The 72,089-nt window shown below is 36.4% G+C and overlaps 1 long non-coding RNA gene across 1 annotated transcript; it reads right to left on the bottom strand.

Moving 5' to 3' along the window:
* Positions 1-67,046: 67,046 nt before the first annotated feature.
* Positions 67,047-71,883, bottom strand: LOC120592718 (uncharacterized). Its single transcript, XR_005650196.1, has 3 exons — positions 71,480-71,883; positions 70,245-70,370; positions 67,047-67,065 (listed from the first exon to the last, which is right to left on the bottom strand). It is a non-coding gene; the product is annotated as an uncharacterized LOC120592718 (long non-coding RNA).
* Between the last annotated feature and the right edge of the window lie 206 nt (positions 71,884-72,089).

Genomic DNA, 72,089 nt, shown 5'->3' with positions numbered 1-72,089 from the left:
AGTTATTCAGACATAATTCACTGAAGTTGCTTCCTAACTTAGAAGAAGAGAGAGCCATAAAATGAGCAGTGCCTTTTTAGTGATATCTTAGTAAAAGTAAAGAATCAAATTCAATTTCTCCTAATGAGAAAATAAATGCATGGGGATTGGGGAAACTGAACATGTTCTTTGACTAATATGCTTCCTGATACATTGTTTGATAAGAAATAATATAAATGGAAATTAAACATGTAAATTGGGATATAATATTGCAAATTGAGTGACTATCAATATCAGTTGACTTTTGTAGTTTATTACATAAACTAGAGTTTATAAAACACTTTCACACATACTATCTTATTTGACTTTCACAACAGTTCTGAACTGTACATAGAACAAGTATTATAATTTCCATTTTTCAGATTCACAAGAGGAAGCTCAGAATGGGGTTGGGATAGGAACTCAGATCAAGGCTATTCCCACTGTATATGTTTAAATCCTTCTTCTTGTTCCTTAAAACAAAAATGTAGTTCATGTAAAAAATGTAAGATTAGAAAAATAATACAAAATAATTCCAGAGGCTGATGTCCATATTTACCCAATTCATGGTGAAAGTAGATTTCTCACTCGCTTCAAAAAGTGATTACTTGAATAAGAATTGTCATGGTTACTTATACAACTAGCAAGAGCTTGATATAAAAAAAATGCTATTAATATGAATAAAGGCAGATCAATTGACCGACCCATTAGAATTACTGAGGCTATGTACTCATTTCTCATCAGCAACCCAAAACCACTTTCAGGACTTGGCAGGGGGTATGAGAGGAGACATAGCAACTCAGAATATTATAGAATTGCTTTATTAAAACAAATTCTGGCTATGGTTACATTATGGATTATATGTTTGTGTTCCTCCCAAAATGTATTTGTTCAAATTCAGTCTCTCAATATGATGGTATCAGGAGATGGTGCCTTCTGCTGCTGCTGCTGCTGCTGCTGCTGCTGCTGCTGCTGCTGCTGCTGCTGCTGCTGCTGCTCATTCTCCTCTTTCTTCTTCTCTCTCATTTCTTTCTCTAATTCTATCTCTATCTCTTTCTATCGCTCCTTCTGCCAAGAAGATGGTCATCTGCAAACCAGGAAGAGGGCTCTCACTAGAACCTGAACCTGACAATGCTGGCATCTTGATCTTAGACTTCCCAGCCTCCAGCACTGTGAGAGATAAATTTCTGTTGTTAAGCCACTCAGTCTATGGTATTCTGTTATAACAGCCTGAACTGATTGAGACAAGCCATGTCACTCCAGCTATCCCTGAATCAATTTTACATATACACACTCAGTCCTATGATTGCTATTTTTCCACCAGCTTTTTTGTAAAGTTAGATGTGTGTACTTTGGGTAAGAGCAGAAAGGACACTTGTGCCCCAGAGCTGTTCAGTGGCCCCAGACTCCCCTGACAAAGAAAAGGGTGAGCCCAGTTCTTGGGTTCCTATGTGTTGCATACAGTTCCTATGGATCTTACATACGGTCCCTTTACTCTATAAGCATTTACTCTACAAGCATTTATAAATTGTTCTGAGGGGACACAGAAAGATTATGGACGGAAGGAAGAGAGCCAGACAACCATGGGGAGTCTTCCCAGAAACCCTATTGGGAGGCAGCTATGGAAACAATCATTTGCTAGTTGGGGCCAGAGCCTAAAGTAATTGCTCTATTTTAAATGCACCCAAATGAGGCATCTGATGATTGAGTTCGGACCAGAATAGAGAGTCAGAAACAGAGCCCCTCTCCAAAGAAAGATCAACATCTAAGACAAAAGACATGTTGGGCCAGCTGCCCCTACCACAAAGAAATGAGAAGAGGGTTAGGTTAAAAAGTTGAACAGAGCAGGGCAAAAAGTGGGAAAGGGCAGCCTAGATGAAGAGGTAGGTGGACACCCCAGGGATTGGCCACAAAAAGAAAAAAATATTTTACCAACCTTTTCACATTCATAAGTGTTTCCAAATGGTAGGGAGTTGTGAAACACCAAGACAAGCCATTCTAAATTGTTTTCGAACCTGTCAAACAATATAGGAAAAACCTCTGCCATTTCTGAGCTAAGGGACAAAGTTTTAACTGTATTTTTATATCATCATATCCAAATTTTTTTCTTCTCAAAACTTAATATTTCCTAAGTAGTGCAACTGTTTTCTTTGGTTGGACAAAAATTGAAATCCGTGCAAGAGCAAATGCACTGGAGTTATAACACGACACCTAGGGGATCTCAGGGCTTACTGCAGCACTGGCTTAGCCATTTCTTTTTCCCATTTTTTCTTTTGATTTTTGCTTTCTTTTGTCAGTCTTAGCTGCTGAGGACTAATTTCCTTCTCCCTAGAGAAGGCATTTAAAAACTCAAGCATCTTTGGAAATTAATTGAATAAACAATATGTACAATATCTACTTTTTCTGTGTAATAATATTTTGTTCCCTATTCCCATTTCACAGACCTTTCTTTAGTTCCCTCCTTTGAATAGCAACACATAGGAACCCAAGAGAGAAAGACCTGTGTCAGTAAGGCCATGAAACTGTGATAATGATTATGGAGGAAAGATATGAGTGTTACTCTGGAGCAAACAACAAGGAAAGCCACTTGGGATCTAGATGAACAAAAGCACTACAACTAGGGAGAGAAAAAATTAATCAACCTGCAATGGTAGACTGTAGGAGGGGCGAAGATGCAAAGCTGTCTGGTCCCAAGGGGCTGAGTGGGACAGAAGCTACAGCAGTGGCAGCCGGCAGCTGCAGATGTCTCTTAAAGGGGCTGTGTCTGTAACTGGACTTTTGCAGTGATGAACATACTTGCTCTGACAACCAGTGCCTGGTTGGCTGTTTGGGGGGTGGGGGTGCACAAGGGACATACAGGGGGACACTGAATTGTAGTAAGGGCCAGACATTAGGCTCTCTCCCAGGCAGTAATGCTGGTGGTATCCATCGTTCCTTTATTGAGTATTCCCTACTCCCAGTGTGCTGACTCAGGCACCACCATAGCTGAGATGTCATCAAACTGGATAACAGAGGTCGCTCCACCCAGAGGATTCCCTGAAACTCTGCCTCCCCCAACTCGTGGCCCCACCCAAGCCACATCTAGGTATGTCCTTGTAGAGTCAGATGCTCCTTGCTGAGCAGCACCAAGACTCACTGTGATCACAGCTGGCCTTGATTTTTAATGTGGTTTCTTGAGGTAACTATAAGCACAGCATCTGTGGATTGCTGGCTGAATCTTAACAAGTGGACCCTGAAGGGTACAGGCTGGGGCTAAACTTGACCTGCAGCTGAAACCCTCTCAGGACTGTGCCACTGAACACCTAATATACAAATCCACACTAATATGCCTGGGAGACTTAGGAGCTTTGCTTAGTACATAGAAACAGACACAGAAAGGCAGCCAAAATGGGAAGGCAAAGAAGCAGAAACCATATGACAGAACATAATAAAGATCCAGATATAATGGAGTCAAGCAATCTAACAGATGCAGAATTCAAACACTGGTTTAAAAGGTGCTCAATGAACTTAGGAGAAGAGCAGATGAACTCAGTGAGAACTTTAACAGAGAGATAAAAAACATAAAAGTGAAAATGGAAATTATAAAAGAGAACCAGTTGGAAATGAAGAACACATTATCTGAGATGAAGAGTATATTAGATGGAATAAACTGAGTAGATAAAAAGAGGATCAAACCACCAATATAGAGGATGGGGAAGCCAAGGACACTCAAAAAGAATGGCAAGAAAAAAGGAGGTAAGAGTATAATAATAATTTAAGGAGCTTATGGGAAACCATTAAATGTAAAAATATCCATGTCATAGGTGTACCAGAAAAAAAGTTGAAGAGCTCTTTGAAGAAATAATGATGGAAAACTTCTCTCACCTGGTGAAGGAAATAGACATACAACCCCAGGAAGCTCAGAGAGTCCCAAAAACCGGGAATTAAAGAGGCCCACATCAAGGCATATTATAATTAAAATGTCAAAGGTTAAATGCAAAGAGAGAATCTTAAAATTAGTTTACCTACAAGGGAACACCCATTAGACTGGCAGCAGATTTCTCAAAAGAAACTGTGCAGGACAGAAGGGCTTGGCACAAAATATCGAAAGTGATGAAAACCCAGGATCTACAACTAAGAATATGTTATCCAGAAATAATATCATTTAGAGTCAAAGGATGGATAAAGAGATTTCCAGACAAAATTAAGCTAAGGGAGTTTATCAACACCAAGCCAGTATTACAGGATATATTGGAGGGACTACTCTAAAAAGAAAAAACATGTATCAAAAACAGGAATAGAGAATGGTAATAACTCCATTCCTATCAACAAGTACCTCAAATGGAAAAGAATTAAGTGCTCCAAGCAAAAGACAGAGTGGCTGAATGGATAAGAAAACAAGACCCCTACATATGCTGCCTACAAGAGACTCACTTTAGATTAAAAGACACACAGAGACTAAAAGGAAGAGGATGGGAAAAAATATTGCTTTGATGGACCTAGAAGGTATTGCACTGAATGAACTGGGTCGGATAGAGAAAGACAAAGATCGTATGATTTCGCATACATGTGGAATCTAAAGAACAAAATCAACAACAACAACGACAACAACAAAAGCAGAAATAAACTCATAGATACAGAGAATATTTAGAGGGAAACTAGATGGGAGGGGAGTAGGGGGGACAAAAAAATGCAAAGGGGTTAAGAGGTACAAATGGATAGTTGCAGAATAGACATGGAGATGTAGAGTGTAGATGTAGGGGAAGATGGTTAATATGTTATAACAAATATGTAAGGGGGAAGATAGGTACTGGATTTAGTGGGCTGATGGCTCTGCAAGTTATATGGATCTCTGATCACTATGCTGTGCAACTGAAACTAGTATATTATTGCACGCCAACTATAATTGAAAAAATTCATTGAATTGCATAACGTAAATATAAACAACTAATTGGCTGTTATGTTTCAATAAAGCTGGAAAAAAAAGAAAAACAATGTAAATAAAAAAATAGAAGTAAATATAAACTAGAATATAGAAGCCAGAGTCTATAATAAGTGCTTTCAAAATGAAAAATAAACACTAAGTATATATGTTAATAGACTTTACATATAAAGCCTCACATAAATTGATCAAAAAACCCCTGGAACTCGATTTTTTGAAGTGGACAAAAGACAGTAGTGGACGATTCACAAAAGAGTAAACATAAATATTAATAATGTTTGGGTAATGTTCAATGTCATTAATTAATAAGAATACTATATTTTGCATATCAAACTTGTAAAAAATATTGTTAATTCTAATACCCAATGCTAATGTTTCTGGGGAGCAGGAAACAAAAGCTAGAAGGACTCACTCAGAGGTAGCCTGGGGAAAGGGGTATCAGGATGAACTTCAGAGAATGCAACTGGCCAAGATCGACCAAAGCCTTTAAAGTATTTGTGGCCTTCACCATAGGATTTCACTTCTGGGAATCCAATCTAAAGAAATAACCTAACATGCAGAAAGAGGTTACTGGAGGTATTTTTTTTAATTTAATAAACACATATAGTTTTTATTATGTGTCAGGCTAAGTGCTCTAAAATATTAATTCTTCTAATTAATTTCATCATCAGAATATAACTATTATTATCTCCATTGTGTAAATGAAGAAAAAAAAACTGAGGTACAAAGAAGTTAAATAACTTGTCCAAGGTCCCTACAGATAAGAGCAGGATGTGAACCCAGGCCATCTAAGTCTAGGGTATGTGCTCCCAAGAACTAAGCCCTTGGCCATCTGTTCTCTGTCCCAGTGCAATTCTAACAGTGCAGAATCCAAGAGACCTGAACAATCAACCATTGGAAACTGGTGACATCAATATGGAATCTTCATAGAACAAGTTGTTAATGCATCATTAAAATAATTGTCCACAATATTTTTAAGACAATGAGAAAATGTTCCAATAAAGTTCATAATAATTTAAGATACAAAGATTATACATATTCTCAATTTTGATTGACTACATAAAGAAAACAGAACTAAAAGGATATATGCCAATAAGGAAACTTTTGGAGGTGATGGACGTGTCTATTACCTTAATAGTGGTCATGGTTTCACAGGTGTATATATCTGTAAAAACTTATCAAATTGTATAAATTAAATATTTCAGAGTTCTCTTGTCTATCAACTAAATCTTGATAAAGCTGCTTTTTTAAAATAAGAAAGAAAGAATGTGAAATTATTTACACTGGCTGTTTTGTGGGAATGAGATAATAATTTTTCCTCTGCCACTTTGTACTTTATTATGTTTCCTTATATTGTGTATTTACTGTTTGTGAAATCATAAATAAATGGCCTTTCACTATGTACACAGGTGGTTAAGAAATAAGCATGTTCATTGACCCACTGGAGCCCATCTCTATACTCAGAAAGATTGTTTTAACTGGATTACCATATATTCCCTATTATGTGAAGTGACTGTTTCAACAGTTATCTTCATTAAAGGGCTGTCTGGCTGCCTGTCTCCAGTCAGCCATTCTGATGGCCTGATGATCCTGTGTGCTGGGATGGGAGAGCCAGGACCATGGTGATGAGAACCCATGCACACACATAGGCCCTCATGGTGGCACAAACTAAAGTGCAGGTGCCAAGTGACTATAGTCGCCTGAGACCCTGATAAATACCAGTCCTGTCCCTGGAAAACTGTATGGGGACTTCAGTTTGTATAGTTGACCCTAGGCTGTACCTTCAACTCCCACATAGCCTCCATATATCCCTGAGTCACATCCCTGCAGCCAGCATCACATACCCAGGTACATGCCATGCTTCAGGAGCTCACAGGAGCATGACAAGGAGCTGTACCAGTCTCTCAGACCACTTGCCCAGCTCTTCTCCCCATTTCTCTTTTCTCCTATCACCCACCAGAGCCAAGGACCATATGCATTCCCCAAGCCCCTCACATAACACTTCCTTCAGAAGGGTCCCGGACTGAATTCCTCACCTGGCTTGGAGTGGGATCTTGCTCTGCATATCCCTTGTGCACAATTCTTCACTAGTAGACAATTACTGAAACACTAGTAGGATGGACATTATATTAGGTTTGCAGCAAGCCTTTCTTCTCGGAGCCTGTTCCCCAAGGCTAAGGCAGAACAGCTCAAGAATTATTGCGGGTCCAGTCAGAGGAGGTTCCAGTGACCAGGATAAAGTATGATCCAGAAGGCCACCTGATGAGAAGTTCTAATTTAGCGGTGCTAGGGGCCAAGCACAGGCACTCACTTTACATGTGTAGCCAGTTCCACCCTCCCCTCCACCCACCACCACCATTGGGTGATTTCTCCAGGGTGTACAGTGGAAAAGCAGTGAACCAGAGAGGGTGCACAACTTGAAAATCACACAGAAAAGCTGGACTTTGAATCCAGAGCCACTTTTAAAGACCATGCTCTTTGCCACACTAAGGCCTTCTCTTTATCTATATATGCGTATACTTATAAATGAGAAACTGAAAGTTGGATTTTCTTCAAGGAAAAAAAAAAAGAATGATCACTTTCCAACCTAGTAGACCAGTCAGTGCATCTAGAAGATCCTCAAACCAATATACTTTCATGAAGTAGAAGACATTGTTCAAGTGAGGTAAGTTTATTTGATTGCAGGGTTTTTGGTCTTTTCACTTTCCAAATTAGAGTGGGATAGCACTCACAAACTTTGGAAGATATCTCACAGAATAAAAATAAAACATGCAGTAATTATCACAAACAATTTATGAGAATAGAGATATACAAAGGTACTGGAGAGACTGAACAGTTTCAGATTAGCAAGACTGCACTGTAATCAGGTTCAAAGAATCCACAAATTAAAAAGGTGCATCTTCTACTACCAAGGGAATTGGAAAGCTCTGGAAGACCAAATGGGGACAAGGTGCTTCCAATACTCTCCAGATGATGATGGGCTTACAGCCAACAAAGGCTACAAGATGCCTGAAATTTTCTCTCTCTAGCATGGCCAGATCCGCTAGGCTTTCTGAGATAAGCAAATGTCCCATGTGTCCCAAAGTGGGCCCAAAGGTAAGGGGACAGAGCTCAGTGAGCAAATCAACCTGGGAAATACTTCACAGTATATTCTTCTATGACTTTAAACGGCAAATCAAAGTAAAGTCTCTGTGAATTCCTGCCATAAGGAAACTTCTTTTACATTCTGTAACTGATAAAATACAATATGTTTGTAAAATAAAAAATCAATTATATGAGTATGTTAACTATATTTTCTTATTTTCTGTATTCTCAATGCTCTGGTATCTGGGGCCTTAATGATCTTCAGGGTTAGCTAATTCCTAGAGATAATGAAAAAAAATTGCCTGTGAATACACATTTTATAGGAAAACAAATCAATTCAAATCCCTCATTGCCTTTTTTTGTCAGGCTCTTGCAGTCCAAGACACTATACCCCAGCCCTAAATCACCTCATGTGACGCTATAGCCCAGAGCCCACCAAAATTATGCAAACTAACCAATCCTAAACCTGTCTAGCCTGCTTACCCTGCCTCACACATTTATTCTCGAGAAAACCACAATAAAGGTTCATAGGTTTTGGTACAATTGTAAAAAGTATTATTTTCTTAATTTCCTTTTGGATAACTTATTGTCAGTACATAGAAATGCAGCTGGATTACCATATACTCCCTTGCACATGCAAGTGACTGTGGTTTTTTAGGTTGATTTGGTATCCTGCAACTTTACTAAATTAATTCATTAGTTCTAAAAGTGTTGTTTTTTGCAGTCTTTATAATCATACACATGTGAGAATCACATGTCTTCTGCAAACAGAGATAATTTTCTTTCTTCCTTTCAAGTTATATACCTTCTATTTATTTTTCTTACCTAATTACTCTGACTCGGACTTCCAATACTATGTTGAATAGGAGTGATGAGAGGCAACCTTGCCTTGTTCCTGATCTTACAGAAAAACTTTCAGATTTCTATCATTGAGTACGATGTTATCTATGGGCTTTTCATATATGGTCTCTAGTATGCTATGTTAAAGTAATTTCCTTCTTTTCCCAATTTGCTAAGATTTTTGAAATGAAAAGATGTTGAATTTTGCCAAATGCTTTTACTGTATCTATTGAGATGATCATGTGAATTTTATCTTTCATTCTGCTGATATGGAGTATCACATTAACTGATTTGTGTAAGTAGAAACAACCTTTCATTCTTGAAAAAAAGGCTCACTTGGTCGTGGTGTAGGGTCCTTTTACTATGCTGTTAAATTTGGTTTGCTAGTACTTTGTTGAGGATTTTTACATGTATGTTTATCAGGGATATTAGACTATTAAAAAAAAAGAAAAATTTTCTCTTTTTTTTGTAGTAGTAGTAATAGTAGTCGTAATAGCAGCAGCAGCAGGAGCAGCAGCAGCAGTGTAGTAGTAATAGTAGTAGTATCTTCTTCTGACTTTGGTATCAAAGTAATGCTGACCTCATAAAATGAGTTTAGATGTGTTCCCTCTTTCTCAATTTTTGAAAAAGTTTGAGAAGGATTGTTGTTAATTCTTCTTTAAATTTTTTTTAGAATTCACCAGTGAAGCCATCTGGTCTGGGACTTTAGTTTGTCAAGAAGTTTTTGATTGTTATATCTTCCTACTAGATATATGTCTGTTCATATTTTCTACTTCATAATTCAGTCATAGTAGGTTGCATATTTCTGGATTTTATCTATGTCTTCTAGATTATCTATACGAGTTTTCATAGCACTCTTTTATGATCCTTTTCATTTCTATAATATTACTTGTAATGTCTCCTTCACTTCTAATTCTATTTGAGTGTTCTCTCTTTTATCTACTTTAGGTAAAGGTTTGTCAATATTATTTAGCTTATCAAAAAAAAACAACTTGTAATTTCTTTGACTTTTTCTATTGTTTTCTATTCTCTATTTTGTTTATTTCTGCTCTAAACTATTGTTTCCTTTCTTTTGCTAACTTCAGGCATAGTTTATTCTTCTTGTTCTAGTTCCATGAGGTATAAAGTTGGGTTGTTTATTTGAGGTCATTCTTTTTTATGTAGGCATTCATGACTATAAACTTCCTACTTGATACTGTTCTTGCAGCATCCCATAAATTCTGGCATGTTGTGTTTTCACTTTTGTTTAAAGATATTTTCTAATTTCTCTGGTGATTTTTTCTTTGATCCATTGATTATTCAAAAGTACATTGTTTAAATTTTCATATATTTGTTTATTTGCCTGTTTTTTCTTCTGCTTTTATTTATTTTTTTTTTATTATGGAGATATTGGTTAACAAAATCCAATAAGTTTCAGGTGTACAATTTAACAGTAAGTCATATATATATTGCATTGTGTGTTCACCTCCTATAGTTACATTTCTTTCTGTCACCACATATTTGACCCTCTTATCTCATCTATCTCCCCCTCCTCCCTACCTTCTGGTAACCACTAGTCTATTGTCCATGTCCATGAGTCTCTGTTTGTTTGTCCTGTTCGTTTGTTGCTTTTAGGTTCATATACCACATATAAGTGATATCATATGGTTTTCAAATTTTTCTGTCTGGCTTATTTTGCTTAGCATGATTATCTCAAGTCCATCCATGTTGTTGCAAATGGCAGTATTTCATCTCTTCTTATGGTTGAGTAATATTCCATTGTATATATGTACCACAGCTTCTTTATCCAACCATCTGTCGTAGAACACCTCTGTTGCTTCCATGTCCTGGCCACCATGAATAATGCTGCTATGGGCATCGGTGTGCAAATATCTTTTCGGATATGAGTTTTCAAGTCTTTGGAGTAAATACCCAGTAGAGGGATTGCTAGATAATATGGTAGATCAATTCTTAGTTTTTTAAGGAACCTCCATACTGTTTTCCATAGTGGTTGTACCAATTTGCAGTCCCACAAGCAGTGTATGAGGGTTCCTTTTTCTCTGTATCCTCTCCAACATTTGTTATTACTTGTCCTGTTGATTACAGCTATTGTAACAGGTGTGAGATAGTATCTCATTGTGGTTTTGATTTGCATTTCTCTAATAGCTAGCAATGATGAACATTTTTTCATATGTTTGTTGGCCATTTTTATGTCCTCTAGGGAGAAGTGTCTGTTCTGGTCCTCTGCCCATATTTTGATTGGATTTTTTGGTTTTGTTGTTGTTGTTGTTGTTGTTGTTGTTATCGAGCCATATGAGTTCTTTGTATATTTTGGATATTATTGGAGATGTTGCTTGCAAATATATTTTCCCATTTGGATAGTTGTCTCTTTACCTTGTTGACGATTTCTTTTTCTGAGAGGAAGCTTTTTAGTTTGATGTAGTCCCATTCATCTATTTTAGCTTTTACTTCCCTTACCTTTGAGGTCAAATTCATAAAATTCTCTTTAAGTTCAAAGTACATGAGTTTAGTCCCCATATTTTCTTCTATGAAATTTATTTTTTCAGGTCTTATATTCAAGTCTTTAATCTATGGTTTCTAATTTTATTTCATTGTGGTTGGAAAGGGTCTTTGTACAATTTCAGCCTTCTTAAACTTGTTAAGACTTTTTTGTGAACTAACATGTGATCTACCCTGGAGAATGTTCTGAGTGCTCATGAGAATTGTGTATTCTAGAGCACTTGAGTAGAATGTTTTGTATATATCTGTTAGGTCCATTTGATTATTATATGGTTCAAGTCCACTGCTTCCTTATTGATTTTCTGTTTAATATTCTATCCATCATCAAAAGGGAAGTATTGAAATCTCCTGCTTTTATTGTGTACTATCTATTTCTCCTTTCAGTTCTATAAATATTTGCTTCAAATATTTAGGTGCTCTGATATTGGGTGCACATATATATAAAATTGTTATATCTTTATTAGACATTAGAAATCTATAACTGAATTGACACTTTTATTATTATATAATGTCCTTCTTTGTGTCTTGTGACAGATTTTTATTTAAAATCTATTTTTCTGATATAATTATAGCCGCTTCTGCTCTCTTTTACTTGTCATTTGCATGAAATAGTTTTTTCCATCTTAACGTTCATCCATGTGTATCTTTAAATCTAAAGTGAGGTTTATGTAGACAGTATATAGTTGGATCTTGTCTCTTCTTTTTTAATCTATTCAGCCACTCTATATCTTTTGATTAGGGAGTTTATTATATTTACATTTAAAGTAATTATTGATAGAGAAGAACTTACTATTGCCATTCGCTCACTGTTTTCTGTTTTATAATTCTCTTTTCTGGCTTTTTCTTTCTTGCTGTCTTCTTTTGTGTTTCATTGATTTATTTTTTGTATTGATATGCTTTGATTCCTATCTTTTTTCTTTTCTAAATTTTCCATGGGTATTTTCTTTGTGGTTACCATTGGGATTATATAAAACATCTCATAGTTGTAATAGTCTATTTAAGCTAATAACTTCAATTGCATGCAAGAACACTATATTCACTAGTCCCCATCTACACTTTATGTTATTGATGTCATAATTTACATATTTTATATTATTTATCCAATAACATATTTTATAATTTGAATTATTTTAGTACTTTTGTTTTTTAACTTTCATACTAAAATTAAAAATGATTAAGCCACCACTGTTACAGCATTATAGTAGTCTGTATTCGACTACCTTTGCAAGCAAATTTTAAATTTCCATATGCTTTTATATTACTATTTAGCATTTTTTAATTTCAACTGGAATTCTCTTTAGCATTTCTTGTAAGGCAGGTCTAGTTACAATGAACTTCCTCAGCTTTTGTTTGTCTGGGAAAGTCTTTATCTTTTCTTTAGTTTTAAAGGATAATATTACCAAATTAAAATTCAGAAATTTTAATATTATTCCATTCCCTCTGTCCCACAAGGTTCCTGCTGAAGAAATCCACTGATAGTCTTCCAGGGGTTTCTTTAAACATGACAAGTCATTTTACTCTTGCTGCTTTCAAAATTTTCTCTTTACCTTTGAGTTTTGACAAGACCTCCCAATGGATGCCTTAAACTGCAAATAGTACCAAACACTATAAATACTGTTTTTTTTCTATACATATATACTTATCATAAAGGTTAATATATAAATTAGGCACAGTAAGAGATTAATAACAATAACTAATAATAAACTAGAACAATTATAACAATATACTGTAATAAAAGTTACATGGAAGTGGTCTCTTTCTCTTAAAATATCTTATTGTACTGGACTCACCTTTTCACTTAAAGAAAGCACCTTATGGCTTCTTTTGGCATAGCCAAATTGCCAGCATCAATACTCTTGAATATCGAGGCCATTATAAGGGTTATTTGAATACAAGTGCTACAATACCATGACAGTCGATCTGATAAAAAAGACAACTACTAAGTAACTAATGGATGGCTCTGCATACAGCATGAATATGCTGGACAAAAGGATGATTCACATCCTGGGTGGGATGGAACAGAATGGTACAAGATTTCATCACACTACTCAAAACAGCATACAATTTAAAACTTATGGATTATTTATTTCTGGAATTTTCCATTTAATATTTTTGGACCACAGTTGACCATAGTAACTGAAACCTTGGAAAGTGATACCATGAAAAGTGAAACCACTGGGGACTACTGTAATGGGTCTCAGTGTGGATATTTTGTATTCATCTTTTTTGGTATGATTAGGCTTCCAGGACTTACATGTCCATTTTCTTCCCCAGATTTGGAAAGTTTTCAGCCATTATTTCTTTGAAAAAGCTTTCTGTGCCCTTTTCTCTCTCTCTCTTCTTCTTTTGGGATTCCATAATGCATATACCGATCTGCGTAATGGTGTCCCAGAATTCTGTTAAACTTTCTTCACTTTTTTTCTTCTTCTTCTTGCTCATCTGACCAGATAATTTCCAATGACCTGTCTTTGAGTCTGCTGATCCTTTCTTCTACTTGATCTATCCTGTTACTGAACTCTTCTAGTGAATTTTTCAGTTTAGTTATTGTGTTCTTTAACTCCAAGATTTCTGTTTGGCATTATACATATATATTTGCTGAAATATTCACTTTGTTCATATGTTGTTCTCCTGAACTCATTAGCCATCTTCATAATGGTTATTTTGAATTATCTGTCAAAGAAATTATGTATCTCCATTTTATTAAGGTTCGTTTCTAAAGATTTATCTTGTTCCTTTATTTGGGACATGTGTTCTCGTTTCTTTATTTTTCTTGACTCTCATTCCTCTTTACTCTTTTCTTGACATTAGAAAAAAGAGACCCTTCTTTTAGCCATCATGGACTGACTTGGACAGCAATCAGCCTGGCCAGAGATTCTGAGGACTCTCAAACTTTCAATCTAGTCTAAACTACTGTCTTTCTCACTGGCCCTGAGGCAATCAGAGTACGCCAGTCCCATCAGTTCTCCAAGCCAGGAAAGACAGAAGCCAGTCCTCAGGCAGCCCCTGGAAAGGTTGTAAAATTGGGCATGTAGTCCACCTTTTTCCCTTTCCAGAGAAAACCTAGAATCTTGGGACTTTTTTCCTGCTTCTTCTGTGATGAGCTGGGGAAGGGCTTTGGCAATTGCTGTGTCCTAGTTCAAACTGTTATCTTTGTTCTCACTACTCCTAGACATCTAGAATATGCCAGGTCCCATCAACACTCTGAGACAGGTGAGATAGAAACCAGTCCCTCGGGTATGTTACAAAAAAATGGAACATTGGATGTGTGGTCTAATTTTTTCTTTCTCCAGGAATAAGTTGGGAGCTTGGGGTAGGAGGGGCCATCTTTCTTATTGTGTGGGACTCCCAGGGGTAAAGATTATGGTAAAAGAAAGTCCCAACTTTTCCTACCAGCTTTGCTGTGGCTGATTTCATGCTTGCTCAAGTTACAGAAGCCTCTCAACTAGTTTCCGAATTTTTCACAAAGAGAATTAGTTCCTGTATTGTTGTTGAATCAGTGTGTTTGTGGTGGAGGGTGCCATGGATTCCTATTTTACCATCTTGCTGACATCATCCTTTTGTCAAATAATTCTAACATCTTTTTCATCTTGTTTGGTTGTATATTGATTTGTCTTTTTTTGTTTATTTTGAGATTAACTTGTTCTTGGTATGTATAATGGATAATTTTTATTGAAGACTAGATCATTTTTATATCATTTTATATAATAAGATTCTGGGTCTTATTGAAACCTCTATTTTACCAGATGTCTCTGACACCAATCCAGCAAAGGAAGGGAAGGTAGTGTTACCTCATTACTTTAAGGTAAAGTTAGAAGTCCAGGTTCTCTAATTGGTCACCATTGACACCAAAGGTGGAGAGTGATTCCTTATTATTGCTGAATAGAATTGGGAGTTCCAACTCAGTATCTCTATTTACAACACTGGGAGTGGGTGGCCTTATTATCACTGGGCAATGGTAAAAATGTTGACTCTTCATTAGGTCTCCTTTGACAATATTTAGCAGAGAGGGGGAGAGGAACTATTTACTGCCAAGTGGGGTTGAAATTCTAAGTTCTATATGTAATCTCCATTGATACCACAGGGTGAGAAGAGCTAGTTAACAGCTGGAAAGGTGATTAACCTAGATCCTTACTTTGCTTTCTCTGACATCACCTTGGCAAGAGTGTTAGAGAGCCTCATTAGTGTTTCATGAGGGTGGAAGTCTAGGCTCCACACTCAGCCTTTTCTGTTATGGGTGTGGATGGGGCCACAGTTTTTTCTGTAGTGTTTGGCCAGAGCACAGTAGTTGTTGTCTAAAAGTGTTTTGTCTTACTAGGCTGCCCCTACCATGAACTTTTGGCTAGAGATGGTAGGATTTTGTTGGGGCTTCTGTTTATCTGCATCCATTGCCATTTTTAGATTGCTTCTCTCCTCAACTCCAAGTCTGGGATATTTGAGGCAAAAAGAAAACTCAGGGCAGTCATCCTCATGCTGTTCCTTAGATTCTCAGTTCCTATCCAGTCTATTTTCTTCTCTCCACTTGTCAGAGTCTTCCTATGTTTGTTTTACATATAAAGTCCAACGTTTTTAGTTGCGATTAGCAGGAGGAATAGGGAAAAGTACACATACTCCATCTTCTTGTAAGCAGAAGTCTCTGGAAAGCTATTTTTAAAATACCTATTCTTAGAGACTCTAAAGACTCTGATTTAATTGGTCTGGGGTGGTGCCTGGGCATCAGGAACTTGAAGTCTTCCAGGTGACCAAGAACAAGTTAATCTCAAAATAAACAAAAAAGGACAAATCAATATACAACCAAACAAGATGAAAAAGATGTTAGAATTATTTGACAAAAGGATGATGTCAAATCATGCACAGTTGAGACCTGCCATAGGTAACTTCATCTCTTGCATTTATCCTCTACAGGCTAATTTATAACTCCCAAGCTTATACTTTTAACCCAGATTTTTTCTCTGAGCTTGATATCTATTTATTCAATTGCATACTGGATAACTCTTCTTTGAGAAATTTAAACTATCAGACAGTTAAAGTTCAAAGGTACCTCAGAATTCAACATAGTAAAGAAAAAATTAATGATTTGTATCCACCTCCGTCCCCCCAAAAATACCTGCTCCACCTCCAGCCTTCCCCATTTCACAGAACAGTACTATTATCTGTCTAGTTGTACAAATAGAGACACAAGAGAGCCATCTTTGATGAGTTTTTCCCTCTACCAATATTTTTCTCATGGTATAGTCAGAGAAACTCTTGCAAAAGTCATATCTGATACATCATCCCTTTTTTGGTGAGGTGCCAAGCAACAGCGAGCCTGAAACAAAATAAAAAATGTATGCCCCCATATACATGTATTTTATATTTTTAATGGTTAATCCTTTTCCAGAACATTAAAGTAGGGAAAAAATATTAAAAATTTAGATAACAAGTTATTAAAACTCATAACGGTATTTTAAGTGTAAATTTTAATTTGTACCGAAACAGAATTGAAAATTATTTTACTCTCCTAGCTTTAATAGAAGCTAACTCTTCAATAATATTTCCAAAATCCATTTCTAGTTATATGTTCTGGAGGAAATTAACCATTTAAAATATATACGATCATGCATATAGGGACATACATTTTTTTTCCTTTTGCCACAGGCTCTAATATGGCTTGGCACAGCACTATAAGATCCTGTTTTTATTTAGAATTTTCATAGTTTGTTTATCCTGTTTTTTTATATTAGTATTGATTATTTAATATTGCATTATTTATCTTGATTATGGAGTTTTTTGGTACCCCTTAGATTTTGTGCCTGAGACAAGTGCCTCACTCATGTCCCCATAATCCCAGCCCTGACCAATTCATTAGCTTTCCCATGGTTCTTAAAGACCAAAATCCCTAATAGACATATGAGGGTCCACTGGGCCTGGCCCCCTGCCTACTCCTCCAACCCCATCCCAGATACCACTGCCCTTGTCCTCTCCTCTCCTTGTCAGACAGGCTTCCATTGTGCTCCCTTCCATCCACAGCCTCTGTACACATTCTTCTCTTGCCTGAGAAGCCTCTCTCACCTACAGCACCTCCCCCTGACTCCCTTCATTCTCACTGGTTTCCTTTGTTGAGAGTAACTATAGCACAGTATTCTTCATAGTTCTTATCTAAGTTTTTAATTATACATTTATTTTATTTGATTATTTATTAATGCCTGGAGAGCCCACAAGGGTGTAATTGTCTAGTATTAGAAACTATGCTTATATCATTCACTTTAGCATTCCCAGTTCCTAGTACAGGGCCTGACACATGGTAGATCTAATTAGTATTCATAGAGTGGATGGATGGATGGACATGCATGTCTAGATTCTAGCACATGAGATAAATTAGGCCTACAGTTTTTCCCAAGGTGTATTCCACATAGCACTAGTTTAGTGAGATAATAATACAGATGTAATGTGCAGTAGACTCATGTAGAAAAATAACTCAGAAAAACTCTGGGTTAAATGAAATTCTGCATGGCTTCTAACCAACAGCACATTAATATACATTGTTAGAATTTCTAGACAGGAATCTTTAGCTCTATTTCCCAAATTCTTTGACCATGATACCATTTGTTCATGAAATAACTTATGGCGCTAGTTTCACAACTGAGTCTGGTAGGAATAGACAAACTGATGAGCAGTATGTTCACATAGATTGGGAGAAACTTGAATTTTTTGCAGAATTCATGGCTCAAGAATGGAGTGTTCAGGGATATCTAGAAGAGAAGAAAATTTAACACTTTGAGTTTAATCTCACCTTAGTAAGCTTACACACATTTCCTGTCTTTTTGTAGATTAAGGACACCAGCATATTTGTGACACTAAATTAGAAGTCAGGAGACTGACCTTCCTTTAGGTTTCATGACTTTAACCACCTGTAAAATGAGAGCAATAATAACCGCCTATCTCACTGGCAATAATGAATATAATAACAACAATGGTTAACATTAATTATGTCCTTATTCTGTGTTAAATAATATTTCTAGAAACTTTCCAAGTATTATCTCATCCTATCTTTGGAAGTAGGTGCTATTATTATCCTTGTTATACAAATGATCTAATTGAGCTTAGAGAGTTTTAGTAACTTTTCCAACACCAAATAGCCAGGAAGCAGAGAAGTCATGACTTAATCACAAAAATTTTATTCTGTGTTTGTATACTTGAAATTACGGTCTGTGCTCTTAATCTCTACACTCTGTATGACAGTTCTTGGCAGTCTCTAAAGCATACAAGTAAGATATTACTCATTATAATTTTTAAACTTCATTTTCCATTTCAACCTTAGCATGTGTTGTGTGGAGTAGAATTTGTTGTGTGCCTGGCTCCAGCCTGTCTTACACCAGTAGTTATGTAACTCTGTGCAAGTGACTCAAAAATAACTGCCATTTATTGAGCATCTGGTCAGATGTTGAGTTTTACATACAGGGTTGAGCTTTACATACACGAATTATTTCCTTAGGGGCTCAAATTCCTCATCAATCAAGGGTAGAAGGAAGAAATTTTCTGCCTAATATACTTTTATTCTTTATAATAACAATTTTTTTCACAAGCATAAAATCACTTTTTAACTGTGCTATGGTATGACATCATTATAGATTTATAAAACTTTGTGGCCTATTTATCTGTATTTTAGACGTTCTCATTTTTCCAGCTTTTTGAGGTATCATTTACAAATAAAAATCACATATAGTTAAGGTGTACAAAATGATTACCTGATATAAGAAAACATTGTGAAATGACTGCCACAGTGAACTAATTAACACATTCATCACTTCACATAGTTACCCTTATTGTGTGAGGTGAGAACACTTAAGATCAACTCTCAGCAAATTTCAGGTATACAATATTATTAGCTACAGACACCATGCTGTATATTAGAGCCTCAAAACTTATTCATCTTATAACTGAAAGTTTGTATCATTTTTCCTCATCCCTCAGCCCCTGGAAACCACTACTTTCTGCTTCTAAACGTTTTAGAGTCTGCATATAAGTGAGATCAAACAGTCCTTTTCTTTTTGTGTCTGGCTTTTATTACTTAGCATAATGTCCTTTAAGTTCATCCATGTTGTCACAAATGGCGGATTTTCTTTTTTATGGCTGAACAATATTCCACTGTGTGTGTGAGATATATATATCACATTTTCTTTATCCAGTCACCTTTAAAAGCTATAGTAATCAAAACAGTATAGTACTGGCATATAAACACATAGACCAATGTAACGGAATAAAGAGCCCAGAAATAAACCCACACATATGTTGTCAATTAATGTTTGACAAAAGTGCCAAGAATGCACAGTGGGAAAAGAATAGTCTCTTTAACAAATGATATTGGAGAAAATTGGATAGTCACATGCAAATACAAAAGAATGAAATTAAACACTTATCTTACACCATACACAAAAATTAACAAAATGGATTAAAGATTTAAATTTAAATTCTTATACCATAAAACTCCTCGAGGAAAATGTATTCAAAAATGTTGACATTGGACTTGGTAATGACTTTTTGGATATGACACAAAAATCACAAGCCACAAAAGCAAAACTAAACAAGTGAGACTACATCAAATTAAAAGGCTTCTGCACAACAAAGGAAACCATCAACAAAATGAAAAGGCAACCTAAGGAATGGAAAAAATATTTGCAAACCATATATCTGATAAAGTTATCATCCAAAATATATAAGGTACATGTACAACTCAGTTAATAGAAAAACTTTATAAATAAGCTGATTAAAAAGTGGGCAAATAAAAACCACAATGAAATATCACCTCACACATGTTAGGATGGTTATTATTAAAAAGATAAAAGATAACAAACGTTGGCAAGAATGTGGGGGAAAGGGAGTCCTGTGCACTGTTGGTGGAAATACAAATTGGTATAATCACTGTGGAAAACAATATTGGAGACTTCTCCAAGAATCAAAAAATAGAACTACTATATAATGTAGCAGTCCCATTTCCAGGTATTTATCCAAATTAAATGAAATCAGTATCTCAAAGAGATATCTGCACTCCCACATTCATTAATGCTTCATTCACAATAGCCAAAATATAGAAGCAATCCAAGTGTCTGGCAATGAATGAATTTATAATAATAATTGATTATGTTCTACCTGTGGTCACTTCCAGGTGATTGAAGGACATTACTTCCTTGCCTAAAGTAGGTGGGCAATACTTTACTCAGGACATGGATACTCAGGACTCCTCCTTTATTTTCTTCATTAAAGAATAAAGGGAAAGTCCAATATTGGACCTTCAGTAGATCTCCAAGTTGATTACTGAGAATCAGGCTAGCCTCCCATAAATTCCATGGGCTTAATATTCAGTTCACCTCTGCTGTCTGTTCAGTTGGCTCAAGCACCCAATGCAGTACTCTCCCCTAACCCTCTCGGAGCCATCATCTCTGGGTTCCTGGCTTGGGCTTCACACCCTATATACATATCTGGATAATTCCAACCCATAGTTCCACCTGTCAAGTACATTGCTGCTGGCTCCCAAATATAGGATTTTTTGTCCTAAAATCCAGACAGCACTATTTCAAAATCAGTATGTTCACAAACAAAACACAAGTGCTTCATCTTTCCTTCTCCAAACCTGTCTATTCAGGGTCAGCTACATAATTTGCTGCACCCAGTCAAAAATGAGAGTGCAGAGGAGTCATTAAGTACCTAAAACATACAGCTTTTTCCTTTCCTCCACGGCCTCATTTTTCTCTCCCTCTCCCTCCACCCCTTCATCATGGTGTTTGTTATTGCTATTTAAAATTGCTCTAGGTAAACAAAATTTACAGCTTTAATCATTAGCATAACTTTAATGGCTCATCATTATATTATGGAAAATGAGTTTTAATGCAGATACAGGAAGATGAAACTCATATGAAGAGGAGTTCTGGTCAAGACGGCAGAGTAGGTAAATGCTGTATTTGCCTCCTCCCACCACCACATCAAAATTACAACTATAGTGATGTCAGAAACAAGGAAGAGTGAGAGACCTCATCAAATCTCTCCCCTTGAAACAACAATAAGCTGAACACCTAAAACTCAACAAAAAACACCCAAACTGCACACCAGCATGTCTGAGCATGGGACTTACACATAAGAGCTACCGCAGGTCAGAACCCTGGGAGTCGGGCAGTAGAGTGAGAGAAACAAAGAAGCTGCCTCTCACAGCGTGAGCTCCCTGCAGGAGGAAGGGGAGGGGAGAAGATGCAGTGGGTTCTCTGAACAGCCAAGCCTGGGAGAACTGGAAGTTCCCCAGCAGCAGTGCCCAGGCATCAGGGCAGGGGACAGAGAAGTGGGGATGGCAGAGAAGTGGGACAGCAAAGAAACAACAGTTGATTATTACCAGCTGCAGTTGCAAAACTGTGAGGCTGAGTGGTACTCCCCATCATCCAACCCGTAGGGCCAATCACCCCAAAATTTCCAAGACCAAACACCACAAAGCCCAAGGAAAATCTGAGCAAATGCTACTGAAAACTGTCACTAACACAGACAGGGACTGAGAATGAGGGTAGCAAGCGTGATTGAATATCTATTAGGAAAAAAGGTCATTATTAAGAATTTATGTAAAGCAGGGATCCAAGAGGTTTAGACTCCATCTACTGGAATAAATAAATAAATAAATAAATAAATAAATAAACAAACAAACAAACAAACAAACAAATAAATAAATAAGTGGGTGAGTAAATAAATAAATAAATAAATGGATGATAGATAGATAGATAGATAGATAGATAGATAGATAGATAGATAGATAAATTTAAAAAGCACATCTTTGCAACAGGCTAAAGAGAGACTTCTACATAATAAATCTTTCTGTGGAAAAAAAAAAGCAGAATGTACTTCCATTATGCCCAGGCGGAGAAATAATCCATTATACACTATGAATAACCAAGGTGACAAGGCAGCTCATAAAGAAAGAGCAAAATCTCCTTAAAGACATAGATATATGCAACTTAAGTGACAGAGAATTCAGTATGGTACTTCTGAAAAAAACTCAATGAGATCCAAAAAAAAAATTGACAATCCAGGAATTGAAAAAAACAAGTAAATGAGCAGAATGAGTTCTTTAGGAAGGAGATTGAAATCTTCAAAAAGAACAAAATAGAACTTCTGGAGATGAAGAATACTCTGCAAGAGTTGAAAAATGAAGTAGCAAGCTTGGGAAATAGAGTCAACCAAATGGAGGAAAGGATCAGAGACAACAAAGACAGAAATCTAGAAATAAACCAAAAAGAAGAAAGGAAAAACCAAAGGATGAAAAATAATGAAAGAGAAATATAAGAATTAGCTGATACCATCAGGAGAGGAAACATAAGAATAATGGGCATTCTCAAAAAGTAGGAAATGTAGCAGGAATCAGAAAGCATTTTCAGACAAACGGTTGATGAGAATTTTCCAAATCTAAGGAATGAGCTGGAGCTTGGAATTCAAGAAGTCAACAGAACACCCAATCATCTCAACCCAAAAAGGCCTTCTCCAATACATATTGTATTAAAATTATCAACAATTAATGACAAGTACAGAATTCTCAGGGCAGCCAGGGAAAAGAAGATGGTAACGTATAAAGCAAAACCCATTAGATTATCATTGGACTTCCCAGCACAAACCTTACAAACCAGAAAGGAGTGGAATCCAATATTCAAACTATTAAATGAAAGGAACTATTAGCCAAGAATAATATATTCAGCAAAGCTCTCTTTTAGATTTGAAGGAGAAATAAAGAACTTTCTAGACAAACAAAAATTGAGGAATGCGATCTTGTCTGATCTCAGAAGCTAAGCAGGGTCAGGCCTGGTTAGTACTTAGATGGGAGTATATCTAGGAAGACCTTGAGCTGCATGTGTAAAAAAAAAAAAGTTGAGAATTCTCCACTACAAGGCCTGCATTACAGGAATACTGAAAGGGGTCAGTCACCTAAAATAAATGACCAAAAAAAACCATAACTAACAGTAAGGTGACTAGCAGGCACATAGAAGCAGAGAGTGTAACCCTTACTAAGAATAGGGCATTATAATCTTTAAACAATAAGAAGAGATTTGCTATAGCAAGATAGTAATGAACATTCAGCATACATAGGGACAAATTGAGACAAAAATGACTGAAAAGGGGAGGACTCAAAGATCCAAATTCAAAGAGAATGGAGATAAGGCACACACAGAAGAAAATGGACCACTGTATATATACATATAACTATCCTTTTCATATCCGTAATGGTAACCATACATCAAAGATTCAGAACTGAAGTATACAACATAACTCAAAAAGGACCAGAGGAAAAACCAAACCAAACCAAAAAAAAAAAAAAGAAAGAAAACAGAAACATGAGGACAAGGAAGCAACAAAAAAACACTAAGCTACCAGAAAGCAAAAGATAAAATAGCTATAAGAAGACCTCATATTTCAATAGTTACCTTAAATGTAAATGGACTGAATTCACCAATAAAAAGGCACAGAGCTGCAGATTGAATCAAAAAACAAAACCCAACTATACAGTGCCTCCAGGAGACACATCTCAGTTCCAAAGACAAATATAGACTCAAAGTGAAAGGATGGAAAATGATATTTCAAGCAAACAGCATTCAGAGAAAAGAGGGAATAGCAGTAATAATATCAGACTAAACAGATTTCAAAATAAAAAAGGTAAAGAAAGATAGTGAGGGACACTTCTTAATGATAAAGGGAATCATACACCAAGAAGACATAACACTTATTTATATCTATGTTCCCAATCAGGGAGCTCCGAAATATGTAAAGCAATTACTAACAGAACTAAAAGGAGAAACTGATGAAAACACTATCATAGTACAGGACCTAAATACCCCACTATCGGATATGGACAGATCATCCAAACAGAATCAATCAATGAGGAAATAACATCTTTAAATGACACATTAGACCAATTGGACATAATTGACATTTACAGAGCCTTCCATTTCAAAACAGAATGCTTATACATTCCTCTCAAGTGCACATGGAACATTCTCAAGAATTGACCACATACTGAGACATAGAAATAACCTCAACAAATAAAAGAGGGTTTAAATCATACCAACCATATTTTCTGATCATAATGCTTTGAAACTAGAGATCAACTGCAGAAAGAAATCAGGAAGAACCACAAACATGGAGATTAAACAACATGCTACTGAAGAATAACTGGGTCAGAGAAGAAATAAAAAGAGATCAAGAGATACATAAGAATGAATGATAATGAGAGTAAAACATATCAAAACTTTTGGGTCACAGCAAAAGCGGTCATAAAAGGATAGCTCATATCATTACAGGCCTATCTCCAAAAATAAGAATGAGCCCAAATAAACAACCTAATGCTCATCTTAAAAAAACTAGAAAAGGAAGAACAAATGAAGCCTAAGGTCAGCAGAAGGAAAGAAATAATCAAAATTAGAGTAGAATTAAATGAAACTGAAAAATAAATAGAAAAGTCAATGTAACGAAGTTGTTTATTTGAGTTTAATAAAATTGACAAATTCCCAGCTAGACTCACTAAAGAAAAAAGAGAAAGGACATAAAGAAACAAAATCAAGGACAAAAGAGAAGTTATGACAGACATCGCAAAAACACAAAGGATCACACAAGAATACTATGAAAAAGTATATAACACCAAATATAATAACCTAGAAGAAATGGACAAGTACTGAGAAAAATACAACCTACTTAGACTGAATCAAGATGAGTTGGAAAATGTAATTAGACCAATCAGCCGTATAAAAATTGAAACAATCATCAAAAATTTATCAAAGAGTCAAAGTCTAGGACCAGATGGCTTCACCACTGAATTCTACCAAACATTCAAAGATTTAATACCTATTCTCCTCAAACACTTCCAAAAAAATCAAAGAGGAGACAATATTTCCTTTTTATGAGGCCATTACCCTGATACCAAAACCTTGTAAATATAACCCAAAAAAAGATAACTACAGACCAATATTTCTCTTGAACACAGATGCAAAAATCCTAAATAAGATACTAGCAAACTGAATACAGCAACATATGAAAAAGATTATACACCACAATCAAGTAGGCTTCATCCCAGGGGCACAGGGATGGTTCAACATACGCAAACTAATTCATGTGATACACCACATAAACAAATTAAAAAATAAAAATCTATGATCATATCAATAGATGCAGAAAAAGTCTTTGACAAAATACAGCATCTATTTGTGATCAAAACACTTAACAAAATCGATATAGAAGGAAAGTACCTTAACATAATAAAGGCCATCTATGACAAATCCTCAGCCAACATGATACTTAATGGTGAAAAACTAAACAAGATCAGGAAGAAGGCAGGACTTTCCACTATTGCCACTGTTATTCAGTATAACAGTGGAGGTCCTAGTAAATGCAAGAGAAGGGTATAAAAGGCATCCAAATAGGAAACGAAGAAGTCAGACCATCACTGTTTGCAGACGACATGATTCTCAATATGGAAAAATCTTAAAGATTCCACAGGAACACTACAAGAAACAAAAAGCAAATATAGTAAAGTTTCTGGATACAAAATTTATGTTCAAAATCCATAGTGTTCCTTTATTCTATTAATGAATTGTCAGAAAAAGAAGTAGAAAAAATAATTCCTTTTGCACTTGCAACAAAGAGAATAAAATACCTAGGAATAAATCAAACAAAATGTGAAGGACCTATATAATGAAAACTATAAGACCCTATTAAAAGAAATCAAAGAAGATACAAAGAAATAGAAAGATATTCCATATTCTTAGATTAGAAGAACCAACATAGTAAAAATTTCCTTATTACCTAACTCAATATACAGATGTAATGCAATCCCTGTCAAAATCCTATCAGCACTCTTTAAGGAAATAGACACACACACACACACACACACACACACACACACACACAAATCATCAGATTTGTATGTAAGCACAAAAGACACCAAATAACCAAAGCTATCCTGAGAAAAAAAGAACAAGGCTGGAGACAAGACTCTGCCTGGCTTCAAACTGTATTACAAAGCAACAATAATCAAAACAGATGGTAGTGGCAGAAAAACAGACACACAGACCAGTAGAAATGAATAGAGTACAGAAGTTTATACGGGCAACTAATTTTCAACAAAAGAGACTACGAGAGACTCATTTCATATTGAAAGACAAACAGAGACTGAAAGACAGGGGTTGGAAAAAAATATTTCATGAAAATGGAAATGAAAAAAAAGGCTGAAGTAGCAATACTTATACCAGGAAAAAAATAGACTTTAAAGCAAAACCTATATCAAGAGATAAAGAAAGATCTAGTAATCCCACTTCTGAGTATTTGAAGAAACCCAAAACACTGCTTTAAAGGCACACATGCATCCATGTTCATTGCAGCATTGTTTACAATAGCCAAGATTTAGAAGCGACCTAAGTTTTCCTCAAAAATAAATGGATAAAGGAGAGGTGGTACAATGAAATATTACTCAGCCATAAAAAAGAGTGAAATCTTGCTATCTGTAATGACATGGATGGACCTAGAGGGTATTATGCTAAGTGAAATAAGTCAAACAGAAAAGACAAATACCATAGGATTTCACTTAAATGTGAAATCTAAAAACCAAAATTAATGAACAAACAAAAAAAGAACATACTCATAGATACAGAGAACATTTTAATGGTTGCCAAACAAGTGGGGTGTTGGAGGGATGGGTGAAAAGGGGAAGGGATTAAGAAGTACAAATTGGTATTTACAAAATAGTTTTTGAGATGTAAAGGATAGCATAGGAAATATAGTCAATAATAGTGTAATAATTATGTATCGTATCAGATGGGTACTAGATTTATTAGGGTGATCACTTTGTAAGTTATATAAATGTCTAATCACTATGCTGTATACCTGAAACTAATATAATATTGTATGTCAAATGAAAAATAAATTTCATTTGACATACAATATTATATAAACTAATATAATATTGTATGTCAAATGAAAAATAAATTTTTTAAAAAATTTAAAAACTCACGTGGAATTACAGAAATTACACAATTCACATTTTGTAGCTCATATGTGCACGTATTTTGTTCTTACAAAAACAATGGAAACACTACACAAAATAAGCTGAACTGTTTTTATTTTTGCTTCTGACATGTGCACATTCTTCCAACCCTCCACCTTCTTTTTACTGATAAATAAGGACTTTTTCTTTCTTTCGATATCATCATTTTCAGTGAATACAGGAAAGAACAAGATCAAGAAAGGATATAATAGAGTTCTTTGGTCGCTCATATTTCCTAGCATGCCATTGCATTCTTTCTGAGTTCTCAGCAAGTTCTGGTTTGATTGAAAAGGGCAGCCTCTTGGGGCTGCCAGTCATAATTATAACCACTTGCACTGTCCTCACTTTGAATGCGTCCACTGAAATTCTGTACTCATGGTCCATCTCAAACATTACATGCCAATGTAACGGCAAGAAACAGCCCACACTGCCTCTTCTCACAAGTATGCTTCATCATCCCATTGGACTTAAATTAGAAAATACAAATTCAAAGATAAAATTATTAACTAATTCAAGATAGTGACAGTTTTAAAGCATGGATTCCTTCTGAGGAGGGGCCCTGTATCTACCCTGACTTCTGTGAGCCTGAGTGGTCCAAGCCACCAAACTGAGAGCCATAGCCTCCTCTGTCTAACCTCTCACCATACACAAGACCTAAGCAAAGTATGCCATAAGTGTTCCCTTCTCTTTCTGCCTTCCTATTGCTCCTACTTTTGGGGCCCTATAACTTTCAGGTCTCCCACCTCCACTCATGCTCTCTGCCTATTCAGCCTCTGTCATCTTTCTAAAATGAAAATCTGATTATCACAAACACATACACATTGATTAAAACTCTCCATCTCCTATGAGATCCAATCCATTTTCCTCACAATGGCTCAGGCCTTACTCCATGTTGGCCTCTCTAACCTAATCTCTCACCATTCATTTGGGGGCCCCGCAGGTCTTGGCACATACATTGGTCTCTCATCTCCACCGCCACACTCTTCCCTCTCCTTCTCCCTGAGCTTAAACCCTGCCCCCCGCCCCCAACTCCTCCTTTATCTGCCCAACTTCTCCTCAGCCTTCTAGATTCAGTGCAGGGTTAATGGCTCCTGACAACCCCAAATACACACACCTAGATTGTGTCTCCCCACTCTGCTAACATCAATCACAGAGTTTATTAAACTATGTATCAATGATTTCTTTCTTAATCTGCCTTCCCCAGGGAGCAACGAACAACTTGGAGACAGAGACAGTGACTTTCATCCTTCGTTTCCAGTATCAATCTTAAGGGACTTGCATGGAGCAATCCTCATAAGAGATTTCCTCAAGGACAGTGCCCAAATGATGTAAGAAACTGGGCAGGCAGAAAGACCCATACCAGCATCTCCAGCCTGCAGCTCACCTACAAATTTTCTCACTTTCACATTAAAATTTTTTTGATGTCATAAAGAAAATCATGAAAATTTTTAACCAAAATATTTTATTTTATTGTTTCATGAGGACTTACCTAAAAAATGTGAATTGTGGTGTGGTGAAATGGGAAAAAGTACTCCTCTGAAGATCAGGAGAAATGGGTTTGTTCTTTAGTTCTGCCAATTAAATGCTGTGTTTTGGGGCAAATTACCTAACTTTTCTAGACTTTGGTGTGTTTGTCTTTTAAATAAAAAGATTGTGTTAGATGATAATAATAATACATGTACTTACAAAGCCACCTGCTACATCTAGGCATTGTTCAATATATGATCTAATTTTTCTCACAACAACTCCATTTTACAAATGACTAAACTGAGACTCGGAGGCTAAATATTTATACTTTCTGGTACCAATAAAGCTATGATTATTAGGAATCATGGTTCTGTACCCCACTCCTATTTTCTGAACATAATAAAATTCCATTTCAAAACTGTTACTTTGTCGTCAGTCTCCTAGAAGAGTATAAAGAGGCTGACAATACAGGTGTCTTCGGTTGGCACACACTGATTGAACTGCCCTGGGCCCTCCATTTTAGTCTAATTTAATTACTTCTGCTCCTTCCACTCTGCAACTCTGTCTAAAAGTGAAGCTCTGAAATTCTATGGTTCTTATATAACTTCTGAATAATTCTTACCAGTCCTTTGCCACACTCTTTTTCCCTTCTATCTTAAACCCCAGGATGGAGATATGTTGCATTATAGTATGGCAACCTCCAATTCTCCGGAAATAGCACACCTCCAAAAGTAGCCTAAGCCAAATGTGCATCCCAGCTTTCCCAGGTGACACCCAGCTAGGAAACATAGCTCACTCTGGAAAAGATCAAAAAGCAGAGGGAATCCAACTGCTAGAGCAGACTAAATTCTAGAATCAGATTACCAATCAGCCAATTATGGTGATGATGCTGAGTGAGGCAGAAGGCTTTTAGGTGAGCAAGAACAAGTGTTTGAACAAGCCTCTTCCACTCTGCTGACTGTGGTTTTGTTCTCACACTGACCCCAATGCAAGGAAACAGAAGCAGCAGCCAGGGAAATGGAGTATCTTGGCAGCCCCGCCACTGGTTTCTCAGAATTGCTCATGTCTTCTTCCAAACAAACCTCAAGAGAACCACAATTTTAAAACTTACTTCATTTGGAATAGTCAAAATTATTTTGACAGTTTTCTGGAAGGGGGAAAAAAAGAGAATTGGTTATTTCCCAACTCCTTCCACCTGACAAAAAAAAAATTACAACATAAAATATATTGGAGCCAGTTTCAGAAATACATTTGAAGATCTTCAGTGTTGCGCAATGTGCATATTTGGAGAAGTAATGTGAGGCTAAGTAAATGTCTGGAGACTTTATTTAAATGTCTCTGTCTTTGCCTGAGCTAAGTGGCACTTCAGAACCACAGAAAAGGCCTTTATTTCCTCCATGACATTAGGAAACTCTGAATGCAAAGCACAACCTTCAGGGAATCCTAGAGGAATAGAGTTGTTCCTATTTTAGGAGCATGAGCAGTTTGCTTCAGTTAAATATATACACTTAGCATAATTTACAAGTTCCTCCTTTGACAAGTCCCCATAATTTACCCAAAGCAAAATTTCCAACTTGTATAACATTCTTATACATTTGCATCTTTAATGCCTTATCATTTCATATTACTGCACATTAAGAAAGGCATATCAAAACTAGAAATATCCCAGGGAGGTCAGTGAAAGTGTTGGAACTTTCATATGAGAATAATTTGGAAAAATGATGACATGACAAAGCACAAATGATCAAAATATGTAATATCACAAAGGGTAATAGGAATCAAATGTGAAAATGTTCACCAAGTTCCAGAATTTATGGGAAGAGGGGCATGCTGTGAACATCAAGGGGATGATTTAGTATAGATAAAAGGAGTGGTGGATAATAAATGCATAACACAAAGTTCTGAGCCCTCAGGTGTTTATTCAGACTGCTAGTCCTGTTCTTTCATTCATCCATCTAATCTATGTATTTGTCAGCATATATTTACAGAGTGAGAACAATCCCTTCCATCAAAAAGTTCATGATCTCAGGAGAAACAAGGTTCAAGTCAATTGTGCAAACATTTGGGGGCACCTGCTAATTGCCTGGAGCTATGCTAGGAGTAGTCCACAGAATAGGTGCTGTGACAGAGGTTAAGCATGGGACATGAGGAAAGCACATAGAAATAGTCAACACAGCCAGATGGAAGTGCATAAGAAGGACCTAAAAAGTTTCCTGGGAGAAGTAATGCCTGAGTGGAATCTTAAAGGATAATTAGAAAACTATCAAGCAAAGGGGGAGGGTAGGTGGAAACTTCAATGAATGGAACATTTCTCCTGATTGCTGGGCCATGACTAGACCCAGAGGCAACAGACAGCTAGACCTCTCAACAGCTCCCTGCAGTGGCCTGCAGTTAGTGACTTTTCTCTCATCTTCCAAATGCCCAAAACCTTCACATCTCAGCTTCTCTCCTAATGTGCAAGGAACTTCCTACAATGAATCTGTTATTCCACATTACGCATAGTGGTGCCTCTTCATCAAACCCTGACATACACAAATTGTATATAACCTCTCACTTCCCACTTTCTTCCCAATGCTCTTCAATAAAAATTCTGTTTCCATCTCTCCTGAAAAGGTTTTCTTAAGGTCACCCGAAACCTCAAAATTTCCAACCCTTTAGCTTATTATTTGTTCTATAGAACTTGTTTGAGCAGCATTTGAAGCCATTGATGACTGCCCTTTCTTGAAAGATTGTTTTTCTCTCATTCTCCCCTGGATGCTTCTTTTGTATATATTTTGCTGTGCTCTCTTCTTCTTCCTAACCTCCAATTTTTTGAGTGCCCCAGGGCTTGGTTCTTGGTTTTCATCCTTTCCCTGTCTACACTCTCTCTCTCCAGCCAACCTCACTCAGTGTTGGGCTATAAATGTTGTTACTGTTGGGGCCACCCAACCTCCCCATTTTCGTCTTTCAACTGAGCTCCTACACAAATCTGGAACCATATTCCTAATACCTCCAGGATGATGTCTAATAGGCATTTTGAACCAACCAGTTAAAAACCAAACTACCCCTCTGGCCCTCAAAACCTTCTCTCTGCCAGTCTCCCACATCTCAGTGATCACTATGACACAATTGCTCAGGCCAGAACTCTGGGAGTCTTTTTTAGTTCTTCTCTTTCCTCATCCCACTACCCCCACATCGGTAATTCTGATATACTCCTCCTCAAAAATATCCTAAGTAGAACTCCTTCTCACATCTATTGCTTCCATCCTAACTGGCATTTTCCTCTCCTCTCTAGACTACTGAACCCTCATCCTATACCTAAACTAAAGAGTCTTCCATGCCCACTCTCATGTCTAGCCACCTTTTATACAGCAGTGAAAGTGTTGAACCATCTGTTCAAACTTCCAAATGCTTCCCATTGCAGTTACCAAAACATTTATACTTCCATGCAAGCCATACCTCTTCTATTACCCTGACCTCATTTCCTACCATGAGCATTATGGTTGCCAATCAAATATCTAGTTACACACAGATACTGTTGGGGTCAAAGGGGACGGGCATGTAAACAATAATATAAATGGAGTCACTTTAAAATGGACCTGGAGCTGCCAGAGGAACTGCCTTGCATGTCTCATGTCTGAAATCACTGGAATGTTAAAACAGGGCAAAATAACCTTTGGACTGGGCGTAAGCAATCTTGTTTCCCAAAGAACTGCAAAGATAACAAGAAAGTAGTTATTGGACTGATGGCTACTGGAATGAAAATTTAAAACATTGTTTAGAATTAGCATCACTATGTTATGTTACCTGCACCAATAGAAATGCCTTCCTTCTATTAATTGTTCCCCTCTCTTTCTCATAAATACCCATTGCCTTTGTCTTCTAATTGGAACACTATTTGGGCTTTTATCTGAATCGGTGCACCCCAAATAGCTATTATTGATCTCAAATAAATGCTTGTTGCCTCTCATTTTGAAAGGCCTTTTATTTCTAGGTTAACAAGAACATAGCCTGGTATAGTGATATAGTCTGTTAGGACTACTATAGCAAAATACTACAGACTGGGTGCCTTATAAACAGAAGAAATTTATTTCTCAATTCTTGAGGCCGGAAGTCTGAGATTTAGATAACAGCATGGTCAGGTGAGAGCCCTCTTCCAGGTCCCAGACTTCTCATTGTATCTTCACATGGCAGAATGGGGTGAGGGATCTCTGTAGGGTCACTTTTATGAGAGCATTAATCTGATTTATGAGAGTTCTGCCCTCAAGACCTAATCACTCCCCAAAGACTCCACCTCTTAATACCATCACACTGGGCATTAGGATTTCAACATGAATCTTGGGGGACACAAACATTTAGATCATAGCCTATAGCAAGTGAGACTTATGGGGAAGTCTGCTGGGGTTTTGAGAAAGATTTTCTGCAGGAGAAGTGTCCCCAAAAGAAAAATTTTCTCTTTTCTTCTAGATATTGTCATGTCTGTCATTGATCCTTGGGAACTGTAGCATTCATCTTGCTTCTTGTCTCATAACAAAGCAATCACCGAAGAGAGCAACACAACACAGAAAGATGTAAAAGTTTTGGATCCTTGATATTATGTCTGACTTTGAATTACACAACTCCAGAACCCATCCATTTCAAGACTTCTTAAAGTAATAGATCATCAGTTTCTTGTGTGTAAATCAACCTGAGTTTGGGTTTCTGTTACATGCACCCAAAAGCATTGTGAGGTTATACGCTCCTTCATCACACTCAGTGCCACTGACTTCTTTCCATCTCTAGAACATGCCTAACTTGTTCCCACCACAGGGTCTCTGTGCTGCACCCTCTTACTTAGAGTGCTCTGTCCCAGAATCTTGGCCTATACTGAGCTTAGTTCAAGTATCACCTAGTCAATGGAATCTCTCTGACCTCCTAGGTGAAGTGGCATCCTCCTCTTTATTCCAGACTCTGTTTTATTGCCCTCTTTTTTCTCCATGGTATTTATCCTTACATAATAGTATCCTACTTATTGTTTATATGTTTATTTTCTGCCACTTCTGCTAGAATGCAAGCTCCATGATGGTAGGAATATGGTCTTGTTTATTGTGCAGCATATAGACCAAAGCCTGGTACTTAGTAAGTGTTCAATAAATATCTTTTGAATTAATAAAATGTGGTGTGAGAACATGGTACATTAAAGAACACAGTATTTCTTTGCACAATGGTGAGGGGGTAACAAGGGTATAGCAGAGAGAACAGGATAAAATTAAAGATAAATGCCAGGTAGTTAAAAGCCTAGTGTTTATCATAAAATTAATGAAAAGCTATTGATATATTTTTAAAAGGGGTATAATATATTGTGGAATCATTGATTTGAGAGAAACAAGACTGGAGACAGAGAAAGTGTTTAGGTAACTGTTCCACTGGTCCAGGCCAAGAAATGTGGTCCAAGGCAATGGCTTTGACAGCATAGAATAGACTGAGTTCATGAGATATAGTAATAAAGAATTGGCAAGACTTCATCTCCTACTGGGTGTAGAATTCAAATAAAAGAAAAGGATAGAGGACAAACTTACCGGTTTCTGAATGGACAGAGGGTGTCGTCAATCATAATGCAGAAACTAGAGGTAGGATAATTTGTACAGGATTGGAGAAAATGAATTTGATTCTGAATATGTTGAGTTTGGGATGCATATGACACACCCATGTGGAGAAGGTAAATTACAGTTAGAGGTATAAGATTGGAGCTCAGGAGAACAGTTTGGGCTACAAATATGGCATGTAGGTTCGATTTAAGCCACAAGAGTGGAAGGAGTCATGCAGGAACACAAAAAGTGAGAAAAGAAGTTTGAAGACAAATCTTAAAGAAAACTAACATCTAAGGAGCAAGAAGAGAAAGAGCAATGGCAAAGAGACAGAAAAAGAAGCAGAGAAATAGAAAGAGGCAGAAGTGCATGGTTTCATGGCAGTTAAGAGAATGTTTTGAAAAGAAGAAAATGGCAGACAATGATATTGCTACAAAGTCAAGAGTTATAAGAATTAATGAGTACTCATTTAATTCAGTAGCCAGAAATTTACTGGAAATCTTAGCAAAAACAATTTCATAGGATGCTGGGAGCAAAAGCCAGATTGCAAGAGGTTAAAGAGATGAAGATGCAGGGAGAGACAACCTCTTTTCTGAAATTTAACAGAAACCAGCATTCTTAACCCCAATCTTTTTCTCAAACGACTATATGGGAAATAATATTTGCTCAGAAATCATTGGTACCATCACACCAAAGAGTCATCAAAAGAAAACTTACTATTGCCACATCTAAGCAGTCATCTTTACTTAATAGATATCAGTGAAATCACTCCTTTTGGAAGAGCATAACTTCTTTAAAACTATCACAAAATAAAAACACAAACAATAGAGAAGGATATGCAGTATGATGTGTAAGTTCCCCAACACTTCTCTTCCAAATCCTACACCCTTTCTTATGCGTGGCCACTATGAATACTTGGCTGAATATTCTTCCACTGCTTTCCTATGAATTTACATAAATTTTATTCAACGGTTACTGAGTGCCTACTATCTTCCAGATCCTTTGTATGTATAGATTTTTTTTGCTGTTTTTGAGATAAACAAGAATTTCAATGAATATATATTGAAAATTTTTCTATGTCTGTATCCATATTTTTCTATGCCTGTATCTAACTTAGTTTTGTAATGTCCCATAAAATTTCATCAGATATGTGTATGTACCAAAAATTCCTTACTATTCTTCTGTTGATGGACAGACATTAAGGTTGTTTGCAATTTTCACTGTGTACTAATGCAAGGTATATTTAATTTTTATTCATCTTATCCTCATACACAAGTATTCATGTAGGCTGTATTCCACAAATGGAATTGCTGGCTCAAATATGTGCATTTTTAATTTTTCTTGATCCTGCCAAATTTTTATAGCCATTGCCAAAATGCCATTTAAACAGCTGCACTAATATGGACCACTGGATAAAAGGGCACATTTTTCTGGGTCCTGACCAATCCCAGATATGATCTCTATCTTCTTAACTTTTGCCAATCAAACTAGTAAAATATCCCATATGTTTTCATTTGTAGTCCCCTAATGATTAGGGAGATTGATCATCTTTTCAGTATTTATTGGTCATAATTTTTTTCCAGGACTTGATTTTGCCCCTCCTTCTGATAGTTGCCTTTTTCTTATTGATTCGTGTGAACTCTTTAAATATTATGACTATTACACTCTTTGTATTATCTGTCTGACAAATATATTTTCTCCTGATCTTTGGTTTGTGTTTTAGCTTTGTTTATGGTATCTCACTAATCAGAAGTGGTTTGAGTTTATACTTTGTTTTGGGGTTTTTTTTTGGTCTTATCTGTCAATTATTTCCTCAATGTTCTTTGGATTTTGTTTCTTATTTAGTGATTTCCTTATGACTCTGAAGGTTATGAAAATATTCCCCTATAGTTTCTTTTAGCACCTTTTAAAGTTCTGGGTTTTTCATTCCAGAAATTATTTCCTCTAGAATTTACTTTTGTATTTGGTGAGGTGAAAGGAAAGATCTAACTTTTTTTCTACTAGGTAGGCAATTTCCCCAAAGGTACTTATTTGATGGTTAATGCTTTCCCTATGACTCACCATGCACTCTCCTCCTCAATTCTATACATTTTAGGAACCAATTTTCTTATATCCAATTACAGGTAGTATGGTAGCCTTTGAGCCACATCGTTTTGGGGAAAAAAAATGGCCAATGGAAAAGTATTCAAGATATAAACATATTTTCAAGTCTTACTAGAAGTCCACCAATAGTTTCCAGTCTCCGTCAACTTTCCTTCAGCCTCAAATCTCTTTCTCCTCTATTGGGAAAATCTAGCTGGAGGAGATGGCCTATTGCCATGTTAACCAGACCAGGCTGCCTCCAAAGCTGCTATCCTCCATAGTTGAGGAGCTGGGTGACAACTGGCACAGCAACAGCTCAAGGAAAGCTAGGTGAAATGATCATGTCTCCATTAATTATCTTCCAAGGCAGCTTCTCTGTAAAGTCCTCTTTGTCCTTTCACTGATGTTTGCAAGTTGTAAGAATGGGAATATTTCAAAAGAACAAGTTTTCTTCCTAGTAATAGTCAAGAAAGTTGGGAAAGATTAGCCAAATCATAGTATTCTAGAGGTGACATGGCTTTCATTATTTTTTCAAAAGAAAAGAAAATGCTTTATTACTGCATACTGATTTAGGTAAATCAAACCCATGTACTGTGGTTCATTCCTGTTTTGTAACTGTTCTAAATGCATGACTGCCATCTGGCAAAGTTTCCTTCTCACAGTAAATAGATCAAATGTTTTTTTACTGTGTATGCAAATAACTTTGTTTCAAATCTCATTGATATAGTTGATATGGTTATATTTCTATTTATTTTTATTATAATTTTTCAAATTCCTCAAAGACATTGCTCATGCCCTCCAAGGTCTCCTTGTGTAAAGAAACATATTTTTAATTTTATCATCTTTAAAAGACCTACCATTAACCAGACAACACACAAGAATTCAAATAAATGATTCAAAATGAGCAACTGCATTTTAGACCTTTGACACAGAAGATTGCCTAAATAGGCCAAATGCATGAATAGCTTAAACGTCTATTGAGCTAAAAAAAAAAATGTTACAAGTGCTAAGTTCCAGGTTCCAACATACACACCTGCCATCTGTAGAACATGCTCTTCTGAATAATTTTGCTAGTATTGATTGTGATCCCTAACTCTCTGTTGTGACCAAGCATAATTGGCTGAAATATGGATTTAGACTCTTCCTGTGTGAAGCAGAGTTTGTTGCCATGCCAAAGTGACTGGTCCATCTTTACATTAATAAAGGAAATTTCTCTAATCAGCTGAATAAAGCAGCTCAGAACTTAGTTGACACCAGAGCTCATGGGGAGACAAGTTTCTACTCAATTCAAAGATTCAGGATAAGCTACAATTTTTAAGAGGATGATTCATTCAATTCACTCTTCTTAACAAAATTAGTTGGTGCTATAGATTGCACCAATACAAATGTGTCCTTAATAATATTTTCTCAAGGATTTCTTTTGAGACCAGTTGCTTTCAAAATTCATAGTACATAAGCTTCATCTGGGGTAGCTTGTGAAAATGTCAATCCAGGTTTGTCCCAGATTTTTTAATTCAGGGGCTTGGACTGGGCCCCTGAGTCTAGCCTCAGGACCATGCAGTCAGTAGTCTGTGGGCCTTGCTCTGACAAAAACTGGTGCCACAATTTTAGATGAAAAGTGGAAAGCAAGAGAGAATGACAGACCCTACAGAGGGTAACAGTACAGCATGGCTGTTACAGAGTGTGGCACCTCCAACATAGCTCCAAGTGGGAAACTAAAAGCCACAGGCGAGACAAATACACTCCAGTTACATGCTTTATGGCAGAAATTTTGTAGTTCAAAAGGACAGCAACCTATAACTTCCTTCAGGCTGCTTCTAGACAAAAGGATAGCCTCCAAATTCCTGCATTTGCCCTAATTTTTTTCTGTGCAGCTTTGCTATTCACCAGGTCAGTCTAGTGTACATGATGAAATAATAAACTTTCTCCAAGTCACTGAAGCCAGCAAAGGTGCATCAAATCCTCCTTATGCTTCAAATCTCTCTGACTTCTCCCACCAGCCAGAGAAAACTCTCTGTTTGAGTACATTGGACTCACTATAATAATCCATTTAACCTCCTTAAGGTCAACTGTGCCATCAACATAAGACAATCAAAGGAGTAATGCCTCATCACATTCACAGATTCTAGGGAGTAGGTGGAACATCCTGGGGAAATGGCATTTCAGAAATTCTGCTTACTACAATTATAATACTGTCCACATGCTGACATTCTAGGTGGCCTTCTTGTGTGTCATTAAGTCCCCAAATTGGCAGTTTCCTTTACTAAGAATTTGGGATAATGACCCTGTTTCAGGATTCAGCACATCACAAACATCTGGGCAAATATTTGCTTGCAAATATTTTATTGCTATAGCAAATATCTTCAACAGGTATATTATTCTGACCTTAATACACAAAGATGATGCTATTGATCCCCCTGCCCTTCCCATTGAAAGCAACTAAGTTCTGAATGTCTTTCCCAGGAGTGAAGATGACTTGATCTGCTCATTCTCCCTTACTTCATCTGCCCTGAAACAATGTCCATTGTACCAGTCAGGGTCTGGGAGAGCTTAATAAAGAGACAAAGTTAAGGGAAATGATAAGATTTGAACAGACACATAACATCAACAGAAGGCCATTACCTCTGAGTCTGAAGAGAAAAAGGAGGGAGTGGTTACCAGATTACTGAGGTCTTAGGTAGAGGAACACAGACATCTTCAATCTACAACTTGGCAAGGAAGAAGCTGGGGGATAAAACCCCAAGCTTTCTCTCCTCTCCTCTCCAATATCCTATTGGTGCCTCCCACCAGTTAAACCCAACCAGAATCCAGAAGGAAAGGAGATCTGGTAGATACAATCAACAGAGTTCAGTATCCCAGAGCACAGAGCATGGTGATAAAGTTGGAAATAAAATTACTTAGATATCAAGGAAGAAAGATGTGTTAGTCATAACAAACTAAGTTTTGCTGCAGCAACTAATGACCCAAAATCTCAGTGGCTTTTAACAATGGTCACAAGTTCATCCAGGGTCAGTTGCAGCTCTGCTCCATGTCATCTTCTCTCCAGAACTGAGACAAATGGAGCATCACCATCTGAAGTGTGTCCAATCTTATGGCAAAGAATTAAGGAGGTAATCCTTGTGACAGCTGCAAACATATCTGCCTGGAAATGACACATATTAATTCAGTCCTCATTTCATTGGCTAAAGTTCAACACATGGCTACTCTTAACTTTAATAAAGTGGTGATGTATAACTTCCCATTACAAGAGGCATCATAGAGAGGAAAACCAGAATATCTAACAAACAAGAATACGGTGTAACCTAAAGAGGATGAGTGGATATGGGTGGGCAAACAAAAGTCTACCATACTCTAACTTTGGCTATCTAAAATCCATACCTACTTTTGTTCCAATACAATTAGATACCTCTCCTGAACACCTTCAGCTCTTCCCCATGGGAGATCAACCTTGAGAACTCATCCTGTTACTTCATCTGGCTTAAAGTCTAGAACCTTTGGGTAATGTCCTCACCATCAGGTTCAAATGAGGTTTCTGAAGGTCCAGTAACTTATGAACATATGACCTAAAAAGATATGTTGTCCCTTAACACATCTAATATGCATAATTATAATAAAAACTCACTCTCATTAGGAAACAGAAAGAGTACGAAATATACAAAAGCCATGATCCATAGCAATTATCAAATCCTAGTAGGCAAAATTTTGTGTGTATGTGTGTGTGTGCGTGTGTGTGTGTATGTATATATGTGTATATATATATATGCATTTTTTAAGGAAGTAGTTCATAAATGATAAAATTCTCAAAGAACCACTGAAATAAAAAGAAAATTATATTATTGAAAACTCACATTTTTCTGCTGTGGTGGAATTTTCCTAGAACAATAGCACAGTTAGAACTCACATATCTAGATTGCAGAAATTGAATATACAAGAGTGATAACTCCTAACTTCTCTGAAATAAGAGGAAAATCATTCTATACTCAGTAGAGAAAACTAAGAGGTATCATGCAAATGTAACTCTTTAATTTCTCAGCACTTAGATTATTTTTGTGTACAATGTTATGTTTTTATAAGTGGTTTGGGAGTGTAGGTAGATTTTTTCCCCAGAAGTTGAACATTTGAAGTAAAAAGGAAAGAAAAACAGGAGATAGTCACTTCATCTCAATTTAAAATTAATCCACTTAGCCTGCAGAGCAAAGAACAATCAGTTACTTCCAGTAAGAAAGTAATTATTCCGTGGAAGAACAGAAAAGTAATTCATTATGATAAATTTATTTTAATGAGATCCCTGAAACCAATTCTTATCGTATAGAAATCATAGTGCATGCTGATGTCAGAAAATACATATCTAGTGAGTTCCTATTGGAATTCCTTTTACTTTATCTTTCTTCCTTGGGTTATTTCTTCCAGTGGAATAGGCAGGGTCTTCCTTCTTTTTCTGAGAAAAGAAAGTCCCCAGATTTTTTAAATCAATGACAAAGATGTCATTTGGGGAAACTGCAAAAATATGTCACTGAAAAAATACAGTGAGAGTTATAGACAAATCTTTTAAGTTCCATTATCTGAAATAATCTATATAGTGATCTCTGAAAAAAAATGACAAAATTATCTTTTTAAAGACAACTAATAAATATATGTGACTGAATTTCTAAACTTTAGAGCATAGATGGCAAATACAAAACACATATGCCACCAATAGTTACTACCAGACAGTTATATAAATCTGAAATCATTGGATCTCTATGCCTTAGAAAATTAAAACTATGCTGTTTTCTTTTAAAAGTAATCATCATCATCATCATCATCATGAAAACAAAATCCCATAGGTTCAAAGGTCAAGATTTGATTAAAATAGAGCAGGCCACTTTAAAGAGCAATAATGAAAGGTCTTCTGGCAAAATTGTTAATTGATATATCTACACAGGTTGGAGATAGGGAATCTGCAGGTAAGATGATATAGAACAAATTCCAGTTGAAAATAACAGTTTTCATACTTTGGAAAATTTATAGCATGAAGAAGAAAGAAGTTGGTTGGTTGGCCACTTGGGTAATTTCTTCCTATGAACAACGCTTTAAGCAAAGATGAAGCCTCTATATTTAGAAAGTACCTATCTAGAAGAAATATCATAAATGTTTTAAAAATGAGATTTAATTAAATAAAATTTCAAATTTCTATGTCCCCCTAAGAATCCAAAGAAGATGCCCTATCTGTCTGATGCCATTGGCAAATTTCAGCAGAAAAATTAACAATGTTCTGTTTTTTTGAATTATGGGAAAAATAATTCTGAGCTAAATATTCAGATATTTATTCTCAGCATACTAGCCACATGAACAAATATCCAATTATCTTCTGAGGTCATTCAAGCATGGCCATAGTTGTTACAAGATATAGAATCGCAGCTTTATTTAAAAAGTAAGCTGAACAGATAATATAAAAATCTGCCGTCTAAGCTAAGTGTCCTTTTGCCTCAGCACAACTGAAAATGGTACAAACATGTGCAGTTTTGATTCTTCGTGGAGTTTATGTGGTAAAATCTTAGAAATTTATAACACCAAAAACTGTTTCAACAGAAAATAAAAACCTGAATAGTTCTTTAGCATTAAAGAAATGGAAATAGTAGTTTAAAATTTTGTCATAATAAAAAGAATAGATCTTTAAGGTTTTACCAGCAAGCTCTAGCAAATATTGAAGGAATAAATAATTCAAATGTTACACAAACAACTTCAGATAAAAGATGATCTGAATTTATAATTATAATGTACAGCTGATTTATTATTAGAAAATCAATTAATGTAATTGACCATGTTAACCAATAAAAGAGAATAGTATATTATCATCTCTATAAATGCAGAAGAAACTTTGGATAAAACATTATCTATTTGTGATTTTAAACCAAAATGAAAATCTTAACATGCTGAAAACTTCCTTAATCCAATAAAGGGTCTCTTCAAGAAAAATCTGCAGGATTACAAGATAATTGAAACTTAATTGAAAAGCAGAAGATCTGCCTGTTATCTGCCATACTATACTAGAACTCTTAGATAGCACAGCACAGCTGGGAGGAAAAAAAATGGTAAAGATAGAAAGGACCAAACAAGTATTGTTCATATGCACAGAAGATAGAGTTATCCACATAGAAAATTCCAAAAAATCTACAGATAAATAATTGTAATTAACGGCAGCAATTAGCAAAACTTTTAGAAACAAATTCAATTTTAAAAAATCCATTTCAAGATTTGCTCTTTCAGAAAGATGGAGCAGACATATCTTTTCCTATTTTACACATTAAGTACAGCTGAAAAACCCTTGATGTTATATATAAAACAAACAAAAGAAAACTCTTAAAAGTATAGAGAAGAAAGCAGACTTACTAGGGACACCTGGATTCAAAGAACAATATGACAATGAGTTCCTTAGATTTCTTCTTCTCTTTTTTTTTTTTTTGCCTCATATATTTCAGATTAGGTGCTGGAGAAACCAGCAACACAAAAATGCCCATGGGCATAGGGGAAAAAAAGCACCAAGAAAAGCCTGCTGTCTCTAGTCAAAGGACCAAGAATGGGGGAGTCTAACAAGACAGAAAACTTTTAGGTGATTATCATCTTACTCCAGCCAAATATCACAGAAAAAGCTATGGTTCTATCTCCACCTCTGCCAGCAAAGGCTGAATGTGAAACCTAACCTGATGAGCTCAGACTCTCACTAAACTGTAATGAGGCATCCCAACCCCAATAATGGCGTACGGTCAGAGAAAACCAAAACAGAATGAAATACAAATGAAAGAATAGAAAGTCTCAGAAGAGAAATAGAGGATATAAAGCAGAACTAGAGATTTGAGAGCTAAACAATACAATAAACAAAATTCTAAAACTCAATGGATGCATCCCAATTATTAGTGAGGATGTAGAGCAACAGGAACTCTCATTCATTGTTGGTGACATGCAAATTTTGGAAAAAATTTTGGCAGTTTCTTATAAAGCTAAATGTAGTATTGTTATGTAATCTGACAATTGCACTCAGGCACTTACCAATAGATTTAAAAATTCGTCCACATAAAACCTTTCATACAAATATTTATAGCAAATTTATTCATAAAACTATAGAAGCAACCAAAATGCCCTTTAATAGGTGAATAGGAAACAAACTCATACAATGGAATACTATTATTTTCCATTATAAAAAAAAAAAATGAACTATGAAGCCATACAAAGATAAGGATTAATCTTTTTTTGAGTATTATTTTTTGTCGTTATTGAAATATAATAGGCAATTAGTTGCTTGTATTTACATTGTACAATTCAATAAGTTTTTTTTCACTTATAGTTGGCATACAATAATATACCAGTTTCAGTTGTATAGCATAGTGATCAAAGATCCACATAACTCGCAAAGTGATCACTCCACTAAATCTAGTACCCTACTTCCCCATTTCAACAAAATGAAAAAACAATCTACTGAATGGGAGAAGATATTCACCAACAGTACACCCAATAAGAGTTAATATCCAAAATATATAAGAAACTCATACAATCTAACACCAAAAAAGACAAACAATCTGATTAAAAAATGGGGAGAGAATTGAATAGACATTTCTCCAACTTTAGTTTGCTATAAAATGATGATTTGTATATCTCATTTTCTCTTCTAGTCCAGTAAAGGTAAAACAAGGCAAACAGAGCTCAATATGTCATCTGTGCACCAATGTTCTATCCTGCTCTGTGCATTAAAATAGCATATTGTGGGGTAAGAGTCTAGTTATCATAGAGAAAAGCTGTAACTTTTAGGATTCAAACATTTTTTAAAACCATTTCTTCAATATAAAAGGTTCTCTGCTCTTCTTCCCACACATTAGCACACTAAGAATAGGAACATTTTTGTAAAATCCTTTGGAGAGATTTGGATATTTGCAGAGGATGGATAACTTTAAAATGTATGTCGGATACAGTAAAATATTTCAAAGAATGTTCTCTTCAACAAAACACAAATATTTATTTCATTATATGAATATCTCACAAGTTTTGCATTTATACACAATGCTACTATGCACATTCTTGAATTCAGCTCTCATGTCTATTAAATGAGTTGCAATTTTTTCTCCCAGTTTTTAGTTTGTTTTTTCATTTATGGTGACTTTTGATATAAAGAAATTTTTTACTTTAATGTAGTCAAATTTATTAGTATCTTTCTTTATAACTTGGGCTTTTAGTATATTAAGATATTTTACTATATCCCGAGGTCATAAAGATCATCTCTGTATAAGTTTCTTAGGGCTGCCATAACAAATTGTGTGGCTTAAAACAACAGAAATTTGTTGTCTCACACTTCTGGAAGCCATTAGTCTGAAATCACATGCTGGCAGGGCCATGCTCCCTCTGAAAGTTCTGAGGAATAATCTTTCCTTGCCTTTTTTGCAGTTTCTAGTGTTTGCTGGCAATCCTTGACCTTCCTTAGCTGTAGTTGCATCACTCCAGTTAAGTAGCTTTCTTCTCTCTGTGTCTTCATAGGGTCTCCTTGTGTGCCTGTGTTCAAATTTCTCCCTTGCAACCCCAGACATATTGGATTAGGGACCACCCACATGACCTCATTTTAACTTGATTGCCTCTGTAAACATCCTATTTCCAAATACATCACATTCTGAAGTACTGGGGGTCAGAACTTTAATATATTTTGGGTGGGGGTAGGTGGGGGATGATCCAATTCAACCTATAACAGCCTCCTATATATTTTCTGTCAAAGCTTTAGAATTTCACTTTTCCCATGTAGGCTTGCATTTATCTAAAACTGTTTTTTTAGTGCAGCAGTGCATCTAATCCATTTCCCATTCCTTAATCTCTCCTCCTTGTGTCTTGTATAGAAGAGTCCATTCTTTTGAGCCTGTTTCCAAAGATACTTCTGCCACAGATCAGATTTCCATAGGTATGTAGGTCTATTTCCAGGCTCTGTCTCCTTTTTTTAATTGAGCTATTTCCTATTGCTATTTCTTACATAGGTTTATAAAAGAACTTGATAACTTATAGGAATAATATTCCCTCTTTATACTGTCCCTTCAGATTTAGTTTTTACTGTTTTTAACTATTAGATCTTCCATAAGAATTTTAGAATCAACATCCCAAGCTTTAACAAAAACCTGTTGCTATTTTGATTCATACTCTATTGTACGAATCAAAGAGAAATGACATATGTCATATTCAAGTGTTTTGCATCATGCACACAGTCTCTATATATACTTAACCTCTTTCAATGAGGTTTTTTTGTTTTAACCAAACATAGTTTGCACAAGTTTGTTTGGTTCATTTCTAGGTATCTAGGTGCTATGACATGAGTTGCTTTGATATCCATGGAGTGGGTGATCTGTCGTTGTAAAGTCTGGAGGAGGAGGAGGAGAGACAGAAGCCTAAGAAAGTGGTGGTCCTGTGTCCAGGGATAAAAGCTGGAGGTCCTTTCTCCTCTCTTATATGAATGTGAGTGATATAAAACATAGCATTTTGGTGACTATTTCAAATTACCTTCCCTCCCCTTTCCCCTTCCCATAAGAGTAAAAACAAGAAAATCCAGTGTCAAAAAGCTGTTGGAAGGAAAGGGTTATGAAAGTTCCTAACATTAATAGTCATTGTTGGCAACTACCTGCTCCAGGGCAACATCAAAGATACCATCCCTCAATTTTTTTATGTTATGTCCTCAACCATTAAGATTATGGAAAGCACAGCCCATGTAGTCCCACAATTTGTATTAAGGAATAAAAACTATGGCAGAAAAGCCTTATAGACTTGCCTTGCAGTTTTGATTTTCTGACAGGTGAGTCACCACAGCCATAGGATAGTACCTGTTCTTGAGATCAGACCACACCAGTTGTGAGAGAACTGGGGTGGGTATCTTTGGCACACACCAAAACATTCTCTAAGGAGCAATGGGGACAGAGATTATAGACATGTTTGTAAGCACGTATAAGCCATCCCTCTGAGGACTTCCAGAAATAATAGGAAGGGAGAACTTTACAGGAGGGAACCAGTTCTCTTTGGGCTTGTGAAACCAAGAACTTTGTCAACATGGATTGTTAATATAAAAGAGACAGTCATGAACACCTTTTGTGCTCGTCTGCCCAGAACAGCAGTTTCCCAAGGAGGGATACCTCCATCACACCTTCAGTCCATGTGATATGGGTGTGGCCAAGCCCACTGTTAAGCTCCAGGATGAACATGTGAAAGGGTCTAGCCAATAAGGATCTCTTGTGATTCATTTCCTGGGTGGAATATAGTCCAATATTGAACAAGCATTAGCCCCAAGATTCTATGGGAACAACTGGGAAAAAGCCTTCTGGACTCTTAGACAGATGAGATACAGCCTAAGGTTGCCTCCATGTTGAGGATGGAGAGTGGAGTTTGGCGGGGGAGAGAATCCTCCTGAAAAGGAGACCATGCAGAGCTGAAAGACAAAAAGCAACATATTCCCGAGCATCTGTTTTATTTTCACTGGCTTGTAAATCATAAGATGCACCAGATACAGGTCATTCCGTAAAGGAATTAAGAAAAAGTCACACCTGTTTCTAATCAACTTTTAGCAAGCTAACAATGTAAGAATAGAGAGTGTCTTAAATTAAACTTACCTTGATGAGGAATATCTAGCAGAACCTGACAGCTAACAATGTATTCTTGTTGAAGTAGAAACAAGACAAGTTGCCCACCATCATCACTACTATCTATCATAGTGTGAGCGTTCTAACAAATGCAACAGGTGAAGAAAAGAAAGAATATTGGAAAGGAAGAGAAAATGCTTACCTTATGGGCAGACAACTAAAATCTTCTGAATGATAAAAGAGAATAAAAGCAGAGTAGAAAATAAGTGACAGTCTGTAAAAAACTGTTTTCACTGCATATAAAATCGGTTGATAATATGTAAAATTTATAAATAGTTCATAGAAACCACATTTTTTAAAAAAGAAAACAACAAATAGTATAGGATTAAAAATAGTAAAATTCCCAGAAGAAACCCATAAAGATATGAAAAGGAGCTCAGAGTCACCAGTCGTTAGGGAAAAACAGATTGAATCTTAATGAGATGTAAATTTTCGCACATAGAAATCTCTCACATCTAAATATCTGCACATATACATAAGATATTTATACAAATTTATTCTTTGCAGCATCAGCATTATCAGCAATGGTGAAAACTAAAAATCAACCTGAATGTGTATCAATAGTGTAGCAAGCTCAAAGCGATTATAATGGAGCTACTCAAAGAATGGGGAGGACTATACCATGACTGTACTGACATGGAAAGGTAATACATACTATTAGGTTTTTTTAAAAAGCAATACACAGAATATTACATACAGAATAAATCCACTTATGTTTTTTAAAATTGTGCAAACACAAGGAAGTATCTTCTCCAAGTCTCTTATGAGCCCATGATTTGTTTTGGTTTTTTTTTTTTTTTTTTAAGATTAGAATGGTGTTTAGAAACCATTTCCTATTATTTAATCAATGAATTTGTTAAAATGAGTCTGATGTCTGATGATCATCTGGGTTAAAATTGAGATTTTCAGAACATGATTAAATTACTACAAATGCTTTCCTTGGAAAAATAGAACTAAAGAAAATCTTTTATTTCTTGAAATCCCCTTAAGCTATAGAATTTGACAGATGTAGCAATCCTTGTTCTGCATTTAATTATCTGTATCCTCCTTATTCTCACATTCAAAATTATATATGTCACTTTGTGTTTGCTTCCATTTGGAAGAATTAAAACTTATTGGTAGGCAACCTAAAAAAAAAAAAAAAAGCATTTGAGGAGATAATTTAAAACCTTTAGGTCACACAAGTGACCCAGGGCATTATTGGTACCTCAAGAACAAGCTTTATGTCTACTCTTGCTGGCAGCCTGAGTTGATAACAAAATGGTTTCTCTGCACTATTGATCTAAATCATGTAAATTCACCTTAATCAGCTTCACCTCGGTTAAAGAGGTGAAGATCATGGGCATCCAAGCAGCTGACCTTCCACGGCCTGATAGCTCTTCCTAGAACTACAACTTTACTTAGAACCCTGACTTATGCCTACACTTGAGTTTGCACTGATTATACAATAAATATGCCATAGAATGTATAACAGTAAGTGCCAATACCTTACAAAGGTCTGATATGTCTCCCTATCCTTAACTCCCTCACTCCTCACTCACTTTGCTCCTTCTTCCTGTCCCCTCCCTAGCGTCACCTTCCACCACCCCTCACTCAGGACTTCAATGTTGCCTTGCATATAGTAGCCACTCAATAAATATTTATTTAATAAATAAATAAGCCAATAAATGTACAGATTTTATCTTAAACTAGCAAGCCTCCACCCCCACTTGCCACACTCACCACCACGTATCCCCCTAAGTTCCCTATCTACTCATTTTCCTCCCCAAATTCAAATTTAGTTCACCTTACATTATCCACAAAATCCAGATAAAATTGTTCCTTCAACAGTGATCAATAGGATTACCATTATCGCTCACCCACCCAAAAGATGCATATTTACTGTTACATATACAATGCTCAACTAAGGATTCTGAGTGCACTGAATGATATAAAAGTTTTCCCTAATCAGATCAGTAAGTACTAAATGCTTGAGCCTTTAGATAAATGCATTAACTCTAGCAAACTAAAATGTGAAGCAAAAAATTGTTCTTAAAGTTTCCTCCAAAAAACTTTGGGATTTATATATGTCTCTTTCTTCAGATGAGAATTTCACAAAAAGGACTTTTTTCAAGAATACATCTTTTACCTCCTTTGAAATTCAAGTGTAATAAGGTGAAAATTGTAGTAACAATTTTTGGCACCAGAATTCTTGGAATTCTGTTCCTGTGATAAGCCATTTGAGTCAAAGATGAGAGCCTTAAACTGATGGATCATCAGTGGCTCAACCAACCACAATATGTAGTTATGCTTCTTTAACTTTATTTGTATTCTTATTCTTAGTTTGATTTGGTTTTTGTTTTCTCTTTGGAGAAAGAGAAGAGAGGAGAATGAGGATAAGAGTGAGCTGCCTGATAAGAAGCAGCCAAGAGACATTTTTAGAAACAGCATGTCTGATGTTCAATTTCTTTGCATTGTTGTGCTGCAGATCCTTTCTTTATTCATTCCTTCAAATTTTCTTCCTCTCAAAAAAATACTACTTTGCTTAACCCCATTTCCCACTTGCCTCGAGAATACTTGCTGGCAGCTCTTGTGGCTGCAGCTTTTACACCAAAATAACTCACAGATTACAGTCCGAAACTTACCCTCAAAGTTTGCCATGAAACATCTCACTTTTCTTATTATTTTCACACTGCTCTAGTATAGCAATAGTCTTTGGAAACAAATGACATTATTCTACTTATAGCATTCTGTTTCTAGTTCTATAGCTGAAAATGTCAACCTAGAAAACATAGCATTCCTACAAGTGATGTTAAATGAATGCTGGCAGCAGCAAGTTGCACTTTTTTTTTCCTAACCAGGAAAAGGGTTTAAGGATGCCTTAGTATAAGTGACATTTAGAATAGAAATTGATCAAGAGCGTTAGCATAGTGTCTAGGTCAATACTATTTGGAACAAAGGCAACTCTTCCAAAAGCAGGACCCAGAGCAGAAGTGATCATAAATACTTATATAAGGTCCCTGGGAATTTGCATAGATTTATATTCCACAAGAAACATAAGTCAAACACTTATATACAATTAATTTTTGCTGAATTCATTTAATAGTTCTAATAGTTTGTGCATATGTGTGTGTATGTGGTGGATGGCTTAGAATTTTCTGTATACAAGACCATGTCAGCTAAGATACAGTTTTATTTTCTTCTTTGCAATTCTAATGCCTATTATTTCTTTCTCTTGCCTAATTTCCCTGGCTAGAACCTCCAGTACAACGAATAGCAGTGGCAAAACCAGACATACTTGTCTTGTTTCTCATCTTCAGAGAAAGCATTCAGTCCTTCACCATTAAGTATGTTAGCTGTAGGTTTTTATAGATGTTGATTATCAGGCTGAGAAAATTCCCTTCTATTCTTGGTTTACTGAGTGTTTTTGTAATAAAAGGATTTTGAATTGCTAAATGCTTTTTTTGCTTCCATTGAAAAGATCTATGGGTTTTGTCCTCTATTCTATTATTATAGTGTACTACTTTGAATGATATTTTTTATTAGTTTCAAGCATACAATGCATTGGTTAGACATTTATATAGTTTATAAAATGATACTCCTAATTTCTCCTTCTCTCCTCTGGTTTTCCACCTAGCCAATATATTAATGCTAACTGCATTCCCTATGCCATGCTCCCCATCCCCATAAACATCTATCAACTACTAATGTGTACTTCTTTAACCCTTCACCCCATTCTCTCAGTACCCTAAGCCCCCTCACCTCTGTCACCAAATTGTCTTCTAAATATGTGAGTCTGTTTTTGATTAACTTGTTTATGTTCCTTAGATTCCACAGAAAAGTGAAATCATATGGTATTTCCCTTTCTCTGTTTGACTTATTTCACTCAGCATTATAACATGTAGGTCCATCCATGTCGTCGCAAATGGTAGGATTTCCTTTTTTTTTCTTTTTTTTAAATTCATTTATTTAAATTAGTTTCAAGTATATAGTACATTGGTAAGACATATAAATTAGTTTCAAGTATACAGTACATTGGTTAGACATATCCATAGTTCATAAAATGATCCCCCCAATTGCTGCCACCCTCTCCTAGCCCTCCACCTAACCATCATATTAATGCTAACTGCCACAATCCCCATCCCTGGAGAACCAACTATCAACTACTAACTTGTACTTCTTTAACCCTTCACCCCCAAAATCCCTCCCCTCTGTTCATCACCGAATTGTCCACTATATTTGTGAGTCTGGTTTTGATTTAGTTTGTTCTTTTTGTTCTTTAGATTCCACATGTAAGTGAAATCATATGGTATTTACCTTTCTCTGTCTGACTTATTTCACTCAAGCATAATAATCTCTAGATACATCCATGTCATTGCAAATGGTACGATTTTCTTTTATTTAATGGTTGAGTAATATTCCATTGTATATATGAACCATAATTTCTTTATCCAATCGTCTGTTGATGAGCATTTAGGTTGCTTCCATATCATGGCTATTGTAAATTGTGCCACCATAAATATTGGGGTGCATAGATCTTTATTAATTATTGTTTTGGTTTTCTTTGGATAAATACCCCAAAGTGCAATTGCTAAGTCAAAAGTTATATCCATTTTTAATTTTTTGATAAACCTCCAGACAGTTTTCCATGCGACTGTACCAATTTGCAATCCCACCAACAATGTATGAGGGTTCCCTTTTCTCCACATTCTCACCAACACTTGTTGTTTTTTGATTTATTGATGATAGCCATTCTGATAGATGTGAGATGATATCTCATTGTGGTTTTAATTTACATTTCTCTGATGATTAGAGACTTTGAGCATCCTTTCATATGTCTGTTGGCTATCTGTAATTTCCTCTTTGGAGAAGTATCTGTTCAGGTCTTCTGTCCATTTTTTAATTGGATTGTTTGTTTTGTTGTTGTTGAGTTGTATAAGTTCTTTATATATTTTGGATAGCAACCTCTTATCAGATGTATCATTGGCAAATATCCTCCCCCAAAACTCAGTTGTCTTTTTGTTTTATTGATGGTTTCCTTTGCTGTACAAAACTTTTTAATTTGATGTAGTCCCATTTGTTTATTTTTTCTTTTGTTTCTCTTGCTCAAGGAGATATATACGAGAAGAAATTACTGTTAGTAATATCAGAGAGTTTACTACCTATGTTTTCTAAAAGTTTTATGGTTTGGGGTCTTACATTTAAGTCTTTAATCCATTTTGAGTCTGTTCTTGTATACGGTGTAAGAAGGTGGTCCAGTTTCTTTTTTGTCTTTTTTTTTTTTTTGCATGTATCTGTCCAATTTTCCCAACACCATTTATTAAAGAGACTATCTTTACCCCATTGTATATTCTTGCCTCTTTTGTCATATATTAAGTGAGCGTATAGGAGTGGATTTATTTCTGGGCTCTCTATTCTGTTCCATTGATCAACGTATCTAGTTTTTTTATGCCAGCACCATGCTGTTTTATTACTGTAGCCTTGTAGTATAGTTTGATATCAGGTAGTGTGATACCTTCAACTTCATTCTTTCCAAGATTGCCATGGCTACTTAGGGTTTTTTATGGTTCCAGATAAATTTTAGGATTATTTGTTTTATCTCTCTGAAAAATGCCATTGGTATTTTGAGAGGCATTGCATTGAATCTATAGATTGCTTTGGGTAGCGTGGCTATTCTAACGATGTTGATTCTTCCTACCCACAAACACGGTATATGCTTTCATTTATTTGTATCTTCCTCAATTTCTTTTTTCAATGACATAATTTACTGAGAACAGGTCTTTTACCTCCTTGGTTAATTTGATTCCCAGGTATTTTATAGTTTTCTATGCAATTGTAAATGGGATTGTTTTCTTAATTTCTCTTTCTGAAAGTTCATCATTGGTGTATAAAAATGCCACTGACTTCTGAATATTTATTTTGTAACCTGCTACTTTACTGAATTCATTGATCAGTTCTAACAGTTTTTTGGTGGAATCTTTCAGGTTCTCTATACACAGTATCACGTCATCGGCAAATACGAGAGTTTTATTTCTTCCTTTTCAATTCGGATACCTTATACTTCTTTTTCTTGTCTTATTGCTGTGGCTAAGACTAAGAATGTTGAAGAGGAGTGGTGAAAGTGGGCATCTTTGTCTTGTTCCTGATCTTAAGGAAAATGCTTTTAGTCTTTCCCCATTGAGTATGTTAGCTGTAGGTTTGTCATACATGGCCTTTATTATGTCGAGATATGTTCCCTCTATTTTCACTTTACTGAGAGTTTTTATTGAAAGACTTGCACATTGAAACAGCTTTGCATTTCTGGGATAAATCCCACTTAGTCAGGGTACATAATCCTTTTGATATGTGGCTGGATTTGGTTTGCTAGTAATTTTTGCATCCATATTCATAACAGATATTAGTCTGTAGTTTACTTATGTCTTTGTTTGGTTTTGATATCAGGGTAACTCTGGCCTTGTTGTTAATTTTGTTGATGTGCAGACTTAATTTTATACAGATTTCAAGATGTTGGGAGACCCAAGGTAACTTTTGGGTTATACTGTTGTGTGTATAACGGAAACTCACTAAACGTTTATCCTCGAAGGGAGTTTCCAGAGTTACACTCTCTTCTCCTCCTCAATGGCATTCAGATAGCACTAAAATTGACTCTATATTCCACAGAACTTTATTTATACAAGGCAAAGGGTTAAATAAACTTGACAAATGTTGAAGATAAATATTTCTCATTTTGATCTTTTTTAAAAACATTAGGAAAGAGATTCAAAATGGCATAGAAGATAAAAGCTGTACACATCTCCTCTATCGACTACACCAAAATTATAATAAAACTACAGAGCAATCAGTATGCAGATTTGCCAGAGGTCTGGTTGAACAGAAGGTCTACAACTAAGTCACTTCAAATAACAGGTCACCTCAAAATGGTAGGCAGGGTGGAGATGAGAGATGGCCTGGTCCCACAACCACAAGTGGCTATTCAGAATGGGGAGGGCTATCTTGGCTGTAGATCCCCCCTCCTCTGACTGAAGAATGATGGATCCCAGCCCACACTGAGCTCTCCAGCACAGGGTTCCAGTGCTAGGAAGAGAAGTCCTGATAACCTCTGGCTGTGAAAACCAACTGAGGTTGAGGCTGAGTGAGTTGGAGGGCTATAGGAAGCAGAGACCTTTCTCTTAAAGGGCCAATGCCAAGCCTTACCCACTTATGGACTCATTGCTCTGAGCTCCAGCTCTGGGACTCATTGCTCTGAGCTCCAGCTCTGGGCACCAGGGACATATGGGGAGGCACTGAGCTGTCGGGCTTCAGGGCGAGAGCTGGAGAGGTGGTTTGCTCCTGGATAGAGATGCAGGCAGAAGCCATGGTTCCTTTGTTGAGCCCTCCCCCCTTCCAGCCTGCAGATGCAGATGCCACCAACCTAGATAACACAGGTCGCTCCACCCAGAAAATTCCCTGAGACTCTACCTCTCCCAACTTGTGGACTCACCTAAGCCACTTCCAGTGATTTTATTCCATTCAAACAGGCTGTCTTGGCTTCTACTGTGGACACTTATGAAATCTTTCAGAGGCTCACAAAACCCAAAGAAGCAGCATCTGGCTTTGGCATCTGGCCCTGTACCTCTTGCTGAGCAGCCCCAAATCTTGCACTAGTGGCAGCCAGCCTTGGGTTCGGAGTTGACCCCTCGAGGCACCTATATGCCAAGCACAGGTCACAGCCATATGTGGATTGCTTGGTGACTCTTACCAGGTGGCCCCAGAGGTGCACAGGCTGTGGCTGAATTTGGCCTGCAGCTTGACTCTGTGGCACAGCACACCTACTACATAGTGTTGCTCTACTAAGACTGGGAGACTTAGAAGACCTATCTAATACATAGAAACAGACACAGGGAGGCAGCCAAAATAGGGAGACAAAGAAAAATGTCCCACATGAAAGAACAGAACAAAGCTTCAAAAAAAAAAAAAAAAAAGAATTTACCGAAATGAAGATTAGCAATGTACAGACGCAGAGTTCAAAACACTGGTTATAAGGATGCTCAAGGAATTTAGGTGAAGAGTATATGAACTTAATGAGAACTTCAACAAAGATATTTAAAAAAAAACATAAATACATAGATGGAAATCGTAAAAGAGAACCAGTCAGAAATGAAGAATACAATATCTGAGGTGAAGAGTATATTAGAGGGAATCAACAGAGTGGAGGAAGAATAGGATTGAATCTCCAATATAGAGGATGGGGTAATTGAGGACACCCAATCAAAATGGCAACAAGAAAAAAAAATCCAAAATAATGAAGATAATATAAGGAGCCTATGGGATAACATCAAACATAACAAGATTCACATCATAGGGGTACAAGAAGGAAAGGAAGAGCAAGACATGAGTAGAGCTGCTTTCATGACTACCTGTCTTTGAAATTCACATTCTGTGCTCATGCATGTGGGCGTGTACATACACACATAGCATATCTGAAATAATCCCAAAGTAGAGAGAGAAAGTGAAAAAGAGAGATCTCAGTAGAACTAAAAACTTACTGCAGAGCACCAGGTACAGTTTACTCTAAAACAAGGGTCATCCAGGTCATACCACTTTGGTCCAAAAACAAATGGTATTTTACTCTAAATGCTCATGTACTATACAGTCCTTCTTTCAAATCTCAAAACTCATCTTGTCCATCAGTGCTGACAGCAAGAAATCTGAAAAGCAGGATAGCACTATGCATATTCTCTTAGGCCAGCCACAATTCTATAAGGAAAGAAGGAAGAAAAAATATATATATGAGCAATTAACATTTTTTATGCTGCATGGAGATTTGAAACCTTTTCTATTAATTGTAGATGAAGAATCTATAAGTTGACTCTCACATTAAATAGTAACAAAAGAAGCAAAAACCTAAAAGAAAAGGGTAACAATGGCTGGATCAAGGTAACGTAGACCTTGTAGGAATTATCACCAAGATAGTAAAGAGCTCCCCCTGACCCAGCAGAAATAAGTGAATGAGCAAAGAAGGATCAATCAAAAAGATGTCCCTTAACTGAGTCTCATGTTTCTGAGTTTCAACAGAGTGGCAGAGAAATGATTCAGAATAGTGTCAGTTTTACAGAACCACACCATGTATGTGTGTATGTATAAATATATATGGTGATGCTGAGGAGTGAGGCTCCCCAGTTCAAGGTTCCAGTGCTGAGAAGAGAAGTCCCAAAAACTTCTGGATATGAAAGCCAGTGGAGATTGTGGCTGAGTAAGACAAAGGGCAGCTGGAGTCCCAGGCATTCCACTTAAAGAGCCCACTTATGGACTTACTCACTGAGGGACTAACTCACTCTGAGTTCCAGTGTTGAGGTAGCAGCTTGAAAGTTACCAGATACGTATGAAGAGGAACTTCAGTTCAAGGTTTGGCTTCTCCAGGCACCTCCAAGCCCAGCATAGGTGGTAGCCATATGCAGATTGCTGGGTAGCTAATGCCAGGGTGGCCCCAAACAGGGCACAAGCAGTGGCAGAAGTTGGCCTGAGGTAGGGCCCCTCCCAGGAGGCCTGGGAGCCAGGATACCAAGTGGTTGGCTTCTGCCCAAGTTAAAGCACCACCCGGCTTCTTCCATGGACAGCACACCCAAAGGGCAGCCAGGACAGGCACCAGAATCCCAGTAAAGTGAATCCTGCTCTATATGGTCAGCCCTGGCACAACAGCTCCTCTACCATAGTCACAGCCAGTCCTCACAACCAATTAGCCTAAGGGTCAATCCGTTCCACTGACATGAAAACAGAAACCAAGGCTCAACTACAACAGGAGCACACAATCCACACAAAAAATGCACCTGGAGCACTAGCTCAGGTGACTAGGGAGACTGAACCACTGGACCTCACAGGAAACCTACTACATAAGGCCACCCTATCAAGACTAGGAGACATTTAGCTCTACCTAATACATAGAAACAAACACAGGGAGGAAGCCAAAATGGGGAGACAAAAAAATATGTCCCAAATGAAAAAGAAAAAAAAAAAACCAGAGCAAAGCTCCAGAAAAAGAACTAAAGAGAGACGAGCAATCTACCAGATGCAGAGTTCAAAACACTAATTATAAGGATGCTCAATGATCTCAGTGAGAACTTCAATAAAGAGATAGAAAACATAAAAAGGGAGATAGAAAACAGAAAAAAAAAGTCAAAATGAAGAATACTTTAGAGGCAATAGTAGATTGGCTGAAGCAGAGGATCGAATCAGTGATTTCAAAGATAAGATAGCAGAAAACTCAAAATCAGAACAGCAAAAAGAAAAAAAGAATTAAAAAAATGAGAATACTTTAAGAGGCACTGGGACAACATCAAGAAGGAGAAAAGAGAGGAAGAGAGGAATTTACAACCTATTTGAAGAAATAATAATGGAAAACAACCCTAACTTAGTGAAGGAAATAGACATACAAGCCCAGGAAATGCAGAATCCCAAACAAGATGAACCTTGAGGCCCACACCAAGACACATCATAATTAAAATGCCAGAGATCAAAGACAAGAAGAGAATCTTAGAAGCGGCAAGAGAAAAGCAGTTAATTACCTATAAGGGAGCTCTCATAAGACTGGAAGCTGATTTCTCAACAGAAACTTTGCAGGCCACAAGGGATTAGCACGAAATATTCAGTGATGAAAAATAAGGACCTACAACCAAGATTATTCTACAAAGCAAAGCTATCATTTAGAACTGAATATGAGATAAAGAGCTTTTTGGACAAGAAAAAGCTAAAGGAGTATTATAAGAAATGTTAAAGGGATTTCTTTAAAAAGAAGGAAAAAGTTCAAAAATATGAATAATAGAATGGCAATAACTACATATCTATCAATAAGTACTTTAAATGTAAATAGATTAAATACTTCAATTAAAAGACATAGGGTGGCTAAATGGATAAGAAAACAAGACCCTTACATATGCTGCCTACAAAAGACTCACTTCAGATCAAAAGATGTATACAGACTGAAAGTAAAGGGATAGAAAAGATGTTTCATAAAAATGGAAATTAAAAAAAAAAGCTGGTGTAGCAAATCTTATACCAGACAAAATATACTTTAAAACAAAGGCTATAAAAAGAGACAAAAAAAATTATTCCACTTCTGGTTTTTTATCTGAAGAAATCCAAAACACTACTTTGAAGGGACATGTGAATCCATATGTTCGTTGCAGCATTATTTACAATAGCCAAGATATGGAGGCAATCTGGGTTTCTGTCCATCAACGGATGAATGGATAAAGAGAAGGTGGTAACACATATACAATGGAATATTACTCACCCATGAAAGAGAATTAAATCTTGCCATCTGCAACAACATGGATGGACCTAGCAGATATTGTGCAGAGTGGAGTAAATCAGACAGAGAAAGACAAATGCCATATGATTTCACTTATATGTAGAAACTAAAGAACAAAATAAAGTGTACAAACAAAACAGAAACTCATAGATACAGAGAACATTTTGATGGTTGCCTGATGGGAGGGAGTTGGGGGTGGATGAAAAAGGGGAAGGGATTAAAAAGTACAAATTGGTAGTTACAAAATAGTCATAGGGACGTAAAGTATAGCATAGGGAATATAGTTAATAATATTGTAATAACTATGTATGGTATCAGATAAGTACTAGACTTACCAAGGCGATCACTTCGTAAGTTATATAAATGTCTAATCGCTATGTTGTATACTTAAAACTAATATAATATTGCATGTCAACTGAAATTGAAAAAGAAAATATTTTTTTAAAAAGTTCAAAATATAACAAAGAAGGATGTCAGTATAAATTGAGGGTATTGCTCTATATTTTATTTTGTCTCATCATAGATGCTATATAACACACAATCTAGCAGAGTATAGTTACAGAGTTAAAACTATCTTCCTGTTATGAGACATGCTAACATGGCAAAAATTTCCCATATACATTTTTCTTAGCATATATATTTTTAATGCACTATTTTCCAGTGGATGCCATACTGTATGATCAATATTATTGTTTTTGGGGGGAAGAGACAAGTACAATTGACCATGGGCATCTATAAATTGCTTTTTCACTATAATAACATTCAACCTAATGAAAAAAAATTCCCAAGATGTCAGATCTGATTTTTAAATCAACTGATTCCAAATTCCTCACTGCTTCAAGGAAACCAGAAGTGAAACCACCCCAATTAAATCAGAGCCAAGCCACTGTTATCTGGTTTCTACACTGGGTTCCCCAACTAACAATATCTTTGAAAACCACTGGCTAATACTACAGTCTATCATTACTCTGAAATAAGAAAACAAGATTTGTAAGTAGCATTATTTCATTGATTGCTCTTTACATGATATTCTAATAAAATCATGAAGAAATCCTTACTGACAGTGCTTGGTATCCTCCATTTGACCCTGCAGTTTGCCTCTTGACCTCTACACCCTACTCTCCACCTTGGGAGGCTGACTGCATGGACCACATTGGCATGGGCTACCAACAAGAATTTTGTTACCATGCACTACATCAGTAGCACCACCCTAAACTTCCTGGTGGGTTTAGCCAGGAGGTAGCTTTGGCAGGGGAGATGAAGGTGCTGTGTGGCCCCACCTTGAGGTCTCAGGTACTGACCATAGGGCAATCCTCTCCAGGCCCCTTTGCCTCCTTGCGGCTGATGGCCGTTGCCTCTCACACACCCAGCCCAGACTTCACCTGCCTGGGCTACTGCTCACCTCTGAGGGTTCCCAGCCTTGGTAATCAGTGCCTTAATTCAACTCTCTTCAAACAATGCTTATTCAAGTGTGCCTCAGACTGACCGATTTAGCAACTTATATAGGTGTCTATTAAAGCCCTTACACATACATGATCTAACTTAATCCTCTCAATACCTATAAGGTTGCAATCTTGGGATAAATGCACAGCATATACAATATATACTTTTTTATATAATATAGGGATAGGTGAGTAGGGAGGGGCCTGGTGCCAGAGTGAGCAAAGTAATATCAAAGGTCTAGTTCGAGGGTGCCTGCCTAGGCAGCCAGCCTCTAGGACATCAGGCCAACTATATCAATAGCCGGAAACCTATAAATGATCTCTGAGACCGTGGAATCAATCGCTCCTCTACTTTCCTCAATCTTTACCTTTGCAGTAGAGTCCACACCTAAGATGTTTGCATTAGTTGTTTCACATCAATTTGTAAAAATGTTGAAGAATTTCTTAAATTGCAGTTTATTTCTGCTGTCTTTTTAATGACTTCCATATTCCCATAAGAATTTGTTCCTATTTTTTTATATCTTTGATATAACAAATTTTCCTTTAAATGAGTTGACATTTCTTCCTCAAAAGACATTAAATAGGTTTCAACTTGGAGCAATGATTACCTACTTAATATCTCTAACATTATTGGTATGGTATTTGTAACCACTTTTCTTTAATTTCCCCTAACATTTAAGACATGGCTTTGCAGGACCATCACCCAAAGTTGCCTGCAGCGCTCCAAGATGAAATGCTGTAGAGGAGCTCTGCTGCTTCCAGACACTGAAAAACAGGGTATGCTGAGCCAGAGTAGAAGAAGTATGATGAAAGAAAACCTGTTAACAATGCCTAAAGCCTCAACTCCATGTAAACACTGGTTTTTAAATCAGAGATTTTATGTCGACAATAAGAATAAAAGAAAGTAAAAGAAAGAAGTGATTATCTGCCATCTCAATATTGGCCTTTAAATGGATTCACTATGGTGTTTACTTCTTTCATCTAGTTTTTCCTCATGATACAATCAGGCATACTAAATATTAAACTTGAAACTGTCTTCTTTTTTATAAATGGTATATAAGCATCGTTTCATTCTAATACATGAAATTCAGCCCCCAAATATTTTCCCAATCTGTTGTTAAAGTTTCATGACTATCTTATGAAATACCACAGAAGTCTAGGATGCTTAGAAGAAAAAAATAAAATAATAACCAAAAGCATATGTGTTTACTTAATCCAACTAGTGGGAGACTAAATGTACTTTCTGTTTTACTTTGTGATTGAGGGTAAATTTCAAAACATTATATATAAGACCAAGACTAGAAAAAAGAGCTATATAAACCTGAAGCAAGCAGAAGAAAAAAAATAATAAAACTTAGAGCAGCTATCAATGAAATTGAAAACAAAATTAACAAAAGTAATCAACAAAGCCCAAAATTTGTTCTCTTAAAAGATTGATACAGTTCATAAACCTCAATCCAGGCAAACCAAGAAAAAGAGAAAAGACAAAAAATACTAGTATCAGAAATGAGCGGCCATCACTGATTATGCCATACACATTAAAAGGTTAATAAAGAAATACTATTAAAAACACTTTGATAACTTAAATAAAATGAACCAATTACTTGAAAGGCACAATCAAAATTCACACAAGGAGAAATATATCATCTGAATAGGCCTATATCTATTAAAGATATTGAACCATTAATTAAAACAAAACACTAGGCCCAGATAGTTTCAAAACACTGGGCCTAGATAGGCCCGGCATCAGCCCAAACCAGATAAAAATGTTACAAGAAAAGTAAACTGAAGACCAACGTCTCTCATGAACATTGATGCAAAATTCTTCAACAAAATATTAGCAAGTGGAATTCAGCCATTATAAAAGAAGTATACACTGTGACCAAGTGAGATTTATCACAGGTATACTAGGCTGGTTCAACATTTAAAACTCATTTAATATAACTCATCATGTAAACGGGCTAAAGGAGAAAAATCACACCATATCAGTAGAAGCAGAAAACTCATTTTACAAACTCCAATACTCAGTTGTGATACATACTAGGAACAGTAGGGAACTTCCTCAACTTGATAAAGAGCATTTGCAAAACACCTACAGCTAACATTATACTTAAATGGTGAAAAACTAGATACTTTCCTCTTAAGATCAAGAACAAGGCAAAAATTCTCCCTCTCATCACACTTATTAAACATTGTACTTAAAGACCTAGTTAACATAACAAAACAAGAAGAGGAAATCAAAAGTATACAGATTGGGAAAGAAGAAATAGAACTCTTTGTTTACCAGTGACATAACCATCTATGTAGAAAATCCCAAATAATAAGAAAATAAATTCCTGATCCCAGGGGAAGTGATTTCAGAAGCATGGCAGCATGAGGGATCTCCCTTGATCTCTCCCCTTGAAAATACAAGGAATTGAACAGCAACATCCCAACAAATAACACCCAACCTGCACAAAAGCACATCTGCGAGAACTGTTCATTAGAGCATATGAAGGTCGGCCATTCATGTGCAATACAGAGAAGCAAAAAAAAGATAAACAAAGCCAGGTGCTGTGAAAAGCAGCCCCAGCCCAGAGCTCCCAGAGGATGAGGGGGAGAGGAGAACAATGTGATGGTTTCTTGGATCTTCAAGCCCAGAACAGTCCTGACTGAAAGATAACATATTCCACTCAGCAGAGCCTAGGGAACAGAGCAGAGAGCAGGGCAGAGAGCAGAGCAGAGATGGAAAGCGGAGGGGTGACAGCTGTGTCTTAGCAATCGTCTTTGCCAGGCAGAAAGTTGAGTCACAGAGCCTACTGTCTTTCCCCACCATCCCAGAGCACACTCTCACCCACTCATACTCTCCCAGTGTTAGCACCAAGCCACAGGGGATATTGTGCAACCAGAACTGAAACATACACAGCATGTAGTCCCAGGGATAGGGGAGGGGATATAAATGCAAAGCTGCTGAAGCCTCAGCCAATTTTACTGGAAGGAAAACAGTCATGCACAAAGCTGGCCTGTCCCAACCCACCCCACCTCCATCCAATCAGGCTGATTCACAAGGAAGCAGCAGAGCATTGCACTTGACAGTAGGAGCAGTACCAGGTCTTCATGGCCCATTCAAAGGGCTCTCACGACCCTTCACATTCTCCCGGGGGGCGTGGAGCCCTGGAACCAAGGCAACCGGGACACATAGGAGATACACACCTTTCCTGAGAAAAAAAGGGCATTCTTAACCTCAAAGCATAAATCTAGCAGGCTTTGGCAGTGCAAGAGGCTTGGGAGACACCTACCTGAAATCAATAGCAACAAAAAAATACCTCTTCTTATCAACCTGATAAAGAAGATCACTAATAATAATTTTTTTAAAAAAAAGGCGCATTACTTTCCCATTAATGCCTAGGTGGAGAAATAGTCCATCGGATACCATTAACAACCAATGTGACAAGGCAGCTCAGAAAGAAAATGAAAAATCTCCAGAAAATAAGTTTAAAGATATAGAAACATGGAATTTAAATGACAGAGAAGTCAAGATTGCACTTCTAGAAAAAATCAATGAGATGTAAGAAAATTCTGATCAACAGTTCAAAGAACATAGAAACAAAATCAATGAACAACAGGAATACTTTACCAAGGAGATTGAAACTTAAAAAAAAGAACCAAATAGAACTTCTGGAGATGATGAATTCACTATAAGAGATGAAGAATGAAATAGCAAGCTTAGGAAATAGAGTGGACCAGATGAAGGATAGAATTAGTGATATCAAAGACAGAAAACTAAAAATGATACAGAAAGAAGAAGAAACTTGAGAGTTAAAAAAAAAATGAAAGAACTCTACAAAAACCATCTGACTCCATCAGAAAAAGCAACATAAGAATAATGACTATGTCGGAAGGAGAAGAGAAGGAAAAGGCAACAAAGAGTCCTTTCAAACAAATAGTCAATGAGAATTTCCCAAACCTAAGGAAAGAACTGGATCTTCAAATCCAAGAAGCAAACAGAACACATCTAATTATCTCAACCCAAAGAGGCCTTTTCCAAGACACATTAGAGTAAAACTATCGAAAATTAATAACAAGCAAAATTAAAGCAACCAGGAAAAGAAGACAGTAATCTATAAAGGAAAACCCATTATCATCGGACTTTTCAGCACAAACATTACAAGCTAGGAGGGAGTGGAACCAAATACTCAAACTATTGAAAGAAAGAAATTACCAGCCAAGAATAATATATCCAGCAAAGCTCTCCCTTAGATATGAAGGAGAAATAAAGACATTTTCAGACATACAAAAGCTGAGGGAATTTTCCACCACAAGACTTGCATTACAGGAAATACAGAAAGGGATCATTCTATCCTAAACAAAAGGCCAAAAAAAATACAAAACTATGAGTAAGATGACAACCTGGCAGACAGAAGCAAAAAAAAGTGCAACTCTTATTAAGAACAGAGTATTTATAAGCTTAAATATTACATAATGGTTAAAAGGTCAAAAAAAAAAACCACTTTAAAAAGAGAAGAAGAAAACAGCTGCTGCAACTTAGAAATGAACTTATAGCATGAAGAAGGATAATGCTTAACAACAAAAATAGGAAAGTGGAGGGAGTAAAGATCCAAATCTGCAAAAGGGAATGGAGATAAAGCACATGCAAAAGAAAAAGGACTTCTGCATGAACAAAAAAATCCGGAACTGAAACACATAACATAAAACATGAGGGAAAAGAGGAAAAAAATCATAAAACACCACCAAATTAAAATAACAGATAGAAACACAAGGACAAAGAAACAATGGAGATAACTAGAAAAAAAGATAAAGTGGCTATAGGAAAACCTCATATTTAAATAATCACCCTAAATGTAAATGGACTGAATTCACCAATAAAAAGGCACAAAAATTGTAGATTGGATCAAAAAACAACACCCAACCATATGCTGCTTTCAAGAGACAAATCTCAGCTACAAGGACAAATATAGACACAAAGCAAAAGGGTAGAAAACAATACTCCGAACAAATGGCATCCAGAGAAAAATGATTTCAAGATTTAAAAAAAAAGTAACAAGAGACAAAGATGTACACTTCATAATGACAAAAGGGACCATTCATCAAGAATACCTTACACTTACCAATATATGTTCTCCTAATCAGGAAGCAACAAAATATATAAAGCAACTACTAACAGAACTAAAGAGAGAAGCTAATAGAAACACACTTATAGTAGAGGATCTAAATACCCGTTGCAGGTATGGATAGATCATCTAAACAGAAAATCAATAAGGAAATGTCACCTTTAAATGACACATTAGATCAATTGGATATAATTGATATTTACAGAGCCTTTCATCCCAAAACATCAGATTACACATGCTTCATGGAACATTCTCAAGGATAGACCATATGTTGGGACAGAAAACTAGCCTCAACAAATTTAAGAAAATTGAAATCATACCAAGCATATCTGGTGATAATGCTTTGAAAGTGGAGATCAACTATAAAAAGAAAGTGGGAAGAACCACAAATAGATGGAGATTAAACAACATGCTACTAAAAAACAACTGAATCATGGAAGAAATAAAAGGAGAGATCAAGGGATACATAGAAGCAAATTAGAATGAAAATATAACATATCAAAACTTTTGGACAGCAGCAAAAGTGATAAGAGAAAAGTTCATATTCATTACAAGCCTATCTTAAACAAGAAAGCTCTCAAATAAACAACTTAATATTACATCTTAAAACACTAGAAAAAGAAGAACAAACGAAGCCCAAAGTTAACAGAAGGAAGGAAATAGTTAAAATCAAAGCAAAATTAAATGAAATTGAGAACAAAAAGACAATGGAAAAAATTAATGCAACAAAGAGCTAGTTCTTGAAGAAGATTAATAAAATTGACAAACACTTGGCTAGACTTACTAAGTCAAAAAGAGAAAGAACACAAAAACAAAATAAAAAATGAAAGAGTTCATGTTACAGCAGATACCACCAAAATACAAAAGATCATACAATATTATGAAAAATTATATGCCACAACATTTATTAACCCAGAAGAAATGGACAAGTTCTTAGAAATATATAACCTTCCTAGACTGAATCATGAAGAACTGGAAAATCTAAATACACTGATCAATGGTATGGAAATTGAAAAAGTTATTAAAAGCCTCCCAAAAAGTAAAAGTCTGGGACCAGATGGCTTCAGCAGTGAATTCTACCAAACATTCAAAAATATTTAATATCTGTTCTTCTCAAACTTTTCCAAAAAGTTGAAGAAGAGGCAGACTTCTTAACTCATTTTATGTGGCCAACATTACCCTGACACCAAAATCTGGTAAAGATAACTCAAAAAAAGAAAACTATAGACCAGTATCTTTAATAAACACAGATATGAAAAACCTAAATAAAATATTAGCAAATTGAATGCAACAACACATTAAAAATATACACCATGATCAAGTGGACTTCATTCCAGGGGCACAAGGATGGTTCAACATACACAAATTGATTAATGTGATACACCACATAAACAAAATAAAGAAGAAAAATCATATGATCACAAAAATAGGTGCAGAAAAAGTATTTGACAAGATACAGCATCCATTCACGATTAAAACGCTTAATAAAATGGGTATAGAAGGAAAGTATCTCAATACAATAAAAGCCATATAAGACAAATCCTTAGCTAACATCATACTTAATGGTGAAAACTAAAAAATTTCCCTCTAAGATCAGAAAGAAGACAAGGCTGTCCGCTATCAGTATTATTGTTCAATACAGTATTGGAAGTCCTAGCCTGAGCTATCGGGTAAGAGAAAGAAGTAAAAGGCACGAAAGGGAATAAGAAAGTCAAATTCTCACTTTTTACAGATGACACGATTCTCTATATAGAAAACTCTAAAAACTCCACCAAAAAAATTAGAAATAATAAACAAATATAGTAGTTTCAAGATTCGAAATCAATGGCCAAAAATCCATAGCACTCCTACACTCTGACAATTGATTTTCAGACAAAAAAAAAGGAAAAAATTTTTTGCAATTGCAACAAAAAAATAACTATGAATAACTCTAATGAAATATGTGAAGGATGTATACAAGGAAAACTATAAGACATTATCAAAAGAAATTGAAGAAAGACACAAAGAAACGAAAAGATATTCCATGTTCGTGGATTGTAAGAATCAACATAGTTAAAATGACCTTATTACCTAAAGCATTACACAGATTCAATGCAATCCCCATCAAAATTCCAACAGCATTCTGCAAAGAAATAAAACAAAAAATCATCAGATTTGTATGGAAGAACAAAAGACACTGAATAACCAAAGCAACCCTGAGGAAAAAGAGCAAGGCTAGAAGTATCACTCTACTTGGCATCAATTTACACTACAAACCATCAATAATCAAAACAGCATGGTATTGGCAAAAAAGAAAAGAAAAAGAAAAAGAAAAAAACAGACACACAGATAAATGGAACAGAATCGAGAATCCAGAATTAAACCCCTGTATATATGGGCAAATAATTTTCAACAAAGAAGACAAAAACATACAATGGAGAAAGGAAAGCCTCTGCAATGAATTGTGCTCAGAAAATTGGAAAGCCACATGCAAAAGAAAGAAACTAGAATGCTATCTATCACCACACACAAAAATTAACTCAAATGGATCAAAGACCTAAATATAAAACCTGAAACAACAAATTGCATAGAAGAAAACATAGATACTAAACTCATGGACATTGGACTTAAAGAGGATTTTATGAATTTAACCTCAAAGGCAAGGGAAGTCAAAAAAATAAATAAGTAAATGAGACTACATCAAACTAAAAAGCTTCTGCCCAGCAAAAGAAACCATCAACAAGGCAAAGAGGTAACAATCCAAATGGGAGAATACATTTGCAAACACCTCCAATAAGGGCCTAATTTCCAAAATATATAAAGAATTACAATTCAATAGCAATAACAACAACAACAAAAATGCAATTAAAAATGGGCAGAGGACCTAACAAACATTTCTCCCAAGAAGACATACAAATGGCCAACAAACATATGAAAAGATGTTCTACTTCACTAGCTATTAGGAAAATGCTAATCAATACCACAATGAGATACCACTTCACATCTGTTAGAATAAACAAATTCTACATCAACAGGACAAATAATAACAAGTGTTAGAGAGGTTGGCATGGGGGGCGGGGCGGAGGAGCCCTCATACACTGCTGGTGGAAATGTAAAATGATGCAGCCACTATGGAAAACAGTATGGAGGTTCCAAAAAAAACTAAGAATAGAATTACTGTATGACCCAGCAATCCCCCTTCTGGGGATTTACCCAAAAAACCTGAAACCATTTATTTGCAAAGATACATGCACCTTGATGTTCAAAGCAGTGTTGTTCACAATGGCCAAGACATGGAAACAACCCAAGTGTCTTTCGATAGATGATTGGTTAAAGAAGATGTGGTACATATATACAATGGAGTATTACTTGGCCATAAGAAAAGACAAAAACTGCCACTTGCAACTACATGGATGGAGCTTAAAATTAGAAAATGTTGAGAACCATATGATTTCACTCATATGTGGGATATAAACAAACATGACAGAGACTCACGGACACAGACAGTGGATTAGTGGTTACCAGGGGAAGAGGGGATGTGGGGAGGTAGATAGGGGTAAAGGGTGTCAAATATTTGGTGGCAGAAAGAAATTTAACTTTAGGTGATGAACACACAATGCAATATATATATGATGCATTATTGAATTGTACACTTGAAACCTGATTTTTTAAACCAATGTAACCTCAGTAATTTTAATAAACACTGGAATTTAAAAAAAGAAAAAGAAAAAAAAATTCCTGGAACTAATAAATAATTATAAATAGCGAAGTTGTAGGATCCAAATTTAATACACAGTCAAATTGCTTTTCTCTATACCAACAATAAACAAGTGGAATTTAAAATTGAAAACTATTCTGTTATATTAGCACCTCCAAAAATGAATACTTAGATATAAATATACAAAATATATACAAATGTAATAAGGAAAATTACAAAACTGATGAAAGAAAACAAAGATCTAAATAAATGAAGAGATATTCCATGTTCCTAGGTATGAAGACTCAATATTTTCAAAATATCAGTTCTTCATAACTTGATTATACATTCAATGTATTCAATGTAACTCTAATCAAAATCCTAGCAACATCCAAAGAAGTGATCTTTAATCTAGAAAACCTGAATGATAGGTGAGAGGTAGGCAGGAGAGGGAGAGATATCTTCACTTTCCAAATAGTGGAAATGGGTATGACATTCCCTGGGGCAGGAAAAAAGCATAGTACGTTAATGAATGAAATGAAGACTGCAAACTGGAAGGTGGCACAGGATGAGGCTGAAGAAGAAAGCAAAGTTGTGCAGGGCTTTTAGATCAGTTATAGAATCTGAGCTAAAGGAAACTAGCAAACATTGAAGAGCTTTAAGCATGGATGGGATATATCAGATTTGTTTTTAAATAAAGTTATTTTGACTACCAAGATTGGAGATGAACAAGAGTAGATGTCAAGAGAGTTAGAGGCCCATTGTAGATTGGTGAGACAGCAAAAGAGCAGTGGACTGGAGTAATGAGGTGAGCTGGAATTAAGTAGAGAGACTTGGAGATAGAATATGGTGACTGGATAAAAGGAGAGGGAAGCACCAAAGCTGAGTGTTGGGTATTTGGTTTGACCAATTGAGTAAACTGTGGAGTCATTTCTAAGGGAAGTCAGGGAATGTGAGAGGCTATCTTTTGGACAGGCTGAGTAAGAAATGAGATATACAAAAGGAAATGCCAAATAAATTTATATGAGGATCTGGAGCCACTCAGGATTGTTTGTCTTAAGGTAAACATATAAGACAGTATTAGAGTCCCAGGAGTCCACAGATAGCCTGAGAAAAGAGTACAGAAGACAGAGGAAGGGCAGCATTTATATTTGGAAAAACCAGCAAAGGAATCTGAAGAATAGCAACCAGAGAGGCAGGAAGAAAACCAATAGTGTGGTTTCAGTGAAAATAAGGGAAGAATTTTTCAAGAAGGAAGAAATGGTTGACTGTGTACCTAGAGTCAATTAAAATAAGTCCTCAGAGTATAGGAACAAAAAGCTCACTAGAGCTACATCAATGATTGCAAGCTTTGGTGGCAAAGTGAAGCTGAGTCCTACTGGAATGGATGGAGACATAATGAGGGCATTGATTAGGACAGGAGGAGCTGGAGACAACAAGAATGGAGAAGTGTTACAAGAAGTTTTGGCTGTGGAAGGCCCAAGGTCCCTTCAGAGGTCGTAGAGGGGGATGTCATTAAGAGAAAACACAACAGAGGTGTCTGTATGCAAGGTGTGGGTAGAGCAGTCAGCGAGTGACTGCTGCTTGGGTTTGGCCCTCGGTGGTTGCTTGCACTAAGAGCTGACCTGCTTCAGAGCATCATCGCAGCCAATGTCTTCTCTGCAAGAAAGGTTAGTCTTCCAACTGCTGTTACTGAGTGTCCAAACTGTCAATGATGGCAGCCGATATTGATCCCTGATACAACTCCATCCCTGAGAAAAACAACCAGATACTTTGGGGCAAGTCCATTGGACCCTTCCCATTCTGGGAAAGGATGGTTTCATCTTGCCTGGAATAGATATATTCTAGAGTTGGGTAAACTTTTCCTGCCCACAGAGCATCATGCCCTGTTCCTAGAGATAGCCTGGACCATCCATGACTATCAATACAAGGATATAAAGGCCTAGACCCCTTGCCCCAAATTAGCACAACTCTGAAAGGCCATTCTAGCTCCAGAGCATCCCACACCCCACATCCCACATTCCCAATAGGTGAGTGAGAGTGGCTGAGGCCTTTGTTGTGACTGTATCACATAGGTTTCACTTATGTGCTCATGGAATGATATAAAAAGTAAATCCTTCAAGAGAATCAAAAAGGAAAAGCATCTAAATGCTCTGAGGTCATTAATTTGGCTTTTAATTAGTCTTTTCTTAGGACTTTTTTTTATTATGCACACATTCGTTTCACCCAATTTAGACTCCCTTCACTTGATGAAGCACTGAACCCTGTGGGCGGTCCTGATTTCTATTGTATCATATAATGACAGATAATTGCAATAAAATATATCCACACATTTTTACATCTACATAGTGCCTGATGCTAAACAACTCTGGTTTTTGCAGATTTTCAGCTTTTATGCAGCTAAACCAAAAGTTAAAAAAGAAAAAGCAAATGTTCTATTTCTTTTAGGAAACTGTCTACTAACAAAACTCTTCTCGACAAACATACGGCTTTTCATTCTCAAAGGGCCAAGATAATACATGTGCCTATAACTAGCAGAGAAAGCTTTTCTGGAAAATAATAAATGAAAATGCATTATGTCAAGCTCCTTTCTCACTGTGAGTCTTGCATTAGCCCTGGTGAATGGCTGTCTTGCTGAGCCTGCTTATTTTCAAGTCAGTCTGGTCATTTTCTACTATTACATTCACCAACAGAACAAAAGAAACAGAGAGAGAATTTTTTTAAAGTAGTTCTTTTTCCTGAGCACTGCCAAGTCACACAATTTCTTAGATTAGTATTCTGAATTGCCCAGACTGTTAACCATAATAATAGACTATATTTATATTTTCAATCTTATTCAGATTTTCTTTATTTAGCTTACCTTTAAGATGTCTCTTCCATTGCAGATTCAGTTTTAGCAATAACCTCCTACTCTGCATTCTGCCAACCAAGAATTTCATCTCTTACTTGGGGTTCCTGACTTGGGCCAGTTGATGATACAAAATTGGGGAGTGTGTGGAAGACCTCTCACCACTAGCTGTTGCCTTGGATTGTGCAAATTTGACTGGCTCACTGTACAGGAATTGCCAGGATGGCCAAATATGCAGATCTGCACTAAAAAAAATTTTGCAGATGTAGAAACTCATCCAGCCCACCCCTGGAAGTAAAATTCTCACTCATCATATTGCAAAATGAGTGAAAAATCTTTCTAGCCTAAGTTGTTTGTGCTCATTGCTGCTAAACCCGCAAAGAAAGGCAAAATCATGGACACTGGGACACACTTGCCCCCACCCACCCATCCCCCAACCATCAAAGTACAGCCTTGTAGAGGCAGCTGAGGCATCCCTGCCAACACCTTCTGGGTACAAGGAAGTGGTGCCAAAAACACACAGAAGACCCATAGTTCACTACTTCCAATCCACAGGGGTGGTACCCTAACACCGAGGTGACCAAGTGTTAAAATAAATGACTACCTGCTCAGGAAATACGTA

This window comes from Pteropus medius, unplaced genomic scaffold, assembly GCF_902729225.1.
Source record: "Pteropus medius unplaced genomic scaffold, Ma_sr-lr_union100, whole genome shotgun sequence".
NCBI classification, from domain to species: Eukaryota; Metazoa; Chordata; class Mammalia; order Chiroptera; family Pteropodidae; genus Pteropus; species Pteropus medius.
Note: the sequence above shows the minus strand (reverse complement) of the source record. Positions and strands in the feature narration are given on the sequence as shown.